The 72,089-nt window shown below is 39.2% G+C and overlaps 1 long non-coding RNA gene across 1 annotated transcript; it reads left to right on the forward strand.

Moving 5' to 3' along the window:
• The first annotated feature begins 2,780 nt into the window (after positions 1–2,780).
• On the forward strand, positions 2,781–34,976 carry LOC134547781 (uncharacterized). The gene is made up of 5 exons (XR_010079602.1): positions 2,781–2,900; positions 3,462–3,498; positions 11,172–11,271; positions 14,469–14,563; positions 34,823–34,976. It is a non-coding gene; the product is annotated as an uncharacterized LOC134547781 (long non-coding RNA).
• The last annotated feature ends 37,113 nt before the right edge of the window (positions 34,977–72,089 follow it).

Consider the following 72,089-nt stretch of genomic DNA (forward strand, 5'->3'; position numbering starts at 1 on the left):
CATCGCCTGTGCTCCAGAGACAGCTGAGGAGCAGAATCATTTCCAAACCTGGTGCTTCCCCCGTGTGAGAAGGAGCAGTTTGATTCACTGCTGCTTCCCCTGCAGGGATGCTGCTCCCCGATGCAGTCCTCCCTCTGAGTGCTGCACGGTGCCAAGTGGTTTGTGGCAGCACGCTGAGGTTAGGACACGCCGCATCTCTCTGATATACATTCTGCCACAGATGTTGTGTGGGTCAGTGTCAACAAGTAGACATCAAAAATACCTCAGCCTGGTTGCTGTGCTTTCCGGGATAGGCCTGGGAATTAGGCGCACAGAATTAAATTTTCTGTCCCACTCTACTTGGCGAGGCAAGAGCTCTTATCCCATTTGGGGAAAAATACATGGAAATTACTCATGACAGAAATTCCTCAAAGACAATATCTTTTCTGCAAAGCCGAAGAGATGTCTGTATTAGGAGGCACATGAAAAAGACCAAGTTCCTTGTCCTTCAAGCTAACAACACATTAGGCCCAATCCTGCTCATGTTAAAGAATCCGTTCCACTATTTCCTGCCTGCTTTAATCTGTTTTCCCCATATAGGTGCCTAAGTAAACAAATAGTAGTTCAGGTTAAGAATGAGATATAAATATGCTAAATATTAGAAACTTTGCTCTTTGCTTGTGCACAGATTCTCTCTTTCTGGAGAATATAAATGACATATCAGTGGTTTTAGAAAGCGAAGGCCTTCAAGTAACCTTCATACACCTTCTTTAAAATTAAGGATTTAGCTTTACTCCTGTGGCATAGATAATGAATTTTCTTTGCTGGATAGAAAGAAAATCCTGTCACATAGCTGGAATATATAGTCTATTACAACATTTCATCATTTGAACCACTTGATAAATACAAAGAGAGTTGCAGGGAACTTCTGAAGTGTTCTTAAATCTCACTTTATATTTTGGTCCTAGTGAGAGCAATCATTATAAGGTTCTTTTTGTTGAGGTAAAATGATTTTGGTTCTTTTTTTTTTTTTTTTAATTTCTATATGTTTTTCTGTAAAGATCTGGTTACTCTTAAAATAAACCATTTTCAGCTATGAAAAAAGCTGTGAAAAAAATCATTAAAAAACACCTTTAAAATATCATCCTTCATCCTTTTTAATTTTTTACAGGCTGTTGAAAAATGCATGTAAAATATAACTGATTAGTTCCTGAGATAATCTGCCTATAAATCATTAAATTAAATTAGTTTTATTTTCCTGCATGTAGACATACCTGAGGAAATATAAGAACTTACTTATAAACTTACTTAAATAAGAATTTATTTATTAAATAAATCACAACCTAATAAAAATTCATATTTTGTTGAGTTAGGTGAAAGAAAGGGAAGAAAATTGGTATTTTAGCCATGTTTATCCATCTATGTTTGCATGTACTATAATATATTTGAAAGATATGGTCTCTCAGATTGTTTTCAAGGGGAGTTTGCTCCCTGCAAGAGTTCCCATGTTGCATGTGGGAATGTTCCACTCTCTGCCATGTGCAAATGCACACGGTGTTACAGGCATTAGTGAACAACTATAACACATTAATGTGGACATCAGGGAACATAGCAGAGTGTGGGCACATTAATAGAGTCTCTGTACAGATGAATGCATATACACTGATTTGAATACTTTGGCAAATTCGTGTTACTTGATATATGTTACACTGTGGGTTATTCATTGTAACATTTCCTGCTCTACATAAAAGTATAATAAATCCAGTAATAAGTAAAAAATTACATTACTTTGAGGTAAAGGACTTTCTATAATGCTGTTTCCATTTCTTCTGCTTTGACACCTTGTTGTTATAAAAATAGTGAAAAATTTGTAAGAACCCGTGCCAAATCTTTTGTCTTAGTAAACATGCACTGATTTTTCACCTATGATAATTGGTTACTGTGTTCCACTTACTTTGTGATTGATCAGCTCTTCTTGGAGAGTAATTTTTCCCTCCAGGCTATATATCCAAGTTGAGCAGTACCTGTGCTTTGCTAAACAGAGCATTGAATGAAATACAGTTCACAGAGGAGTTTCTGCCTCTTCTCTGAAGGATAAAACTACACAGCTGCAGTTGTGTACTGGGCAGGTCTCAGGCCTATGAGACAATTTCAATGGGAATGCAGGATGTTGGGGTTTTTTCTGATTTATATGCCAGGTGGTTTTGACTAACCAATCTATATAGTGAATATTGTTAAGAAAATGATGAGATTGCATTTCCCTGTGTCCTCTAGAGTATGTCCTAAAGTTGTAATCTTACTCAGCTGCTGAGTCTGCCTCCTGTTCCCTGTGGATTAGTTATTTAGCTTGGGTATTAAGTATATCAGAAAAGCTTAATCTAAGAGTCATTTTATGTGTTTTAATATTGAAATTTGTCTTTGCAAAATCAAATTTTAATATTCTAAAATATGTTCATCCTCTTTAACAGCATGATTAGGAAATGTTTTGCAGGGAAAATATGTGAGCAGATTCAGTACATGGTATTCACATAACAGGTTATTTTGTCCTGCTGGAAGTAAAATGTTTAAAGTATTTTCTATTGTTATGAAATATTTTTTAAAGGTTTAGACCAGCATTTCTGAAGAATCGTGTATGGGCTAGAAGGGCTGTCACAAACCATCAATGCTCTTTTTGGAAAGAGAAATTATCTCTCCTCAAGCGCCGTACTATCTGCTGGTAGAAAAATTAACAAACATAGTTAGACTCCAGTGCAAGTTATTTCTTACAAAACTAATGTTACAACTTTTTTTGTTACTTACCAGAAATTCTTGGGCATAAAACCTTGTGGACATCAACTGAGAAATGCAATCCTCTTGTGCACAGGGACACTTCAGCCATCTGGAAAGTCCTCTTGTGAAATCCTTATCTAGGATAAGCACAGGTAGGCATCTGAGTGGGCTACAGGCAATTATTTTACAAAAAATGAAAGAGATTTAAGTGAGCTTGGAGGTTACATGCCAACATGATCACAAAAGTGTAGAGAAGCCCTTCTTGCACTACTTACTTGGCTTCAAAATTACTGTAATGGTTTCTTTCTACACAATGTAGGAATTGTCAAAAATGGTAGAAGTTGCTGATTCTATTTCCTACCACTGCACCCAACAGCTATTTCCTCCATCAGATCAAAACTATTTGTGTCTCCACAGTGTGTGTCTACTCTGCAGGGCTACAAACCTCCAGCAGCTCATTACAGCACAGGATTGAACTGAGGAGCACAGTGGTCTTGCCCACAGGGGACTTTGACCTCCTGGAGCAAGACCACTTCCAGAAGCTAAGCCAGCACACTGCTCCACAGCACTGCAGTCTTCAGTGCAGAGTTAACCTTAGACAAAGAGCCATCACCTAGCCAGAAACTAGAGAGTCCTGTCCTGGAGAAGCTGTGTTCTCTATTCTTTTGCCTGTTTTTCTACACTTCATGACATTTATCTTCTGTGATTCTCAGGCCCACTCTGAAGAACCTTGTGACTTCAATTCTTAAGGTAAGGCAATATAGAACTTGGATGCTGTTATTCATCAAGTGGGATCTGCCATCTCAAAATCTATATTATCAAATTGTAATTTAAATAGACTCTGAAAAATATCAATGATTTTAGTACACTGATTATTTCTAAGAATAAAATTAGGATAATTGAATTTTCTGAAGTGTCTCAGCACTTCTGATACGCTCTTGCATCATGTTGTTCCTCCTTTTTCTTGCCTTTTTATAAAGAACTGAAATGTGGAAAATAATAATGACGGTCAACAGGGGTTGAAAGGCTACTTGAATGAAGACAGAGGCCAGGGACAGTGTTTCAAAAGCAGGAGAAAAAACGTCAGATGCTACTTATGGTCCAGAGCAGAGGAAACAAGTCAAGGGAACTGTATGACATTAGACAAGAGAGTGAATTCAGAGGAAATAAGGGGAAGAAAATCTCTGGAGAAATGCTGGCAAGTATGCAGACATTTTAGAGCACTACAGACAGGGATGGTGAGTTTAAAGGGCAGAGCGGGAGGCAAAGAAAAGAATACATCCATGACGTTGGTTGGAGGAAGGCAAAAGGAAATTGACTTAGTGGTTGACTCTGAGTGTTTTTAAGAAGACAATTGAGTCTAAGTACCTAAATAGCTTCGCGGAAAGCAAGCAGATGACTTGTAATGAAAACCAGGTATGCACCCACGGACCCCAATGAACTTGAGCTTTTAAAGACAGCATTTACACAGATTTGAGTCAGGGTGGAACTGGGCAAAAAAAGGTTACTCTAAGTAAGATACATGGCCAGCTGGACAGAAAAAGGCAAACTGAATGCTAAAGGTAATGTATCTCCTTATGTTCCAGAGCTTCCTACCAGCTTCCTACCAGCTTTTTTCCTGCCACATTAATTTTATATCAGAGTGACAGCATTCAAGTTTAATCTGAAACTTTAGGTCTCCTAACTTCCAGCCCTGAGGACGTGCAATGTTGTAGCTGTAATACACAGCCCTTTCACTCTTCACTTCCACTGGTTTAAGTTTTCTTGAAGTATTCTTGAGCAGAGAGATGTCTTTGACTCTGGTAGATCTGTGGGTCAGTACAGAACTATTCAGGCACTGCTCTTGGTGGGGTTGGGATTCTGGGTCTCTTTTATTATTTCCAGGTGGAATAGCTTCCTACAGTGAGCAAACTAATTTTAAATTCTGCACATTTCTTTTCATAGAATCTGATTAATCCTCACTTCCCCCACCTTTCCAGTTTTGCCCTGCTGCCATCAGTGTGTTTGCTGTGCACCAAACATAGTTGCCGATTCCCATGCAACAGGGAGAGTACCTAAAGAGAAAAGTTTTAAGTCCTGGCACAAACACTTGTCTCCACTTCCTTGAGATGTATGTCAGTGGTGGATCCATGAAGATTCTTTATGTTAGTGAAATTAAACACTTAAATAGGTGTTGGAGGAATCAGGATATAGGGAGCAAGGACATAAAGTGTGACATGCCAAAGCATAACCTTGAGGTTGGGAAGAAAGTGATCTGTCTTTCATGTCATAATAATTCAATTATTAATGGAATCATAATACTCATGTTTTCTAGTTCCAGAAAATGTTGACTTCCTGTTGTCTCTGTAGCCCCTTGGTTCTCATGGCAACATCGCTTTGTTTTGTCTCTCTCTCTCTCTCTCTCTCTCTCTGTCTTTCTTTCCTTATACATCAGTTTGGGCCTGTGAGAGGAGTAGGAATTCAGGAAAGATAGTTTCTAGTGATGCTGATGACATGCTGATGACAGGTGAAGGTGGTGTTAAAAGGTGTTCCTTCTATTATCATGGAGCCACTTAATTCCCAAGAAATGCTCCCGGTTTGTTAGCTCAGTAGATGCTGGTAGGTGTTTGATGTGACCATAATTGTGGTTGTTGGATAACTTCTTGTTGAAACAAACCCTTTAAAACTGTCACAAAAATCAGCAAAGAAATGCTATTGCTAGCTAAAACTTAGTTTTCTGAGATTCAAGGAATACCTGAGGCACAGTAAAGTCTATGGAAAATATAGATTGACTTCAGTAAGGCTGGGACTTATTACTGTCAGTATCCAATTTCTACTGTAGTTATGATCCTCCTTACAAATCTGCTACATTTGTGGAAGAGGCTTTAAGAGAAGTTTCAGACAAGATTTCCATCACCTGGATGGCTACAGATCAAAAGCTTGCACTGCCCTGACTACACCATAGATTTCCACAGTACCATGACAGGAGAGGGCTGTGTTCAGCATCTGGAGATTCAGCTGAGAGGCTCCATCAGATGGTGCTGAGCTCTGTTGTTAAAGAAAATGCCAGCCCTTCCCCAAGTCCCAGAAAGGCAAATAAATGCAAAGGCCAGAGCTAGTCATAAATTGTTTTTTGTTTTGTTTTCCTGAAAATATCATTAATTAAAAATCAAACCAAACAAGTAAACACATATACACAAGCAAAACCATTTCAGCACTGAACGCTGCACATTCCTTAATGTCTTGATTTCCTGCATCTTAGCTCCCACCTAGCCAGGGCTCCCTTTTCACAGGGGCTTTTTTTCCCCTGGATGTTTTATACAGGGCTGATCCATTCTATTCAACAGAGAAAGGTAACTGTAGCCATAAACAACTACTTCAGATTTTGTAGCTGCTTTTTCGATCACCTTTTAGTAGGGTGGGTAGGTTCCTGTCAGGTTTTTCTTCCTTAAACAACAGAATACATTTCCTGTTGTAGATCAGGAAACATAAAAGGCAAAAATCAAATTTTTGGTGTTCCCAGGGTGGCCTCTATTATAGAAAGATTTTTCAAACATTTTAGAAATACTCAGATCTAAAAGATAGGAAAAAATCTTTCCCCCTGTAAAAGCTGATGTGATATCTGTAGCTGGATGTTGAGATTAATTTTGCATTATTGGTAAACTAGAATTTAAAATACCCACAAATAGAGTAATCAGACTCTCTGAGTCAATTGAGGCTCTGTATAGCAAGTCCAAACTTGGTAGTATGACAAAAGAATTCAAGTGAAATTGATGAGTATCTAAAAACAAAGTATCAGAATTGAGTGCAAAAGTGGTTGGACTGTGAGACATCATTAAAATACCCCATTCCTCAGACTTCCTTCTGACCATCTGTCTGCATCACTGGTAAAACCGCCTTTTCCTGACTTTCGTTACTAGAACTTCAAACCTCTTGTTTCAGTGTCAGTACTAAATCTGCTGAACCTAACCTTGGTGGCAATGCAAGGTGAAATTAATTTTAGTATTGTGTGGATCAGAACCTTTTAAAGAATATTTCCTTTGGTCTTGCCCACCAAAATCAGTAAGAAAAAGCATTCTAGGAAACTGCATGCAAAACAGTCTTTAAAAAACTGTTATTTGGATAGAAATCTGAAATCGTAATTTTTGTTCAAACTTCCAACTTAGATTTGTGTTAGACAGGCTTTATAAGGCCTGGATTTACCTGCTTTTCAGAGGATGGAAGCTTACTTTCATTGATGTAATACATCATGCTAGAGGAAAGGATGAAGACTAACACTGCAGAGGTAACCAACAATAAGTCTTAGTAAATCTTAGCTGCTAACATTTAATATCTCACCAAAACTAAGCAAATAAATAATATTTATGCATATGCACATATCTTTCTAATTGGGTGAAATCCATTGTTCTCTTCTTCGATTTTCCAGTGTGGTTTGTTGGGGGTTATTTTGCCCCTGGGCATTTTTCCCCTGCTTTCATACCTGCTCATACCACGTCGGTTGTCAGGTTTTGGAGTGTTTGACATTGCTGCTGCCATTATAAATTGAAAGATGGAACCATGGGCCGGATTGCTTTTATCTATTATCCAGTTTTGATCTTTTCATCTGCTCTTTGCCAAGTAATGTCAGCCACGATTATTTCTAACTTGCCAAAATTCTGAACAGCTTTTAAACAGGTGACATTTTCCTATAAAAAGACTCTACCACAAGCATGTTTCTTTTTCCAGCCCCAAATGTCACCTTTTCTCCCGTAATTACAGTGGTCTAAGTGACACATTTCTGGACTACTGACAGTTTTAAAGATTTGCTGTTTGTGGGTATTGCAATTACTGTGCATTACCTTCTCCCTTCTGAGAGGAGTGAAATTATTTCCATAGAAGTTGCTGCCTTCACAGTTTTGCCTTTGCTTTTGCACAGCTGGCTCTAGACTAGATCTAGACTTGGAAGTTGCTGGGAATAACTTAGTGTCAGGCAAATAAAGAATTTTGGATTAAGCTACTGTCACCATTTAGATTAAATCTTTCTTAAACCTTTCCTTCTTGCCTGGAAGCATTTGAACAATATTATACCCTGAGTAGACTCTGCAGACTAAAATTTTTGAGCCTAGGGTCACTTATGCATGTCAACACCCCCCTGTTATAATTATTCTTTTGTGTGGGTACATCTCCTGCAAGTGTCTGTGCTATGTGAGTCAACCTCGTGTGATGATACTGGATTTAGCCCATGGGCTAATGATGACACAGGCAGTCCATGTATTTCTGCTGGCACTCCACCTCTTCACATGGAGAAAGAGTAGGTTGCAAATTAAGTCAGTAAACCATCTGCTGTAATTTACTTGCTTTGTCTTGTGCCTTCCTCTTTCACAGCACAAACAAAACACAGTGACCAACAAACATTACTGACCCAGACCGTGCAATTTAAATGACATGTACTGTAAAAAAATCTGATAGCTCCTTGTCTCATCACTTCTTTTGTTTCTAAATAAGCCCCCAGGAGAGCAGAGACACAAACCAGATATTTGTTTGTGGACTCTTCATCTTTTATTCCATGTATCATAGCAAACCATTCCAGGGCAGACTTACTTAAGTCTTCTGTGAATTTGGATTCTCACAACTGTATTTGAAGACTAGCCATGAATTTTAATACTTCAGATTTGAAGAATAATAGTATATATAAATATATTGGTCTGTACTACAGATCTCTAGAACTATAAGAGGAACCATAGTAGGAATTTATTAAAAAATCAACTCCTTTATTGATGAATTCTGGACAATTGTTTTATAACATATGTACATTTACATCCAAAAATTACCTACAGATATTGGGAGCCCGAAACAGGAGTTTAAAGAATGGAAAGAACAAGAGCAACAATAGACCTCACAGTCAGTTTCCTTTAAGTCCTTAGTATAGTCATGAAGTTAAGATACAAAAGCATTTGCAACAACAACATAGTGGGCAGAGAGTATAAAACAGAGGCCATGAGGCCATTAAGGCAATTAAGAAAGATTAAGATTGCTTGTGGTGGAAAGACCCATTAATCAATAGGCCAGAAATCACAGCATGTTGCAGAATATATTCCACCTAAAAAAATGAGAACAAACAGGCTAAATATATCCCATACCAAAGGTCACAGAGTTCTCATTAATGAGAAATCATATTAATCCCTCAGATATTGCTGGCTCCATAGTTAGTTTTCCATTTGCACACACAGGAACAGCACTGATGAAATGCACCGTAAGTGATGCAGAGCCTCTGTTGAAAACACTCCTGTCCACAGCTGGCACCACAGACAGATCCAGCAACCCTTGTGGAGGGAAGGCAGAGCTTACTCAAGGGGGCCCGGGTTGCTGCTGCTCCGTGTTCTGTAGGAGAGGGAAGTGGCTGTGGTTATTCACTGCTGGCAGCCGGGGTGCACGAGCCCCCATTCACGAATGTAAAGCTGCTGTAGGAAGATGACACGATGCCTGTCAGAGGATGGGTAATTGAAAATCCTTGAATTTGCAAAACGCCTGTGGGCATCTAATGCAAGTCTTCATATGGTAATGAGGAGAGGAAACAAAGTGGGAGGGCTACTGCACATGCTAAAACTTGCACCTGAAATAATTGGAAATTGGCTTAGACGGGCATGTAACCAGGCTGAAACCAGCTCTAGGGCACTCAGTCTCGTCTTCAGCAGCAAGGCCACCACCCCATTCCAGGCCTGTGCATTCTGTCTGAAGGAGCAGCCACAGGTGGGCAGAAACAGATTGGCTAACTGGTTTTGTAGAAACAGCTACAGCTGGTTGGTATTATTTTTTTATTTTTAAGCCAGCTGGAAAACAGAGATGGAAGCAGGTGTGCTTCTTTCTGCAAGAGGCTGGTTTGAATAATTTTTGAACCTGAAACTACTTCCTAGAACTATTTCTTGGAAATTTTCTGTTTCTTGATTCAGAATAAAGTTTTCTTCACTGATTTAAACCATTAATACAAAAAAAAAAATTAATTATCAAAACTACTGAAACGAAATATTTGAATCATCCAGACTGTGCAGGTTTGATTCACTGGTTTTCAAACATTCTTGAGATGTGTTACTGTTTCAGGGAGGGATTAATTTGTTAGTTTTAGGGTTTTTAATTGCCATTCAGCTGAGGAAAATGCTTTCTTACAAAACTGGATATGATTCTGGAGTATACAGAAAAATGGATGAGGTATCTTTTGCATTATTAAGTTAAATTAATATTTTGGGATGATTTTTTAAATGTAGTCAGGATATGTTTCTTTGATTAATGTTACTAGGATGTCAGAGGCATGGTAAGAGCCAGAAAAGAAGCTGGAATCAAGTTTTCCACAAGGTAGTTTTGCTGTTGGGTGTATAGTGATTAATATGGGATAGAAACCTTTTCTACTGAAGATATTCCAGGCAAAATTTGACAGCTATTTTCACTGATTCCAGAGAAGTCAAGTAGCCACAGTGTTTCATCAGTTTCAAGCAGGGCTACAGACATCTGGACTTTCTTTTTTTCTGAAGCACCTGATTTTTAGGATCCTATATCACTGCAGAACTGCACAATCTAACATAGGGTTCCTGTGCTCTAGCTTCTGCTGGCAAATAATTTCTTTACACTGGTTATTCATAGCTAACAAAATCCCATGTGGTAGCTTCTGGCTGAACAAGCAAGCCTGAAATGTTTGTTGTCTCCTTGACTGCAGAGAGAAAAAGTCTTTTCCTACACAAGAGTTGCACTGGGCTTATGAAGATCTTAGAGCCTATCTTGACACCAAATGTGTTCCACTGTTTTGGGAGGCAGAGGGACCCCCAAAGTCCCAGAGTAGAAGTTGTCCACAATGATAGAGAAGCCTGGGATTTCCAAGTTTCTTGATCTTGGTGCTACTTCTATTCTAGTAGACATTTTATTGTGTCACAGTAATGTCTGAGAATGTTAGCTTGTTTCTAGCTGCAGTATGACTCTTCTCTGCCTTTCCTCTTCTGTATACCATCACCTCATCTTCTACTCAGTTTCTCAGTTTTACTACACATAAATACACCTTCTATCATATTGTTTATCCATGCTTGGAGCAAGAAATTAATCTGACTACACCATTCTGGACCTCTTGACATTTAGAGAGAGTTGGGGTTTAGACAGACCATAGAAGGAATTGCAGTATTCAAGATGTGAAGTGATTAAGATGTGAGCAAGGATTTCAGCAGAAGCAGGGTCAAGGTAAAGATGAACTCAAGCAGAATTTCAGAGGTGGGAATGAGAAGAGTGGGGAGGGTAGTTTGGAGTTATGAAAAAGCAGTTTATTGTTTTAAAATTTGCACTACTGTGATAGAAATATAAAGGTCTTTGATGTCCTTTAATTGTGCTGTGATATACCACAGAGATGCTAAACACTGTGACACATTGCTGTAGTTTTCTCTTTATTATAAGTGGCTTTTACCATTTTCTTTTACTTCTGTTCTCAGGAATTCACAACTCGATGTGAAAGAAGTCAGCACAACTCTCATTCCCAGTGTCTGATACCAGGAAGAAAAAAACTTCCAGGGAATAATGGGATGTTTCCAGGTCAGATTAATTTTGCTTTTCCCATTATCTGTCCTTCTGTCATGGCTCTTTCATATACAGAATAGCTTGTAATTATCAGGTCTACTGGTGGAAAACCTCTGGTCCCAGCAACAGGGAGAATCCTCAGCTCCTGCTATGTGGAGGAAATTGCAAGTAGGGAAGGGTGAAGTGCAAATCTTTGGAAGGGGACAGCAAAGTGGTTTGACAGTGCTAGCTTTAGTAGGATTCCTTCTTTGGTTAAAAACCTCAGTGCAATGCTTTTTTGGTGCTTATATGTTAATTAAAATGTGCGTGTGTAACTATTAGCCAAACTATTTGACTTTTCACACTAAAGAAACCTAACAGCTATATCAAAAAGTAGCCCACCTCTGATATTTGCCAAATGTTTTCATTCCATCTGTTTCATCATACGTTTTTTCCAGTTCCCTTCTGCTACTTTCTATGGCATGCTTTCTTCCACTGAGTATTTTTTCATAGCAATCTTACCTGAAGATGAGCTGTACTTCTGCTGATAGGTTAAAATAAGCTAGCATTTTGTTTGATAAGCATGCATTGTTTCATCCTTCTCTGCATTCTTTGTGTTGTGTTACTAAAGTAAATGCAATTAATGAAAATCAAAATACTATATGAAATCATGTCATTTCCTTATAAGAAAATTTGGACAAAAAAATTTGATTAAAATTTCCTGGCATTGTCAAAACCTCTTGTTTTGATGTCTTTGGGAATACAGACTTTTCACTTTCCTCTTTCCAAAATTTTTCTTTTGAATGTCTTTAAATATTGTCTTAGGTACAGTAAAACGATGTAAAAAATAAAAGTTAAAGCTTAATGAATCATCTTAACTACTTGAAAGTGAAATCTTTCTATTTTAAATTTTGTTGGCCCAAACCTTGTGCATTTTGGTCTTGCTTGGAGTTTTAAAACCCCCTCACAAATATGAAGGCTCTAAAACCTCTGAAAAATGTGTTTTTTGTTTTTTGGTTTTTTTTAATTTTTGGTGACTTTTACTGGCTCTGAGCATCTGCTTCAGAGAGAAAGAATTTTTGAGTCCAAGTTCCTGATCTCATATTCCCTTTCAAGTTAAGCCTCCTCACTGATTACCACTGCCCCATTTAAACAGGAGGGAGGCAACCTCTTCACAAGCAGAATGCCATTTAGGGCTCTTAGGGTGGATGCAGTCACCGTGTTGATGAGAGGCAACGTGGGCAGCACCAAGTTACTCTTTCATGTGTTATCAAGCATGTTCCATCCTGAGTCTTGTCAACAGGGGCAGAAAGGTACCTCCCACTCAACTCCCCACTGACAAATTGCCAGCATGGCTTTAAGTCAACAACCTTAAATGCCATCAGGAAACTGGTTCGTGGCCAGCACAGATCCCAGTGAGACAAACTGTTTTGCAAGTCCGTGCAGCAGTTTTGGTTTCTGACTGAGTAGGCTGCTTTGAGTTAGAGGTGATGAAGGCTACATAATATTAATGAAGTTTGCCCTTGAGAGACGAGCTTGCCCTGCAGAGCCAGGAACAGGAACTTGTATTTTAAGGCTAGGAACTTTGCAAAGATGTTCAGATTTCCTTTGATCCCTCCCAGTTTTACACTGCCTTAAAACCTAATCACACAGCCAGGCTGCCAATACAAATAACAAAAACCCCCTCTTTTTTTTAATTAACAGAAAGCCAAGTCATACTTCTCATTCACTTCCATAGCATCTAACTCTACCTCACCTACATGAGGTTCAGCCAGTGGGTTGTTACACATTTGCCAGATAAAATAGTCTACTCTTTTGACCAGAATGGAAGTGGAGCTGGACATGAGAAGTGCTTCAAGGAACTCTAAATTTCCTTGTTACTTATTAGATATCAAACATGGGGCAGGCACTTCTACAATATCTGTGAGAACTCCTGCAAAGAAAACAAGATCTTTCTCCAAGTAGAACCTGAGGGACATTCACCAGCAATGCCTGGTGAAAGGGCCAGCTCATTTTTGTCACAATTTCCTGAGAAATTTATTATTTTACTGTTGCAATCATATCCATCTTCCACGTAAATTCTACCTCCTCCTTCCAGATGTTTAACGAGCTTGTAGGCTTTATCTGCTGACCTGGTCAGTGACAGCAGCCAACATTTGGTATTACGCTATTTTCTCTCCCATGTGTAAAGCTCATTCTCATTCTGACTAATTTTGCTAGTTGATAGTGTCAGGTAGTATTGATAATTCTCTTGGGGGGTGGGGTGGTTAATGGAATAACCTTAACAAAAATAAAGTAGCTGGATATGGAGTTGTGCTAAGATAGTATTTCTTTCTAAAAATACAAAAAAAATATTTCTGTTCTGGATTATATTTCATGTGTGTTTTGTCTGTGGGTTTTCCACATATCAGATGTATTTGTTCATATAAATTTCACATTTTCTATTGAGCCTCACATGGAGGAGGAGGTGACAAAAATCATGGACTACCAAAAAGTGAATTAATCTCCAGCACTACCTCACATACTTACACCTGCAGTTCCGAAGGTGCTTTAGGTAGCTGTGAGTAGAAGAGCAGTCCTACTGATGTGGTCAAAGTTAGACGTCTCTTGAAACAGAGAACGTGAGATTCCTGCATGTTTGAAGTTTCTGTGAAACTTTATTCACAAATTTACTATTGTAGATGTCTGGCTTTATAAAGATTAAAGTATAAATAAATAACTATGCAAGTACAATTCAGTAAATAAATTGATTTTATTGATGTAAACAGGCATTATGAAGGTTAAGATACATGGGCGTGCAAAATGAAGACAAACACAAAAAGACAGTTCACTCTCAGTTATACAATGAAATATGTCTACTTATTCATTGTTCATCGACCAATATTTTTATAGCAAATGAGGCATAAAGAAATTGTGCACATGAGCAGGTCTGGAAAAAAAAATCAAAAGAATCCCTCACTTGATGTGACATTGTGAAATACTGTAGGTTTTTGAGCTCTACATGTATATTTATCTGTCTACTGTTTGTATAACAAAACATCAAAGAATACAAGGTTTCGTAGAGCAGAGGGAGCTTTTCTGAGATGTTTTACCTCTTGATGCACAGGCAATCTAAATGTTAATATTCATCATGTTCTAATTTCCTTATTCCTATGCCAAGCCCAGAAACACTTAGAATTAAGCCTCTTCTCTTTTTCTGCTGTTACATGTGGTTTTGTCTGATTTCACTTCAGCTTGTATAGTCCCACCAAAACAAGCAGCTATGCAAGATGGCTTTCCAGCTTCAAACTGTGATGTGAGGAGGAAATAAATTCCTGACGTGTTGCTGGTAAGTAATGATGTCTGCATGTCCATTTTAAGATATGACCCAGAATTCCCTATTGTGCAATCAGGTTTGTGTATTTCCTGTTGCGCTTTTTCTGTATCTTTTTAAAACCTTCTGTAAGGCATCCTGACCCTTAATACAAGTTGCTGTTGTCTTCAACATGGCCAATTATTTATTCACAGTGCTTATGTAGATCTTGACTCCCAGAAATGCCTAAATTCTTACCTTTCCAGGTAGAATCTGTGGAACAGTATTTGTTGTAGTCAGTGAGAAAATCAAACTTGATAATCAGTAAGAGATTCAAAATATTTCCAAAAGTCATTATGCATCTCCAAAAAATTTCCATGAAGGGGGCTGAAGCCTGATCTGAACAGAGTTAAAATCTTGTCATTATAAAATGACATCATTTAAAAAAATATTATAAACCAGCAGTAACACTCCATGAACTGCAACTAAATTGCCAATGTCTGGACAAGTTCAGAGTCTGGATCTCGAGGTCTAAGAAACCATACACATTCTGGTGAAGATTGCAAGGCTAGGAACAGAACTGTTCTGCCTAAAATCCCTTGAGACTTCATGCTCAGAAATTCTTGCTATGGAATCTTTTCTGGGGTGGATGGTGCAGAAACCTGTTCAAAATACCTTCACAATTCTGAACTTTGCTGGAGTCTGGAGCAGAGGCTGGCTTATATATTTTTCAGGGTGAAAAAAATCCCTATCCATGTAGATATAAAAAAATCCTGTGAGGTTCTTAATTATAAAAAAAATAATCTTCTATGTCTGCGTATACTGGTGTGCCCACTTCTTTTTTTGGTAATTAATTTTTCAAATCTGAAACAATGAAAAGGAATTTTGCTGCTGAATTCAATCACGGGTGTTATCCAGAGGCTAAATTCTTTTCCTGCTTAACATAAGAACATAATAAGAACATAAGAGGCATACTGGTTCAGAACAAAGGTCAGCATAGCCCAATATCCTGGCTCCAACAATAGCCGTGAGTGGGTATGCAAGGAAGAGTGGAGAACCAGCCTTGCATATCTGATGACTCCCCCTAGGTATTCTCCCACCTTTCAGCTACTTATGGCTGAAGAATTTCATGAAGTGGATGTAGTTCCAAAGTGTTTAAAAACCCGGTATAAATTTCTGCTCTGTGTTCTTGCCCAGTCTCTCCTTGAGGCTATGTAAACTTATAGCTGATGCCAAATGGGAACAGGGCATCTGGATATTGTGGCAAAAAGTGATTAATATCATTAGGGACAATGCTATCTCTGTATTTTCAATAATACAATAGTTCTAGAACATATCTAGTGATTTACGGTTATATGATGAGAAGAAGTGGGAATGTGTCCAAAATATTGTCATGTCTTCCCTAAAATATGTATGCAGGCATTGTGATCTGAGACCAAAAAAAAAAAAAAGGAAAAAAAAGAAAAAAAAGAGAGAGTGGGTCTGGCAGGGTAGAACACTAATAAACTCTTGATAAAAGAGTAGCCTGTGGGCTCAATGAGGAGATACTTAAACTGCTCAGGCAGGGTGCTAGAGGCAAAGAAATACGTGATTACCTTTGAATGACGATGCAGTTCTGAATAAGAGGAGAATAACTGACAGAAGCCCATGGACATTTTTCAGCCTTGCCTGCGAGTAGGCAGACATGAAATGATATATCCATTCAGTGGCAAATTCCAGTTAGATTGCTGTCAGACCAGACTACAAGAGATTCTTGTATCTGTCTTCCTCAATTTTTCGAACGTTTTCTCTTCCATTTGTTTCAAATGAAATTTATCTATTGTTTATAATTATATAGATTAACTTCCTGAGATCATGCCACTCATTTACATTTCCACATATTTACTGGATGTGCAAGATGAACCAAATGCAAAGATATATACACAACAAACCTTCCTGTCTCTGAGTGCTTGCAAACAACAAAGGCACTTGAATATTCTTATGACAGAGGTGTATAAAAACTGTGGCTAGACAGAGAGAATATTTTCTGTGCCTACTGAAACCAGCTATATCTCCTGCTGTTCTGAATCACTAAGTTCAAATCACTGGCCTCCAAGGATCCTGTAGATGGGAATGTGGAGGACAGAAATTTCTAATGGGTCATTTTGGACCGCCTCCTGCCAGGACATGATTAATCCCTCCAGAGCTATGTTAGTGCTATCTACAAGTGAGCAACGTTGTCCACAAACATAGAAGGGCAGAAAGAAGATACTGGTGCCTGTGTTCAACAGATACCTTCCTCTGTAGCCTCTGCTTTTATTTTGTGTTGTCTTTAATTTTATTCCTCATGTTGGATGGACAGGAAAAGAAAGCATTATTTGAAATAGTCCATAAGAGACCAAAGTCCTTAGTTTATCAATTCGTGTAGGTTTCATTGTGTTTGCTTCTCAGACATCTGCATGTTTTTCCTAAAATGTTGTGGGTTTTTTTTTCTCTGAGTGTATCTGTGGATTTTGTAGGGTGGGAGATGTTTGGTCACCTATTAGTAGGCTTGGTGTGTCCCTCAAAGGATGTCTCGTGTGATCAGTGGGTTGCTCCTGGTTCTTGAAAACTTATGAGTTCTTACTGGCATTATGTGATTACACTACTGGCTGGTTTTCCAATGAGAAGTTTTAGTAAGATTCTTTCAGTCAGGGTGAAGTCTATAATCTTAATTTTTGGGAACATTAGAGTGATTTCTTGGACTGATGGTAAAAGTCTTTGTTACATTTACAAAGTGTTGAACCTGTTGGAGAAATTTTTGAACCTATTGGTAAGATAGTTCTGGGCCCCCCTCTAGGTGGTAAAATCATCTGGTAGGGTGAGACCCACATGAGGGAAGGGGATTATTGACAGTACTAGTCTTCAGTGTTCACTTCTAATGAAATTTTTCAAGCTTCTAGTATCGTCTCTCTCAATCTGCAAGTCCTTTAGAGTCCTTAATGGTTTCTGTCTATGCCTATGGCAGTAGCTATGAATGTTTTCATCTGATCTACTTGGTGATGAAGCTGTATTCAATTTCATCTCAAGATTAGATCTCTGCAATGCACCTACATCCAGTTACAGCATGAGACCAGAGCCAAACTTCAGCTGTGTTTTATTTGTGATGGGGTGTTCCATTAACAGCCAAAAATGCCTACACTCCACTTGAAAAAATAATTTTAGTCAGTGTTTTGCCTTAAATAGTTGTGGTCCTTGCTATAGAAACCATCTCTCTCTCTCTTTTTTTTTTTCTTTTTTTAATTCTTTTTTTTTTCTTTTCTTTTTTTTTTCTTTTTTTTTCTTTTTTTTTTTTTGACTCTGTGTCAGTGAAGATAAACTGATGTGCCTTGAGGGATCAGGAGGGTGTCAGCCTTGGAGCTGATGGATAGCTCCTTGGCTAGTGGAGATATGCATCTTTATAGTCTCTGCAGAACTGTAGGCTCTCAGGTGACACTGTAAAATTCAAGTTTACCCACGTTTTTGGAAGTGAGGGGAGATGCCAATGGGGTATGATGAAAACAAGGCATTGATTTGTTTTCAGCTGTGAGGATTTGAGAGTATCTTTACTCTGGTAACAATTAGTGATGACTAACTGTGAATCTAGATAGATGTGTTTTTATATTCTGAAACATTAAGGGATAGGCACACTCTGCCCAAGCACAAATCCTTCTCAAAAGGAAATTTCTCCATTCTACTTGTGTTACACCTAATGTGCTCAGGGTTATACTTTCATGTATCCAATTAAATTATCCTTAAAGAGCAACAAAATGTATGTGAGAAATTATGTTATCTGTTGCTAGCTAGCAAGGTTTTGTAGTTCCCCAATTCCAGTTTCAAACATATTTATTGTAGTAGGTAATATTTAAAGCTAAACAGTCTATTGTTTACATCTTTTGTCTGTTCCTTTTGCTGCTTCCCTGAGCAAGGTATGACCATGTTGCATCTCCTCTGGAGGATCACAGCTAAGGAAAAGTTGTTTCTCTATTAAAAAAATACTTCTTCTTCTGTGGCAGTCTTAGAAGGAATCAGTTTTTCTATGTTTGGTGAAAGTGCTGCACATATCACATTTAAAATAACAGCCCTTTTTTAGGAAAATAATTCAATTTCTGATATTCTGCTTCCCCCTCCTGAACTGAACTGAGATATGAATGGAACTTAAGTACTTGGTGTCCTGAAATGAAATATTTTCCTCAGCTGGAGCCCATATGCAGTGAAGAAACGGGATGGATGGGGCAAAGGTTTGATGTGTTGGTGACTCAGGAGATGTGCAGAGAGGACAGCCTGGACAGTTTTGACAGAGCTCCAAGAGAACTTACAGAGCTTGTTCAGAGCCCACTTCTGTCAGTGGCAGAAGTCCCCACTCATTCAGCAGGAGCAGGCTCAAGCTCAATGTTTATAAAATGTATGCTCATTATCCCCAGATTTCTTATACAAAGATGATTACTGTAATATTTTATATGACTTTTCTCTGCACTGACTGTTCTTTTTTGAGCAGATTGCCTGTTTTTCTCCTTGATGCATATATACAAAGTATCTTTTATTTTTCTTTTATTTTTATGTAGGATTTTCCATCAGCATATATTATTTGCGAAATAGCAGGTGACACTTATGGATCTTCCCCTTTCCTTTCTTTTTTTTTTTTTTTTTTGAAGAAAAACACCTGCAGCATAGAACAGCCTTGGAAAAGTCAAGCAAGAGTCTGTGTGCTGTGATGTGCTGGAGTAACAAATGTATTCTAGTGCACATCGAGCAACATAAATATGTAAATGTTTTACAACGTGTGTACTTACATATCCTACCTTCTTTTATCTCCTTGCACTGCAGACATAAAGTTACATATATCTGGTAGAGTCTGCTCTGTTAATAATAATGCTGAATATGTAAATCCCCCCCGTTTTTATAACCAGTGCTTTAGGTTGCATTTACTGTAAACAAAGATGTATTTTTGGGGGCTGTTGGTTTGAGTTTATTGTTTATGTAAATCTCTCAGAATGTGACATAGCCAGATAGCTTCCTATGTTCTGCTGATCCACATTTTAGGCCAGCAGCCAAAGTATTTTATCTTTTACTTCATTATAGTGATCTTCCAATTAGCTGTGGTCTGTAATACCCTGATTTTGGTGGCAGTGGTTTGGGGAGGATTGTTTGATAGTTCTGCTCGAGAGGCAAAATGAGGGGCCTTATTATAGAAAGTGCAGAGGTTGTGCAGTAGCTGAGTTCTGTTGCAAAGTTTGCCGATAAGGGAAAACTGGCCCTTGAGCATCCATTCTATTCTGTATATTAACACTTCTAATCTGCACTGCTGATAAAACTGCAAGCCATTTGCCTTTGGAGGAATTAGTTCTGCCTCACTTGTGTAACCAGGCGATGGTGATTAACCTTTAAACTGTCCAATATTCTCAGCAGACTCCTGCTCCAGATTAGAAACTATTTAGTTATGACCAACTAAATTAACAACATTCCCTCCTCTGAAGAATAAGATTTGGAAAGTATGCATTTTAAGGTGGAATGTGGATAATGTCCTTATTTATTCACTCGCCACTTTTGCTACATAAAACGTATTCATCAGTTGAAAAGAAAAAGAAAGGAGAGAAGGAGTTCAATTTCAGATTAAAACAATCTACAATTAGTTATGTGCAGGAGCTGATTCGGGTAATTTTTTCTTGGGGTGCTGCTTCAGATGGCTGAGACCTGTTTCTGACTTTTCATTCTTAAATAAAACTTACAGGGCAGAGGATAAAATGGGCAGTTTGGTGCTCTGGTGTGGACAGCATTCTAGGAGAAAGATTTCCTTCCTTTGAAAGGAAAGGCAATTATCTCAATTCTTCAGAAGAGTAATTTTTGGAAGATTGCTAACCTTTCTGTCACAATCACGCAAAACAAAAGGTTTTGTACGTGGTGGTTACAGGCCGACATATCCAATGGACTTTAGCTGCTGTGATAACCCAGTACTGTACCATTGTATCTACATATTTTAAATGTGTAATTTATCAGTTGAAACATACCCTTCAATACATGTGCCATAAAAGAAAAGAGTGAGGGCAATTATGTAATAGTATAGTGTTTGTCTGACATGCCTTAAATCCCCATATTGTTATTCCTCACTGAATAACAAATACAAAATCCCTGTTAGCAATGTTTTCCGTTTTACCAGTTTTATATTAGCTGCCTCCTTAAAAATTGCTAATCTAGATACTACATTAGTAGGATGTCAGTCAAACTGCAATCCACAGTGAAGCCTTCTTCATATACCAATTTAAATCATTCATGGTCCTTTCTTTGGCATTATTCAAAAGATCATAATAATTTTCTTGTGCCCACAGCACAAAAAAATCAATTATTTCCCCACAAAGACTTGAAAGTACTTAGCGAGTGCTATAAGAAAAGCTGAGGGTTATATCAAATTGAAATTGCACTCATTACACACAACACAATTAGTTGCCACTAGTCTGGCCGGTGCTTTAATTCTGAATGGCATATCTTTATTATTACAGAAACAAGCATGCAAATGGCATTGTTCAGGATTTGCAGAAATCAATAGGATATAGTGCTGTGTGTTTGGTGGCCACTGTCACTCAGTCTGCTGTGGATTTGAGATAATGTGTGTATTTGAATTAATGAAGGGAACGTGAGACATCATAAGTGACACCCAAATAAAAGAAATGGGTACATGATATTTGTAATTATTCTACTTGTGTTTTTGTTGTAAATACTTGTGCTTTTTGTTTTTTAATCAAAGGATTAATTGCATTTTAATAAGGCATTATGATTTTCAGAGCTTTAGTTAATTAAAACTTGTAGTATATAATTATGAAGTGATGCTGAGATTTGTCTAAAGATCACCCATACATTTAGAATATGTATATTTTTCCTTGTTAAGCAGTTGCTACATTTTATGAATTATGTTAAATGTTTGAAAGATGATGGCAGTTCCAAATGGATTTCTGTAAATGGCAGCTCGGGATGTAGATTATATTGTTGGACAAATTAAAGCGGAGGAACTACTGGGGTTGGAAACACTTTTTGGCTGTAGTGCCGGAACACTCATTTGCACAAATGTTAGCTTTCAGCTGCAGGAGTAAGAACAGATGTATTTGTTCAATGTATCATATCATTCCGCCCATTAATTCTCAGTGAAATTGCTGCAGTTTGAAATTCTGAGGATAGACCATAAAGACTCACTGGTGGTGTGTGGTAAAGATTATTTTTCATGTGACAAAAGGGTTTTAAAAGGAGGTAGAAAGTAGGTGTGCGTGTGTGTGTCTGTGTGTTTGCACAGACATCATCTCCATGTATCACCCAGGCTCACTGGGGGAGATGAATATTCCTGGTATAAAGCTTTAATCACTCACAATCTGACCTGAGACATATACATATATTCATATATATAAAGATTGTTTCCCGTGGGAGTATATTATGTCTGGATTGATAGACTAATTTCTAGATACATAAAACAGAGTTAAACAGTATTAGAAAGTTAAAATCTTAATGTTTCAAATGAAGCTTTCATTTGGCAGTATTTTTAAAAAGATCTCCTCTTACATTTATTCCATTCCTTTTGTAAGTGTATATTGAAAATAAAATCTAATTTTGCTCTTCTTTTATATACAGTGGAAAAAATATTGCTTTGTTGCTAAATGGTGAAAGGACTTTTCTTATTTCTTGTCAGCTGTAAAATGAAAAAAATTTTTAATGCAGAACAGTCCAGCACAGTCCTGTATTTCTATAGCACACCCCCGTGAACTAAAAAGGTTTTCTAGTGATCTCTCTTGAAGTAAGGATCTTAAATTAGACCTCAGCATTTCCTACCTGGAAGCTTGGCTCCTGCAGTGCACAAATGTTTATTTATTTATTTGTTTATCACACCCAGGTTTGCAGACACCTTTTGAGGCAAACCCCCTCTAGAGCTCAAAATGTTCCAAGTGAGGTAGGGAGATGAAGCCTGCAGAAAGAGCAAAAGAAAGAACAAGAATTCTCAAAAAATTTGCATTGACTTCACCACTCAAACCAGGATTTTAATAGGTATCTATAAATGGATTTTAAGTAGGATTTTTCCATGTTTTCTCCCAAAGCTGATTTAAAATCTAATATTATTAGATTGGTCACAGCCTTCATATTTTAACTGTCAAGCCCAAAGTCTGAAAGGTGATTCATTCAACGCTTGCTAAAATATTTGCTCAGCAGCACAATAGTGTGTGATGGAAAATAAACTCCTCTGGAGCATCTCACCCTATCAGCCGTGGCCTGCAGCAGGAAAAGAATGAGGGAAGGTCAGTCAATTATGTGTGGTAATCACCGTAAGCATATTATCTGAGACACAGATGTCTTCCCTGACCCCACACGACATAGCTATTAACCCCACGGTAGTATAAAAACGGGGAGGAGGAGGAGGAGCCGCTCCCCTAGGTAAACCAGACCTTTCCAGGCCGGCCTTGTCCGGCGGCTCGGCGCAGTTGTGGTGGCGCGGGCGCTGTCGTGGGGAGCTGCTGCCGCTCCTCTCCTGGCACGGCCCCTCTCCTCCTCGGGGACCTTTCTATAGACCCAGTCATGTGAGATAAATAGTTGCATCATCGGAAAAATGGGACCGGCAAATTGACTTGGGAGATATTTTCGGGAGAGTTAACAGCCCTGGAATGCCAGGCACTGCCCATGCTTTTACAGAAAAAACTTTTGTTCCTGAGCACACCTACACAGATGATGTATTAGTGCTGATAAAGAATAATACCACGATCATGTAATCATCTAATGCTTCTGGAAAACAGAGATGATTTTCTCATTATACTGAGTAATGTGTTGATTACCACATACAGCTCCTTTTGAGTTCAAGTTCTGCGTATATTTACTTGAGAAAAATGATCAGCTGCTTATTCAAGTGAAAGAGATTTTTTCAGTGTGGTTGTTCAAACACCTGAAGTAAGCAAAGCAGTTTTTTAAACTGACTATTTACACTTTTGAACTTGAAGGGTCATTTAAATATTTGGTCACTGAATAGGAAACATGCATCCCTCACCAGTTCTGAACTTTCTAACACCAGTCCTTAACCTTGAAAGGTAAGGTAGGTCTGTTTACTTCTTGTAGCCCTTGGAAAATCTTTTCTTTAGGTGATGCTTTGTTATCTTTGGGGAGGCCATTTTGTATTTGCCTGCCGAAAAAGATAAATGACCATTTAGCAATGTAAGCTATTGCAGTTCAGCACAACATACAGTGCAAAAAAGTCCACGACAGACCAGATTTGTGATTTTTCTCCTTGTTAAATAATTGATTGTAATGGCATTCTGGTCTTGTGACACCCTTGTAACTGAGATCAGATTGAGCCAGTGAATACCAGAGTGTGAAAGGAATGCTTTGCTCATCAAATTTCCACAGAATGTAGCAGAGGAATCCCCAGGTTTCCTTTCTGACTAAAGGAATTATTAAAAGATTTTCTCTTTGATACTGTCTCCTTTCCCAGGGTTAATCACTGTGTGAGTGAACATTTGCATGCACCGCTGAGCTACAGGTTAAAGACAAGGAAAGTGGTGGGTTGAGCACATGGAGCTAGGCTTGTGCCTAACCACCGGATTATCAAGAAACAAAAATCTACTAGAGATATGGACTTTTCCGTGGTGCAGAGTGAACACAGGTTGCCTCTTTCACTGACCTCAGGGGTGACCTGAAAGTAGATTAAAAGGATGGTGGAAGTGCCTCACTAGGATAGTTGGGCCGAAGGCGGTGTTGCGGGTTCCCATCGCAGCCACTGCTGACCAAATTCAGCTGGAGTCCAAAGAAGAGATTTGGACTATCCTCTTTATTAGTAAATCCCCTGTGGGAGTCTTGGCTATGTGGAAAGATACCATTTACACTTCCTCCTGTTATTGTGGTCAGTCTTGAATTCTGGGCCTCTAGCAGTACCTTATTAAAGTTACATCCTATTGTCATTTTAGCCTCTGTCTAAATGTTGCTAAGTAACCTCCTGTGTCAAATACTTTTTCTGCTGGCAGAGAATCTTGCATCAGTCACCTATTGTGCCTGCCAGATTAGATACCGTAATGTGCTCGACATGGGACTGTGCTTTACTTCTATCTGGAAACTGCAGCCGATACAGGATTTGCCAGACTACTTGTTAGGCAGCATCTTTTCCTTGAGCATATTAAAGCAGCCCTGAACTACTTGTACCATTCATTTACTGGTCCCTGGGCTGATTTTTAAGTTTGGCGATTTAGGACTTCTTTTATGTTACCTTTCGCCTCTAAATCCTACCTGAGTGAGCAACTCCAGTGAAAAACACATTGGTCCACTTGCAGACAAATGGCAAAGGCTGCAAGTTAAGACCTTGCCTTTGAAAGAGAGCAAGCAGTGCATTCCTGGAGCTTTAGTGACTCATGGTTTCTGTGAGGCTCTTTTATCATGTTTTCTTGTGGGGCCAAATAAAAGCCAAATTCTGACGATCACTTATGTAAGTAGAAATGCGGAGTAATGCCATTTAAATAATATGTAATTAGGCTAGAGTGAATGAGAATGGAACTTGGTCCAAACTGATTATATATTTCAGGTCAGTTGACATAATGGAGCAGCCTTTTCTGTCTCAGCTTAATGCAGTGGTTCTGAAGAGTTCATCACCTGCTCTTGGCTCTCTTTCCTATTCCCAGCTGATAAATCATCTTTAATGTGTTTCCTAATATTACTTTTCCATGTGGTTATAGTTATATGTGACAGCAATGGGGGAGGGGAGGGGAGAGCAGGCAATAATTTCACTGACACAGAAATTACTCTAAAAATGCATTAATGTGTCTTAAGTATAATTGACATACTTTGAAATATATATTGCCTATAGGCAAAATTAAATTCTGCTAACCAAAAACCAAAAGTAGGCAGGACTTCTGTAGCATCATTTCTAGATACATATTTAATAGTAATGATGGCAAATAGTATTTGCCTTGATATGTTTGTAAAATATTATCAAATTTCACATATAGAAATTAGGTCTTTTCCAGTCATACTTTCTCAGTTTACCTTTTCTTATGTGATAGTTTATTTTTCTAGAGGAAATATTTCTAAAAATCCATTGTAATTTTAAATAGATTATTTATCATGTTAATACTTGTCTCTTATCACATGCTCATCAGTTTCTCCTTTTTGATTTTCTGTTAACCCTATAGGTCACTGCAAAAGCAAAGTATTTTCCATAAAGCTGTGGGAAGTCAGAATTTAAACTGGCTTTTCTTCTGTAAATTTTGTCCTAATTATAAATAATTGTGGCAAAAAAATATTTTATGAAACCTAAAACTCTTGCACCAAGGTTTTATCATTTGCCTAAATCCTCTCCTGATGTATGAGAGCACGCCAAGAATTTTTGAGTTTTATTTATCCAAGTAAACCTGTAGCTGTTTTAGATATCAAGGAATTCAAAAGCACTGATTTCTTCATGGTACAGAAGGAAAATAGATCTCTGTGTACTTGGTAAGTATGCTGGTTTCAGAAAAACCAGTCACTCACATGATGGCTTCAGTGTCAGCCACTGCAGATGTGCATCCCATCCTCTACCTGTGTTTGATCACTCCACCTGCAGCAGTGCTGAGAAGCACCAAGAGCTGAAGCTGAAAACACAATATGAAATGGGGTGTCCTGCCACTCTCACCCCTTGCACTAGTTTGAAGGGAGTGATAAAGACAAGTCAGGTCTGGTTCAGTGACAGAATAACTCCACCTGCCTCTTTTTTTTTAAATGTAATTCTGGCTTTTAAATAATTTAGTCGAAAAAGACTGATGTAGATCTATATGTCCAGAGATAATTTTTTTTTTTTCTCTAAGTGCTACAGTATGACCAGGAAAGTTAAATGCAGATTACAGGAGAGGAGGGAATATTTCACATCTCATTTTTTGATGTTACATCCTGCAGGAAATACAGAACATTTCATGAGTGAGATGTCCCAAACCAAACTCAAAGTTATGTTGGCTGTACCTACAGTGTAAGCAGGAGTTTATTTCTGCAAACTGATGTTTAAAATTTTATGAAAGGAATAGAAACCTTTGGGAAATTCAAAGATAATTACTAAACAAGGGTCTGAATATAGACAAGGTTAAATATAGGTGTAAGCTCAAAAATGTGTCTTTGCACCAGCCCAAATTTTCTCTGTATTAAACATTTCTGACTACATCTGTCATATTATTTGAGTAAAAATGTATTTTCAGTATGCCTCTAAGTTAAAGGGTAAAAAGGTTAAGTTGCTGTTATGCCAATGTGTGCTGCCCCTTCCATTTTTATGAGAACATTTCACCTGGGTTCTTGTCTGTGAGCATCTATGTTAGGGAGAAAAGTATGGCTTGGACATAAGAGTCAGGAGTAATTTTTTATCTCCTACTGGTCTGTAATCAAGAGCAGTAAATACAAACACTTGGCCCAAACCTCCTGTGACATTTGATAGGACTTTGATTGTGAGTCCATTTTTTTTTCTGTGAAAGTATTGTTGCACTGCTAGAAAATTGTATTTTTCTGTCTGACAAGAAATAGGGATTGGAGTACCTCCAGTTAATAACTGATCTCAGAGATTCCAGGTAATTTTCTTCTTTTCTGTTAAAAATTAGGCAGAAACAATGAACTGGGAAATTTCAAGTTCTCATACAATATGAAATAAGAAAGCCAAAATACTTTCAGTACTTGTTCAGTTCAGTGCCCAGTAAGAGCAGAGGCACTCTACTATTTTGAAGAGGTCTTCAATATTAGCTACATAAGTGATGATCTTACAGGGAGTACAAACTGAAAGAAGAAAAAGTCTGGAAGACAAAGCTTAGAAAGAGGAATCAGGGTTTTTTGCTCCACTGTTACCTGTGTGATACTGTCCAAGAAACAGCAAACTGAATGCCAGACCTGCAGACTTCTGGGTAAAGCTGAGAAGTGTATGAAGATGGTGGCTTTGGACTTTAATTTAGGGTCTGAATTTTCAAGGTACCGAAAATTTTGCAGAACACAAATAATTTTACTGACATCTGTTCTACTCAAGATCCTATGAAAGACTGCGCCCAGAGCTCTGAGTTGCTAAATCCTCTTCATCTCAAATGTTCTTGTTGCTGTCATCAAGGCCTATTTAAGTGCCTCAAACCATATTTTTTCTAGTAGTGTTGCACTCGTGCTGGGCTTAATATACTGTAGGGTGCAGGTACCCACACTGTTCTCTCACAAGCTGGCACGTTGGCCCTTTTGAGATCCCCTTGTGTTCTCAGCTCTTTCTGCTCAATCACTGCATCCTCTGGCTGTTACTTGACCTCCCTGCTACCTTCTCCTCTCACTCTCTTTCCTGCTGCATCAGTTCTTCCTCTCTGCAGGCCATTCAGACTCAGAAAGTCCTTCCACATTTCTCTTCCATGTCCTTTACACGTGCCGAAAACAAAATTTAGAAGAGTGTCACTGAGGCTTGCAACTTCCATGCACATCTTTTCCTGCTATTTGTCTTGCACATCCAGTCACCTACCCAGATGCAACTTGTGCATCGTTCCCCATGGATGCCTTTCTTTCCATTGCTTTGGCCTGACTCAGCTGCAAAGGTATGCAACAAAACAGCTGGTTGGCTTTTTTTTTCTCCTCTGCCATTAGCAAACCCTGGATCAGCCCTCCTAATCCTTGCAAAGGTTATATTCTTCACCCTTTTCCCACAAAGCACTAGTCCTTTCTGACCTCTCACTTTCTACATTACCCTCTATGACAAGCACCTCATCTCGTGAACAGCTTTAAGCAAAAAGACTTTTTGCCTTGAGGAAAAAAATCATCAAACCATACCTGGAGAAACAAAATGCAGACAACCATGTTTGAAATATTTTTCTGCTAGAAAATTGCCAATTTGCTTTTCCATTCCTGGCATAGTTCCTTAAATCATTGCCACACTTCTTGTCTGCCTTTCACCACTTTTGAAGATGCTTCATCTTCACTATGGCCAAAACTCTCTTCTGCTTCCCTCTGTACTCTTAACTTTACAAAGTAAAATGTATTTACTTTGTCTCCTGTGCTTCATTACGCTGACCAACACTGCTATCATTCCTGTGACCACAGACCTGCTAAGCTGACATTTTGTCCTTCCAAGAAAGCGGCTGAATCCCCTCCTTTTGGTAGTGAAAGAAGGAAAACTCTCATCTAAAGTTTTATAGTCTCTTGCACTTCTCTCTTTCTGATTTTTCTTGCTCTTAAGCACATGTTGTGTCTCTTTGATACACACAAAAAAACAGCCTCAGTCATGCCTAGTATTCCAAGCACTCAGCTGTGCTCGTTCCTCTTTTCCTAATGCCTCCTCATTGCTCTAAGCTTGGGTCCATCAAGCAGCAGCCTTGCCTCCTAGCTGTCACCAACCTGCACCCTGGTCCTGGTTAGTAGCTTGTCTGGACATCACCATTTGTTTTTAACACAGATTAACACCCCCTAGCACATTTGTAAGGCTCTCTTATTATTCACCACTTCTGCAAAAGCCACACCTGCCACAGCAGCACCACGTGGAAACACCCAGGGCTCACAGTTGAAACAGAAGGTTTTAATACCGTGAAGAGAGTGGTGAGGGGCAGGAAGGGGTGCAGATGCCCACAATGAGAGCAGGCACACATGCCTTTGATTTTATAAGTTTTGTTTTCCAGCTATTTTGTGTTGCCTGAATTATTTGACTGCAAACTCTCTGGGGCAGGGATGCATTGGCTTGAGCAGCACAAACTGTGGGCTCCTAAAGCCAGTGGAACCCTCTGTGTGCCACTGCAGCAACCTGACTGGCTCATACCCCATCCATGGTGGTGTGCATTCTGGAAATTGTCTGTGTTTGCACCCATACTCCTCACCCTCTTTCTCATGCTTAGAGGCACTTCTTTCTCAAGCAAGAATGAGGTGATTAAATCCGTCAGCTGCAAAGTGCTTGTATTTAAAATGTGTATGTCACACATGGTTTGTGGAACTTTCACAGTCAAAATGTTTATATTAATGTAGTGATATATTTTTCCTCGGGAAAACAGGAGGTTCAGGGCTCTTGCAGCTGTAAAGAATGATTGCTTTCCAGTTTGGCTAACGATATAATCCACTGTGGTTGCAAGTCTTGCTTTCCTCTTTAGATGATGTCAACATTTCCATGAGCTACATGTGTTGTATTCATAAGTGGTACTTAGAAGTACTGTTCTGTAATCTCCTCCTTATGCCTGACACTTTACATGTGTTTATCTACAAGGAGTGGTGACATTAGCTTGCTAATTTTGCCAGTGTACTGTACCAGTGAGGGTGTGAAAGACTGAGAAGGATATTTAAACTGGCAAAGAGAGAATTATTGACATTAGCTGCAAGTACTTTGTAAGACTCTGTTTTGGACTGTCATTTGTTAGAAAATCTTTGCTGCTGAAAGTCATCCATCATTCCCAGATGGACCTGCAAGACTTACAAAAAAGTCTATTCCAAAATCCCACTCATTGCCAGTGGCCAAAAGTACTCACTGTGCTGATTTGGGCTGGGATACAGTTCATTTTCTCCACAGTAGCTAGAATGGTACTGTGCTTTAGATTTGTACTGGAAACTGTGTTGATAATACAGGGGTATTTCACTGTTGTTGAGCAGAGCTTACACAGCATCAAGGCCCTCCCTGCTTCCTCACATGACAGTACCAGTGAGGGGGCTGGGGATGCACAAGGAGTTTGGAGAGGAAACAGCCAGGGCAGCTGGCCCCAGCTGACCACGGATATCCCATGCTGTGTGACATCATGGCCCGAATAAAACCTGGGGAAAGGAGAAGGAAGGGAGGGATTCTCAGAGTGATGATGTTTGTCTTCTATGGTTATGCATGAAGGAGCTCTGCTCTCTTGGAGATGGCTGAATATTGGTTGCCTGAAAATGGGAAGTGGTGAAACTATTTCTTGTTTTGCTTTGTTTGTACACATGGCTATCACCGTGGAGGCCTAACCAGGAAAAACAGGCTGGAGACACAGATCTGGGTGCAACAACAGCAGCAGGGCAGAAGACCCCGGTTTATTTACAAAAACCTACTTTTATACTTTTACTATGAGGCCTGTGGATTGGAGGACGGAATTCCCACCTCCACACCACATTGGTGAAGGGGACTGTCACACAGTCTTGTTTGTCCCGGCAAGAAATGTAAAAACAATGGCTATGTTTATAGAACATAGCTGATGTTTACATTAAAAGAGCGTGAGAAGGTACGAACTTCTCCTTTAATATGAGCGCTCAGCAAAACCGAGAAAAACTCATGGCAACACCTGGCTTTTGTTTTCACAATTAAATTGTCTTGATCTCAACCCACAGGTTTTGTCCACCCTCTCTGTTCTCTGCCCCATCCCACCAATGGCAGTGAGAGAGTGGCTCTGTGGGGCTTAGTTGCGAGTTGGGATTAAACCATGACTGTCTTTTTTGCTGCCCAAGGTGGAACACAAAGAGTTTGACAGATTTAATTGGAATGTGCTAGATTGAATTTATAACTGTTACTGCTGTTTCCTTGGTAAGTGACAGGCTCCTGTTCTTGCCATAGGGTTTCCTTGATATAAATGATATGGAATAAGGGCAGGATAACATGCTAGTTTACCTGAGATGTAGTTAATTCTCTTTGTAGTAGCTAAAACTGGGCTGTGTTTTGGTTTTGTCCTGGAAACAGTGTTGATAATACACAGATATTAGTATTTAGTACTGCTGAACAGAGCTCACACAGAATCCAGGTCTTTTCTGCCTCTCACCCCACCAGTGAGGGGACTGGGGGTGCACGAGGAACTGGGAGGGGACACAGTTGGGATAGCTAATCCCAAATGACCAAAGCGATATTCCATACCATACGGCACCATGCTGATCATATAAAGCTGGTGGAAGAAGCAGGAATGGGGGATGTATTTGGAGTTCTGGTATTTTTTCTTCCCAAGTAGCTGTTCTGTGTGATGGAGCATTGCTTTCCTGAAGATGGCTGAACACCTGCCAGCCCATGGGAGGTAGTGAAATAATTCCTTATTTTGCTCTGCTTGTGCACACAGTGTTTGCTTACCTATTAAGCTGTTCTCATCCAAACCCACAAGTTTCACTTTTACCCCTCTGATTCTCCCACCAATCCCTCCAGGGGAGAGAGAATGAGGGCCTGCATGGTGCTTGATTGATGGATGGGGCTAAACCAGAACACTTGCCTATTGACACTGGCAAACCAGATATACAGATATTATTCCCTGAAAAGAAGTGGAGTGTACAAATGGTATGATAAGACATGGTTTCCTTGGCTGCTGAATGGACTTCAGTGCTGAAAAAAAATACTCATGTGCCAGAGCCCTACCTACACACTCCCGTGTATCCATGGAACTCAGCTTTTCTTTATTAACTAGACTGTATGCATGATATTCACATGGTGAAGATCCTCAGCAAGAGCTCATACTGCCCATGTAAGTGTTTTTTTAAAGAATCCAGCTCTTACCTCTCAAACTTATATTCATATGGTATTGTTCAATATGTATGGCTGATTACTATGGAAAGCAGCAACTTCAGGGTGCAATGCACTAAATTTATCCTGCTTTGACTTTGAAAATATAATCGGTACTTACAAAAATTGTAAGTACTAGACTCATGTTAGTAGGATTACTCAAAAATGGGAGTGCTAATACATAAGAAAAATAGGTTTGCTATTCCTGAGTGGCTCCTATGATCACCGTTATCAGAGAAGATACACCTTTGGCCATAAAGGTGTGCTGGGGCATAAATGCATATATATACATGTAAGAGAGACAAGATTTAAGGTGATAACTCTTTTTATCTTACAATGAACTTTGTTTTTTTGAGGGGCACTATCAGAGTAAATAAGTGCAAGATTTTATGTCCAGTGGCCAAGTCTCATCTAGCTAATGAATTGCAGCCTGATAAAATACACATAACTACCTATTTCACATGATTCCTCTGTGCATTAGGCAAAAAATACCATCACCCTTGATGATGTATGCATTATGTATGTATAATCTTACCTCTAAGGGCCCATTGTTAGATTACAAATTGTTAGATTAACAAGCACAATAGATAAAGTATCATTATAGCAGAATCGTTCAATCATTCAATCATTCAATCAATCAGAATCATCACAGATTTGGGAATTTTCCATATGAAAGATAATGCCTGAAGTAAGAGGGTTTTATCTCAGGTTATGCTATGGAATCCATTTTTGCATATCACTGTTCTGAATGTGAAATTGCCTACCACGAGAAACTGCAAAGAGAAATACATAGTGATTTGGACATTTTTGGGGGAAAAGAAGGGCTACACAGCTGTGTTTGATTTCAGCTGGGTTGAACATGGCATAAACACCATTTCCATATCACCACTGACAGCCTTGATAATTTCTATTCTGTCCCTCTCCATGAAGTTCTCATTGAGTGCATTTCAGATTACTGCAGCCTGCTCCTGCCAGCCTGAAAGTTTGTGCAGCCTCCCTGTGCTGAAGGTGTTGTGTCAGCACTGTGTCAGAGCATCTGAAGCCAGAACCTCCCCTCAGGAGTCCTATCAAATGTAATTTCTCACAGTCAAGGCTTCCTGGACTCTGCAGGGATTCATCTCATCCTCATCAAGATGACACCGTGTCGACTTTGGGATTGTCACAGCATGTAGATGCGTGGCAGCCCCCCAAGGAAAACAAAGGGAAAAGATAAGTCCTATACCTACCTTGAGGAGGGCACCTTTGCAAATGAAAACAAGTGAACACTGACCTCACCTCTCTTCCATAGCCCCTAATACATCTGGTCAGCAAGATGGTTGTAGCCAGACTCTCACTGCCTGATTAAATAATGCTCTGCTTGAGCCTGACACCTTAGCACAGCAGCAATGGATCTTAATGTCTCATTATTCCCAATGAGCAAAGGGCTAAATCTAGTCATTGCCTTTTCTATAATTCTTGCTGGAGTGCAGTTTAGTTGATCTGTAACTTGTCTGGGTTGACAGACTCCATTATCTAAATAAGCTAATGTTTCAGAAGTGTGCTCCAGTCCTGGCAAGAACTTCATACTCACTGAAATGATGGTAGCAGTGGAAGTGGTGATAGAAAAATGGGAGAACTGATTCCTTAGCAAGATGGGTAAGAAGAAACAGGTGAAATGATTGTATAGAGAAATTCAGACAGCTTCAGATCTGTGCAAGTTAAGAGTATCAAGTAAGAATGAAAGTTTTCAGTTCTTGTAGTTGAGTTCAAGGTCTTTGGTTACTGATGGAAAGTGATCTAGCATTTGTTATGGTTCAGAACTGCATAGCTGAGAAACATTTAGGTGAGATGGAAGGATTCATTTTGGTGTAATTAATACAACATTAAGAGTGCAGCAGGCATGAAAGGCTTCTGCTAGCATGGATGGGTGGATTAAATCTTTGGCTTTCATCTCATTTAAAATGGAGCTGGTGAGCGGCTCAAAAAAACAGTCTGCTAGAAGGTGCTGATTAAGTGTGTAAGTCCTGGAACAGTGCTAGGCTGAGACATATCTGCCAGACAGCATCTGTTTTGATGGTTCATGCTCAGTGTTTAATAGAACACTGAGTCGTCCAAAACGCCTTGAGGTAAAATAAATTGTTGCCAGCAGCTTGATCTCTCGCTGGTTTAGTACATCTTAACAGCGATCTTTTGTCCTCAACTGCAAGGTGATTCCTAAACACGTCTTCCAAGGTTTTGTTTGCAAATGACAATCAGTAATTTATACAATAAGTGTTTACATTATTTGCAACAATGGAGACCACTGGCAATAGAATTGCCATGTGGAAACTAACTGATTATATCGTAAAGGCACAATTTGTTCAATAGGCAAATTAAAGCATCTATGCCCTCTGCAAAATCCCCATGAGTGGATTTATTTGGGTTGGTGGACATCTGGTTAATCCTAGCTGTCTTCACTTGGACGCTGATGTGAATTCCTCACATTGTGAGGAAATTTCTTGTTAGCTGTTAGCTAAAACCAATGAGATTTGACTGAGCTTTCCATACCCATGGAAGGCAGCCAGGATGTTGTTCGGAGAATGCATACAAAGTGTTCCCTGAGCACTTCTCAGCTGTTGTCTGTTCCTGGTGCTCTGGGTACAGGCAAAAACTCTACAGCACAATTCATAGGGAAGTTTGATGCCATTGTGGATGGAGAAGGCAAATGAGTATTTTCAGCTAGACACAGGCTCTTCAAAGCAGCTCCCCGTTGCTTGCTTAAAGAGAGGTATTTGTGTCTATTCCAGCAGTAAGTCACTAGTACTGGAAACATCTGTCTGTCTTCTTTGGGGACAGAATGTGAAAGGAGAAGTGTTGAAAGTGAGCAGAACATCTCGTGCACTTTGATTCCTCAGTATTCCCTTAACTTTTTCTTTCAGAACAGTGACCCTGATGTAGCCTAGGCGGGGCATTTTTCCCCGTGCATCCATCTCTTTGCTACTGATGAAGATCCCATGGAACACAGCTGTCTTCATTTCTGAGGCTCATGAGATACTGCTGAGTGGAGGTGTGGGGATTTGGATTTCTTTTCAACATCTAGCAAAAGGTAATCTTGCACAAGGAACTTTTCCTTTCTTGAGATACTTTACAAGTGTGGGATAATAAAGGTTCTGTGTTCAAAATCTATGCAAGTGCACCAGAAAAAGAAAAATTAAGTGAAAAGCTTTCAAAGCTGATCTGTCTTTAGCATATGACTTTATTCAGGTATCCAAAGAATGTGGCTCAAGTTCTCTTCATGTCTGGAGATGAGTCTGATAAGTATGATGTAATAACCATAAATCAGGGGAGGCATTTGGAAGTGGTGACTGCTGTTTTATTATTCCACTTGACTGAGTGCAATTTTTATTACTCACATTTGCAAGATGTAAGGACCCCACAAGGTTGAAAATGTGAACTATTTTTCTGTCATTCAGTAAAAAATCCATAGCAATATTTGCATTAAAATGTTACTCATGGTTGGGTTTGGAGTCCCAAAATTTACTGATGCAACAGCTCTCTAAGAAATATTGCTAGAGATCTCTGCAAAATATGGAGTTGAGATTGATGGTCAGATGGAATCAATCCAGTTTAATATCTAAACTATCACAAACACTTGGAAAATCTCTGCTGGCTACTTATTGATTAATGTTAGTGAAACATTACTAACTATGGCATGCTCCAGGCAGGCAGAATGTTGTAAATATACTCTGCATATATTTGATAGCCAGCAGTCCAGGACACACCATTTGCACAGAAATCCTAAAATTCAAATGAAAATACGTGAATTTTTTTGTTCCAATTCTCTCTCTTATGACCTTTAAATGAGTACTCTCCAGGCCAAATGAAATAGACATTAGGCCATAAATGATTGAATGTTTAGGATTTGAAAACTCTTAGACTTTTTACAGTGGACTCAGCCCTTAGCTGAATTGGATTACTGAGGAAGCAAAAGGTATATCTAATTTGTTTTTTGGTTCTTTGGGAATACCACTTTCCCCAGAAACCTCATTGCAGTTTACCAAAACTGGGGATAGAGGCAGGTAATTCAGTAACTTAAATTAAGAGTTATTTGCTCTATTCTGTCCTTTTAAGACATGCAAACTAGGTAAACGTTGAATTTTTAAGGTACTCCTGAGCACCCCCTGCCAAGAACTGGTTATCAGAGGTTCGTGGTACACACCAAGACCACACCTCATATTCAGAGAAAAAAAAAGATGGTACTTGAGAAGTGTCACCCATGACTATGGAATGTAATAAGCTGATTTGCAGTGGAGTTCATTTGCACAAAAATACAAAAACAATGACAAAAAACCCCTTGACAAATATTTATCTTTTTTGTAGTGTAAAATAAATAATTTTATGCACAGCAGAATCTGTTTGTATGAGCAATTCCATTTCCCTTTACTGAGCTTATAAATACATACATAATACATACATACACAATACAAACATACATACATACATACATACATATATATATATATATATATGAAGAAAAGTCTTTGTAAATATCCATTGTGTTATCTCAGAACTATTGGCCAGGTAGAATGTTACAGCAGAACACAAAATCATCTTCTTGTCTGAATTACGGTCACCATGGAAAAAATTGGAAAAAATATTATTTTGTGTCAACCAGTTGCACCCCACTGCACACACGGATGTCTCTTAAAGCCATCAAGATAATATCTGAGCATGTAATCATAGCTGGAACAGTAAGGAATCCTCTTTTTCTGCAACAACCAAGCTGCACATTGAGCCCACAAAGACATGACCAACACTGTCGCTCTCAGCCAAAGGTAGAAACTAGATTTCTGCCTTATGGCCTTTGAGATATCGTTTTTTCCCCCTCAAATGTGCAGGCAGGAAATTTTGAAGACAACTCTAGCATACTAAGTAACTTGCATAGGTAAGGCTAAAACTGCAAGCTATGCAAGTCACTAGAAATTTTGGACAAGAAACAAAGTAGGCTTAACTTATGTTTAAGAAGTATTTCTAGGTCTATTCAACTGTCCATCACCAGTTCTTTTTTTCCAAATCTTCTTCCTATGATATGGATGATGAATGTAATAATTCCTGCTGTATTTACCATACTAAAAAGTTTTAATTGCTTCAACCAATCTGACTATATGTATTTGATTCAGCATTTGTTGTATAACTCTTAAACATACCAACTATATATATATATGTATATATAAAATTGTGTTTCTAACTAAAACTATGCTTCAAGGAAAGCAAAGTAGCTTTCTTTTAATATCTTTGTTTGCAAGATGCTGAATGCTCCAAGCACCCTAAAATATGCAATGGGTGCTCAGCACCACATGGGAAGTACAGAGATCTTGACAGCATCCTTTTATTCACTGTTCCATAGGCAACTTTCTGTCCCCCTAATCAATAAAACCACTACATGTTTTGGTTTGGCATTTTTTTCTAATTTATTAAATTTGCTATTTTGGTTTTGTTGGGGGGGGGAGGTGAAGCAAACACAGCTGGTAAATATAAGTTGCCTTTGCTTTCACCATGTTTTTTTGCTTATGGTTCTAACTTTACATTAAAGTTCTGTTGTTTAGTCCTGCTTTTAAAAGCAAACCAAACGTACTCTACACTGCAAGAAGTCTGTGGGTACCTACACCGAACAAATGTATTTGTTCTCTAAGTGGTCATTTTCCATAAAAGCACATTAAAGTACAATTTATCCAGTTTACAAAAACACTATAATATTTCTATGTTTAGCATTATGTTCATGGATGGGTGACTACTCTACAACAGAATGTAGTATTTACTGCACTTGCAATTTTCTACACTTCCTGGCCACCAATAACTAAAAAAGATGAACTGTGAACAAGTCTAATAGATCCTGGTCTGTAGTTTTATTGTAGAAGTTTTATTGGCTGGAAGCACAGAGAAAGAGCATCACTTTGTTGATGTAAGTGAACTTTTTTAGCCCAGAATCTGGACCTTGTTTGTTCTGGGCATTTATGAAGCTGGATGAATTATTTGTTATTTCTGTTTAAATATGGTTCTTGTTAAATTGATTCAGGACAAGATTTTCAAAACCTCATCACCAGGAACATTGGTGTCTCGACATAAGGAGAGGGGAAAGGAGCTGCACTGGCTCAGAAACAAGACAAAGATCAGAGAATGGTTTGACTGTCTTGGTGCACAATTTCTGTTTTTAGGAACAAAATTACCCACTAACAAAAGCAGTTGCTTTCAGTGGTCCACTACAGCCTAACAATAGTGTTGAAATTATTTTGCCATTAACATAGACAGAAAAAAAAAGTGACTTAAAATTTACGTCAAGACACAGACCAGATTCACAGCACCCTTAAAATACTGAATGTAGCATCCTACAGACTAAAACTAGTCTTTGGTGAAATTTCTGGCACATCAAAAATTTTCCCTACTCCATTTGTGCTGGTACATTGCTCGGATTTGATCAGTGTATCTCAGTTGTTAGTAACTGTTGTCTTGCCTTTAATGGCTGTGTGTGTTTTTAGTTCCAAACAAAGGGGGAGAAATCATGTGTTTTGATATATTCTGGGATCTCTTCCCACAGATATCGAGAAAAGGAACATTGCAGATCAAAGGAAGGAAGCCACGGGATTACGCAGGATCCATAGTGGTGCCCACCCCCAGCTCTCCCAGCAGCTTCTTTCTGAGATGCAGATATTCTGAGCACTAGAAGGGACTCTCCACATGTAGAGAGGGCAGTGCCTTAGAAAGCTAGTGAATTATGCATAGTGTTTAAGAGGACTTTATCTGAATTTTTTCTTTGTGGAAAAAATACTGCTGTTTTACATAATTTTTTTCTTTTGTGGTACAATTATACATTTTTTAGTATCTCATCATGTTTTTCACCACTGTTATAGGGAAATGGACCAGGCTGGTTGGACAAGATTTTATAACCTTGTACAAACAGCAAAACTGAAGGTCATATGAAGTAGTGCTACCAAAAGCAACTCACTGAGCAATAGAGTCAGTAGTAATTTAATTAGCTGCTTATAGCAGTCATAGCATGAAAAGCCAGCTGTGTAACTGCAGCCTTCACAATTTCCAGCAGAAAAGTAACACCAAAACCAACCCAAATATATTCTTCAGGATTCTCAAGTCTAAGGGCATTTATTTGCCTTTAGTAACATGAATAGTAAACTCTCCAGAGGAGTTTGCTAATGACTATATACACTTGTTATATTACATATGCTTATGATGTTGGATTTTAAATTAAATAAATAGAGATGTAGATGTAATGAAGGCTTTTGGCTGGTGTGGAAATGGAAATCATGAAATAACTTGGAGTTTTCACCACATGGAAGTGGTTTTGAAAGGTTTTTGAACATAGATATGTTCCCCATAGTGGGAAAGTTGGAAAGCAACTGCTCATCATTGTAAGAGCTAGATATGGCAGTGATATTCCTCAGAGCAGGAGCAGAAATGGAAGCCCAGAGGGGACATGCACTGTGGCAAGTGCCTCATGGCAATTGCCAGGCAGCCTGAGGTTCCCTCTTGTCTTCACTTCTTAATAGTGTGACCTCCAGAGCCAGAGGATCGTTGTGAGGTGTGCTGGTCTCGTGGGATATATGACAATGACAACATTTTCTAGAAGAAAGGGAGTTCAAGGGTTTTTTTTATTCACCCCAAAACTACCAGCTTAGTTTCTGCTTATTGACAACATCAGTCTTGTGTGAGCTCCAACCCAGGTCCAAACAGGCTTTGTGCTAAACTTGGTTTGCTCTTCTCCTTTGGATACTTCTCAGTGGTAAAAATAATATTGCCCCTCAGAACCCTGCAGACACCACTGGGAGTACTGGGAGCTGGAACTGTCACTGCCAGCCATGAGAGATTCACGAGCGCACAGCTCATTTTTGGAACTAATTAATTATGTCATGAAAGGGAGATTTATTCTTCCCCCCTCCTTCCAGCCCCCACCTTCCCCAATCCTTGCTAATCTTGCTTTCTGGATAAAAGAGGGAAAATGAGGAAGGTGTTTAGCAGTCTCAGTTGTCTCTGTGATTCAAATCAGAATGAAGCCAGATAGCAAAACAAGTGCAGATCAGGCAAAGACTGCCTGCTCTGGTTGTGTTTTCTCTGCAAGAATCAGTTTCAAATATTAGGTGGATTTTTCTTTTCCTATTGCAATTAACTAAGAAAAATGTTTCAAAGCTGTATAATTAAAGGCCAGCATTTTATTCGATTTTAAAATAGCCTTTATGAAATCTACTCCTGCCACCGGTAATTACAATGTACATCTTAATACACCTCTGCTAGGCCTGAGCTGGAGATAACAGTCCTGTGTGTATTGCATTTGGCTTGTGCATAGAAGGTAAAATCCTTTATCTTATCTCAATCTCCAAACAACCAGCCTCTCTTCCAATTCAGCCTTAATCTTCTTAGTAAATAATACTGATATTTTTCACCATAACAAAAATGGAGCTGCCAGATTCAGACTGATAACACCTCTCATTTACACACCATTCTCTGTTAAAATCTGCCTGATTTTTCTTAATCTCTTTAACTCATCAAAAAATACTTTTTTACATTCAGCCACGGTAAGTTGCTTGCTACCAAATAATATTATTATAAATAAATCTGTTGAATACAGCTGCCTCTTTGGGTAAATACTGGAACTCCTGTCTTTTCTGGCTTGTTTCCTTGAAAGATAACAAATTATTTTTGTCGACTTTGATTTTCTGTAAAATTTGGTATTCTAACAAAATTACCTAAAAGGATTATTTAACTGAGATCATGCCTAAAAGTCTTTTGATTTTCCACAGGATATCATCTCAGTTCACTTCTCTTGAGGATGCTGTCTTTGCACTGCCATCCTTTCCTTTGCAATGGCTTATCTTTAAAATAAGCGAAGTGATAGCCTAAATATTTGGATTTTTATAGCCTATTAATTATCTATGTATGATTTCTTGTAAAAAATTGTAAAATTGTAAAAAAACACTGCTGAGTGTTTTCACTGCAGGGAAATACGGGTGGATATCTGGACTTCTGCTTACAATGATTAAATGGGGAGAATATACTTAAATGTGACTAGCTTGTTTCAGCAGCACCTTAAATTCTAAGTGACACAGACATTGGGGACCTGCCCTAATGTGACAAAAAACCCCATGTAAGTAAACATTAACTCAGTCATTTTACCCCAAACCTGCTTCCACCCTTTGCTGTGCAGCAGACTACAGGGTATACCACACCAGCAATTTTGGATTTCCTGTATCAGAGAAAACAGTCTGAAAATCTGGAGCAGAATACGGCTCAGAATTTGCAGATGTTACAGCTGGCAGGAGTAGGTGTTTGTCTTCTGTAGAGCCTGTGAACCTGAAATGCTAGTTTCTTCTTCCACTAGAATTTGGTAGATATATTTAAAAGCACGGCAAAAGGGGTTTTGTTCTACTTATTTTAAGGAGGGTTTTCCAGGGTCATTTTTACCCCACTCTTTCTTACTTATTAAAGGTTGCAGAAGTGTTTTTCAGAAGCAAGGCTGCAAATGTTCATTATGAAGTAATAAGATCCTATTTCAAGGCTTGAAATGTTGCTGACATGCTTCCAAAGTGCTAATTGGGCTGTTTTAATAGAAAAACACCTACAAGCTCACTATCCAGGCTGGGATTATGGAAAAGATGAATCAGATTCTTTAGATAATCTGTCATTTTTGTATCACTCTGAGAGAGGTAAGAGCTTATAATACCACTGAGTACCTGATACCTTGTAAGACTGGTGTGGAATTAGGTGTATGGTTACCAAGGGATGGGGGACATTGGTCTTGGCCAATAGGTGACCACTGGCAGGGCCCCAAAACAGTCCCTGACTGCTGTGAATCACTGCTGTTGCTTCTGTTGCTCTCATTTGGTCACAAAGGTATGCTGGAGTGCCAGAGTTCTTTAAAATGAAGCACTTAATATGAAGCCAAGACAAACAAAAGGTCCCTGCCTGACAGGCTGACATCTAGATCTAAATGTTACATATATGTTCCCTGAAAAATGCAAATAGCTCCCTCAGTCTGACCGGTTTTTAGCACTGACTCCTGATAATATCCATCACACAGGAGACACAAAGGGTCAGAGACTTACTGCAGACTTGAAGAAGAAAGCTTACATCCTGAATGTGACTCAAGGTACGCGTGTTTATTTTCTAAGGACAGCCTCAGTCTTTTTAGGTACCCCTGACTGCGTTCTTGTTGGTACAGTCTTTATTTTTTCTCTCGTTTTGGTTAGCCCTCTCTGCACCTGGTCCTGGTTTGATTTATCTTGCCTGAGACTGTCTAGCAGGACTGTATTAAAACTTACAGTGAGATCTCAGCAGAGATTTTCATCATGGAGCTAGTTGTCCTCTATCCACTAAAATACACCTCCTGACACATTCCTTGTGTGCCCTTTTTTACTGCAGTATCTCATGCTTGCTCTCAGCTGTAGTGTGACAGACAGCCAACCTGGGGTCCCCCTCTAGCTCAGTCTTTTCTAACTGATTCCTAATTTTTATTATTAGTTTCCAAATGCATTATCTTCATTTGGGGATAAGTGACTAGCCTCATTATCTTCAAAACAGTGCTTCTCATCCCTTTCCCATTACACCTGTCCTTACTGTCATCCAGCCATTTTCTGCATGATATCCTTCTCTCCTATGTATTGATACTGCCAACCTATGCAGTGTCACCACATCCCAAATATTTGTGTCATGATCTTAATTGAAATAAGGAGATCAGACCCACGACTGATCCATAAAAAATTCCACTGCTAACTGGTAACCCTCACCTTACTTTTCCTTTCAACACTATCTTTTGCTGTCGTTCCTTGAGACAGTCTTTACCTATCTTTCAATTCCTCTACTAATCCCTATCTTCTGCAGCTTAACAAATAATTTCCCATGTGGCACTATACCACGTATTACTGAAGTCTAGATAGATGACATTGACTCCTTCTCCTTTGTCTAGAAAATCAGCTATCTTATCAAAGGAAGCTATTAAGCTGGTCTGCCTAGATCTCCCTTCTTTTATTATATATCCTACTGTGCTGTATCCAATAGTGCACGATATCCAATAGTTCCTTTACCTCCAAGCCTTTATTTATCTGTTCCTTCAAAACCTATTCTAAAATGTGGCAAACTTTAAAGGTTAGGTTAATGAACCAATACTGGACAAAACATTCTCTTTTTTCCCTTTTATTTACTATACTTTCTGTTCCCTGATCATATGGCAGTATCTCTTCCTGCATCTAGGGTTTGTTCCCACTTTTGGCTTGAAAGACAAACTTCTCAAGTTTTTGACTTCAAGAAACTCAAGGTCTAATTCTTATTCAAGTCTCTCAGTTGTTCATCATTCCGCATGATCTAAAAACTCAACGGCATTAGTTCTGTCAGTACTATAGAACATTTGTTCTGTAGTAATAAGTAAAATATTTGTTGCAACATCTTCCAAAGGCCTGTCACTTAATTCAAACTGCTTAGCTCATTACCCGTTTTTGTCTTTCCTAGCCAGATTTTCATTTGGCCCATAACAGTTTTGATGATGGGTGTTAGTGTTTTGCTTTGAGATGAAGAGCTGTTTCTTTGCTTCATCCTTCATAATTGATATCAAATGGATCCAGATAACTTCAGAAGAGATATATAGAAGTAGTGGTGGGGTCTGATTGTGAAGGAAAGGGAGCCTAGAATTCACGTGAGATGTTTTCCTAAGGAAACTGAATAAAAATTGAAGCTGAGGAGAATATTTTCAAGTTGATGTTCACTTCATGCAATTGTTTAAGACTATCCAAACAGGGGAGGAATATAATTTATTGAGCATCCGTTCATGTGTACATTCATTTTTACAGCAGGCAAAAAGAAAGACACTATGAAACAGATGACAAAAAAATCAGGACTAACCCTGAAGTCTCAAATCACCTTGCCTCTTATTCTGACTTGAAAATCTGACATAAACTATCCCAATTCAAATATAAGTTTGACTATGTGCTCTTGTCTCATTCAGTGTTAAGAGAGTTTCCATATGAATGTCTGCAGAAGGCTGGCCAAAGGGCAGAACAGACTCCCTGGGTAAGCTTACACTTGAAAATGTTGCTTTTATTTTAATTTTTTTTCAGCTACTCCATTTGCTTAATTTTATTGTTCTCCTACTCCCCAGTAAGCTGTTAGTTAAAAACAGTGAATCCAGTTTCCCCTTAAATATGAGTACATCTTCCCCGTATCCAGTCAGGGAGATACACTCCAAAAGCAAAATGATTTCAGCACTCTATGCTTTTTTAAGCTTCTCAGGACTTCTAGAATTAACTGGTCTGTAACTGTTGTATGCCTGTTTCAATTGTGTGTGTGGAATTATTCTACCATGTATGGCTTATCAGCTGATTTGTAGAATACTTTTAGCAATTTTTGTTTAGTCCTTAATGTGAAAAGAACTAAAGCACATTCTCAGTACTGACAGAAATGTGGGTGTTCAAAAGTTCATTTCCTGACCAGCATTTAAGAACCAAATGCTGTTCCTGATTACACTGGCCCCTTATTTTCAGACAGACCTCCAGATGTCAAAGACAACAAGTGAGCATGCATCTTTTGCGCATATTTTCCAAAGTTTGACATTTCTGCTGCATTGCCACTGAGCAGAAAACATCCAGGTTCAGGTGGGATGTAGGATTGTTATTTAAATCTTACAGTCAAATTAGACCCTAGAGACATGATTGCATAGCTTTGTTTTCTCAGTCCCCATGAAGTTGTGTTCTCATATCAAATATGTGTTTTAGCTTACCACCTACTGTACAAGTATTCATCTCATTGTTAAAAGATACCAGGCAAAGTGGTGCTTTGTTTATTTTTGCATGTCAGTTATTTTTAGTGGTAGTGTTGAGCGTGACACTACTGCCTTTTCCTGCAAGCCATGGGAACATGAAGCTCTACATAAGGTTCTTAAACATCATAACAATGAAACAGCCTCCAGGCTTTTTGTTAAGATTAGGATGGCATTTTTCATTGTGTCTTGCTTCTGAAGAAGGCTATTTTTGCTGTGAAGTGCTGCTCTCTTCTCTTTTACTGTGAAGTGCTGCTCTCTTCTTTCGGGAGAAGTGGGTGTTCTGAGTGTCAGTTTTGGTGATGGCCCAAAGGTGCAAATGTTGGTGAGAAAGCAGAGCCACATCACTGTGGCCTTGGCAGGCAGGGAGCACCACCCTCACCTGGGAGGCTGCTGCCATCCAGAGCGCTCTGGGACAGAGGGGCATCAGTGAGCCAACAGGGATGCCAAAAATTGGTGAGAAGAATTTGTAAGGAACCACCTTCTCGAGAAGTCATGGTTCTGCTGAAGCCAAATTGCACGGCAAACATTCAACTTGATTTCACCTGAATTCTCGTTTGAGAGAAATAAAGGAAAAATGTCAAAATAATCCATTTTAACATTGTTGGGGGTTCATTTTTTGATTGAATTCTTTTTTTGCTTTTGTATTATATTTTCTCTAATAAAATTGATTATTTATTACAGCACAAATGCAAACATTAACTTCAAAACGGGATATTATGAATGACCTTGAATGTTTTTCAAATAGTTATTTGCAAGAAATTTTAAAATATGTGTTTTTTAGTCCTGGCACAGAATGAAAGTTTGTCACAAAACTCCTTCTGCAAAGCCTCAGGGTAAGTTTGCAGCTGATTTGGGAAGTAAGGATTGAATTTGGACTTGTCCCTCTGGCTAGCCCAGAAACACTTGTGATTTCTAAGTCTTGATCTACAGTCCTTTAAAGTCACCAGAAACCTTTTTCCTGGCTGGAGCTTGGACCACAGACACCAAACTTTTGAACACTTCAGTAGCATCACTATCAGTATTTGTCCATTTCTTTAGTAGCGTGATGGGTGATACACAAGGAACTCTAGAAGACATTTGTGGGTAGGCATTACTGGAAGATGAGTTGAGATCACAACCCTTCTGGTCTTAACATTAAGTACAAATAAAATTCAGGCTTCCTACTGTCCCTGAGCCATTAAAACAGTCTGCTGTTGTGCCTGAAGTACTCTTTCTCCTTTTTTTTTTTTTTTTTTTTCTTTTTTGCAGTGATTTAGCAAAGATACATTTTGCATTAGGGCTTTCTTTCACACCTGTATAATTTATGCTGTTGGGTTGCCAATGTTTTTAAAACAGTATAGCTGTCAATTGCTTGTGTAATGGCACATTTTGTAATACTATCAAATGACATATAACTTGTTAAATTACATTGAAGAAATATTGGAGATAATTGCACTATAATTAAATGACAATAATAATGAGACCAATATTAGCTGCTACCATCAATTATGTAAGAATTATATATTTAAAAAAATCCAACTTGCCTAGTTGTTGAAAACACATTTCATTCAAAACTCTACTGATGCTTTTAATATTTATAAAGATGTTAACCTTTGAATTCACATTCAGATGTTTTTACCATGCCCAGAGAACATCTACATTTCAGAAGTTTGCTAAAGCTCTTTGAGATTCTTTTAAAGACATTTTATTAATTACTTAGATATTGTGCATTTTTGGCCACTCTTCTTGTTTGTTTCATATCTGGGCGATTAACAAGTTGTTAAAAAATTCAGGCCTGGTAATCTAATATTAAAATTGCATTTCCATGTAAATTTTCTGTTGACTTTCAGTGCTATTGTCTCTCGTTGAGGGTACATCTCTTCAACATGGTCCAATTAATGCCATTTTCAAACAGCAACACTAGCACTAACACTTACAGATTTTCACCTCTGAAATATCAATCCCTACGATCTTTAACACTGCAGCAAATATCTTCTGTTGTGTTTTCAACAGTCTGGTTCTGCTTTTGCCTGCAGCAGATCATCCTCCCCTGGCACAGGGTCACGACTGGATCTGATCAGAAAACCATCCTTTGCAAATCTGTTGGAGTCCTTGGGAAAAGCCACAGAGAATGTGCACAGACAAGGTCAGCTGATGAAATTTTGGTTTTCGTTTTCAACAGCATCGTTCCACAGAGGAAGGGGAAGGGGAAGGGGAAGGGGAAGGGAAAGGGAAAGGGAAAGGGAAAGGGAAAGGGAAAGGGAAAGGGAAAGGGAAAGGGAAAGGGAAAGGGAAAGGGAAAGGGAAAGGGAAAGGGAAAGGGAAAGGGAAAGGGAAAGGGAAAGGGAAAGGGAAAGGGAAAGGGAAAGGGAAAGGGAAAGGGAAAGGGAAAGGGAAAGGGAAAGGGAAAGGGAAAGGGAAAGGGAAAGGGAGATTTAACACTTGTGCTGGAGGAACCAGGAATTTTTCAGCCTAGGAGGAGATAACTAAGTGGAATGTGATGGAAATGTTTAAAAATCACATTGTGGAGCATTTTCAAGGGTTTTAACAGTGCAACAACTAAGGGGAACACATGAAATAGACACACGGGAGTACAAGCTGGAGAAAGGATACTCCCTCTCCTCTGAGTTCATAAACTTCTCTTACTCATTTGTACAGCATATTGTGGATGTTCACATTGATTCAAAGCAGTCCATGAAAGCTGTCGAAACACAGAGGTGTCACCTGTGGCTCAGAAGTCCCTGAGCTGCCAGCTGTTCTAAGGTGAGAAAGCACATTTGGAAGGCAAAGCCCTCTGCTTGCTCCGTGTGAATTGCTGTACATCAGCCTCAACTGATGCCAAAAGAACTTCAGGAAAAGTGCTGAGGGAACATCGACCTATTGAAATTCCATTAAACCTTTGGATGAGTTTTGTACACATTCTTGATAGTGTCCTGTTCCTGTAGCAGGTGGTAGAGAAGAGTTAATTTCTGAAGCAGGCCTCCAAAAATAGCACAAATAGTCTCAGATCTTAAAAGTTCTCTGGTTTGAAGAAGGTGAAATTATAACTACAACCAAGAATGGATGTACAAGCTGCAGAGCTTCTCTTTTTTCGTTGTTTTACACTGTCCCCATTGCATAACTTACCAAGGCTGGATCCTATGTCAGAAAAGGCAGCAGGACAGGAGGGTTCAAGTTCTGTGAAATGTAATCCTTACAATTTCAAAGTGAGAATAAAAAGATGGAAACCTAATTCTGAAGCTTAATTTAAAAAAATGTTCAATAGGCTAATTGGAAAAATGGGATAAAATATTGTAAGCAAGTGTCTTCCATGGTGGTGCTATGCTTGAGCTTATAGTATGATGACAGTGTGAGAGGAAAGGGTTAACTGGTAGACAGTTATACATTTTCAGAGGAATTTTCAGAATACATTTTCAGAGGAATAAATGATAAGGTAAAGGTTAGGTGCTCATTTTTTAGGGCTGTGGAAGTGGCAATAAAATCGCAGATGAAACTCGGTGCTGATCAGTGATACACATGAGAAGAAACAGCCCTAACTTTATATATGCAGTAAGGTAACTAGCACTGGACAGGCAGCTATTAAAAGAGGGAAACTGCTCTTTCGAATGGTAATGCTTTTCTCAGATAAGAAATGTCCTTAGGTAACAATGTAAATGGAAATATATTAAAACCTGGCTACTCAAATGTTTTGCACTAGTAAGGAGAGAAAAAACAAATAATTGCATGTCAGGCTGTTCACTCACCAGGTTACACAAGGAGCACGAGCCTATTTTGGAACCAGCCTGGTCTCTGCTTATTATCTCCGTCAGACATTACAAATATGCAAAATACTCCGGTCGTTGTTGTTTTTGAAGGATGGTTAAAGCAGATGGGTGAATTGGTTTAGGTGAAAATAGAAGCTGGCTTCTCATCTGGCCCTTTATTTTATAAAGTGCTCTCTCTCTGAACCTATTTTTCTGAAGTTAAGTAAATTCTGAGATTCACATGCTTCTGCATTTCCTGTTTTTGACCAATAGAGGAAACAGAAACACTAAAATACTGTAAGATGTTATTTTTGAAATATTTACACTCAGCCAACCAGGAAGTTCTGGAAATCTTGCAAGAAGTCTAATCCTGTAGGCTGTGTAATCCAAAAATGGTCGCTCAAGTTTGTCCAGTATTTCAGGTATTTATAGTCCTATCTGCTGAGGATCAAACGTATAGAGAGAGCTCTCTGTTAGTGCGGAAAAAATTTGGCATGTGTTGCCTCTGAAGAGCTTAATTCCCTGATGGGAAATATGCAGTAACCCGAGCTGCAGCCGGGTGCCAAACGCCACGGGGCCGTGGGGGAGGTGAGGGCTGGGTGGCCACACAGGATGGGAGGGTTGGTGGAGGAAACTGCAGCCACGGCTAAGGACACCCACTGCTCTCTGCAGGGGCGTGGGGAGAGCGGGATAATGGCACGGGAGGGATGGAGGGATCGTGGGTGATACCCGGTAAGAGGACTGAGGAACCAACACCAGCAGTCCAAAGGCTGGGATGGTGTGAGAGCAGAGTGCAAGGCAGGATCTGTGTGTGGAGCAGCAAGTCCATTCGTGCTGTGCAGCAGAAGGCACAGGGGGCTGAGGAAAGGGAGGTGTGGAAAAAAGGGGATTAGACCAAGGGTTTTGAGCACCAATGACAGTGTTGCAATATACCCAAGGAGTGTTGCTCTACAAAGGTGTGCCATGAGGTGGGCGGCAGTCAGGCAAGGAGCTACAGAGAAAGAATGTCAAAAGCAAATGTGATTTACTTTGAAGTATGATAGAGATAAACGATTCAGAATGAAGATATCTGTCTTACAGAAAGAAAGCAATGGACAAAAACCCCCCAAGACTTAAGTTTATGTTACAATATTCAACTTTCTTATGTATTTCTGGTTTCTCAAAAATCTTCTGCTCCTCATCCTGCTGGGACTGGCTATTAAGAGCTGTCCAAGCAGGAGCAAACAGTGCATCGGTGAGTGGTAGGATACCAGACTAGCTGGAATGGGAAAGCTGATATTAATTTAGGGATGATACTTAAATGCCTGTGTATTTTGTGATTTACTCTTTAGTTTCAACTTTTTCATGCCTTGATTACTGATGGTATCAATGTTAGGCTAAAGCAAGTCAAGGAGCTGTTCAGATATGTTTAACATATTGGAGGTGGGTTTGGTTCATGTGACTGATGTTTTCCAAGCGTTTTCCATGTTGTGAAATATATATTTTAAACAACTTTTTATGGGACTCTATGTGGAAATCTCTTCTGGAACTGCATGAAAGCTGTTTTTTTCTATGACATTAGTAAAACAACCGAAAACACAATAAACCCCAGAATATTTAGTATCATTCACCAGCAGAAATTTTTAAGCTGTTTCATCGTGTTCTAGACAAAAAAAAAATTTACCTCCAACTTTTGTGTATTTTACAAAATAACTCTTGTAGGATGAATGTGTATGAGCACATTGTACTGTCGTTCAGTCAGATATGTAGTGAATGGGAAGGGGAAAAAGGAGGAATTGTTTCTGTTAGTTGTGTCTAAGTAACAATAACAGAGCTTGAAAGCCCTATTGGCTCCCTAAAACTTGGGTAGTAAGACAGATAACAGCAGAAAGCCACCAAATCCCTTACAAAAATCCCCTGCCCCCAGCACTGCTCTGCGAAGCACATCCTTGACATCCTATACAGCCATGCCTGTGAGGAAGAGACCTTCCCCTCTTGAATCACAAGCTATCTGGGGTCTCTTTAGAGCCACTGCATCCACACTGCACTTCATTCCCAGGAAGGCGTCACAGATATCTTGAGTCTGCCAGATTATCACAGAGCTCATCATTACTAGTGATATCTTCCCCTATTCATAGACATCAGTCCTTAATTGTCTGTGTGTGTATTTCACCATGGGCACAGCAATACACTCTTATGGATGGAGTTGTAAAAGCAAGTCACTTCTTAGCTGGGATGTGACAGACTCTTTGAATCCTGAAAAATTATCTAGCAGTGGTAAACGGTTAGATCTAGAGATTGTCCTTCCCACTACATATTTCATTGCTCATACTGACTCCTTCCAAATGACTTCAATTGGTGGGGCCACCACCAAACATGTTCCAAACTGCAGGTTCAACACATTGAGCAAGGGTTGCCTTCAGAGATGATGTTAAACAGTAAGGCCATGCCCAATTAATATCTCTAAACAGCCTTAAATGAGAATTAAACACCATGCTTTGAACAGTAAAGTGAACTAGAGTTTCTCTGCAGTGTTTGTTAAATTTTATGTCAGTGAAAAGATTTTCTATAAGCTTTTTAATGAGTTGTGCTCTCTGCATGGAAAAACTTTGACCAAATCTGTATTTATGCTATTAATAAGTACTATCAGAATAATAATTCCTGTAATAATTAGGCTATAGTATATACTATATAGTTTAATAGATATAACTGCAAACATTTTTAGTCTGTTCACAGTGGGTTTTCTAAATAAATATTTTGAACAGGAATGATGTTATTAAAGGTAAAATACTATGGAAGAATTTTGGGAAAGGGTGAAAAATGCAGGAAGTACATGAAAAAATATGACTCATGCTTGTGGTTTTATTACCTAATAATATGGTATCACAACGTTACTTCAAATTTACAAAATGCTCTCTGAAGTTAGAGGTCTCCAGAGTCCCTGTCACAAATCAGAGATACTTTGATCAGGTGAAATGGAGAAAGAGGTATGAAAAGGCAAAACTATTACCAGTAAGGATAAAACCAATTAGCCATCTATCAGTATGTAAATAGGCTATTCCTATGCATCAAATAACCTTGCCACAAATCATTATTTGCTTTTGTGCTCAAAGTAGAAGTTGATAATGACTCTCAACAGCATTTCAGGCACCCACTGCCTGCTCAGAGGCAATATTAAAAATAGAAGAAACAATGGCAGTGGGCAGTCAGTAGGGTACAGTGTGGGCAATGCAAAAAGTTAGGATGGAGAATTAAGAAGGCATTGGTTGGGCTCTGGAACAACTGGAACTTGATATGGAGGACGAGGACTTTGGTGAGGAGATTTAAGACAAAGACTCCAGGGTGTGAGAATTGGCTTTGTATGCAGCAGCAGTGATTTGAATGTCAGGGGAACCAAAGAGGAGGAGAGTGGGTTCAGTGGATGTCAAAGCAGGTGATGGTTCAGAGCTTTTGATCACAGAACCACCAAATGATTAAGGCTGACAAGAACCACCAGTGGGATCATCCAGTCCAGCCTCCCTGCTCAAGCAAGGTCATCCTAGAGCACATTGCACAGGATTGCATCCAGAGGGTTTTTGAATACCTCCAGTGAGACAGACTCCATAGCCCCTCTGGGCAATCTGTTCAGTGTCCAGTAACCCCCACAGTAAGGAAATTTCTCCTCATATTCAGATGGAACTTCCTCTGCATCAGTTTCTGCCCATTGCCTCTTGTCCTGTTGCTTGGCACCCCTGAGAAGAGCCTGGCTCCTCTTGACACCCCTGCTCCAGATACTGACGGTCTTTGATGAGGTCCCCTGAGCCATCTCTACTTGAGACTGAAGAGGCCCAGCTCCCTCAGATGTGAGATTTTGTCAGAAATAGAGGGATTTTACCTATGGTCTGGAGACAGATATGGCAGAAGTATACTGCAGGCTGTATGTGTGGTTGGAGAGGAAGTCAAAGGCTGTCCTCAGTTACAAGTCTCAGTTACAAGTCACAGAAAATAGTGGCCCAGATAGTGTGGAAGAGATCAAAAATGTTTAAAGAAATATGAGGAGCTTGTTTTTTTGTTGGAGATAGGCTAAGGTACAGAGTTATGTGGATGAAGATAAGGTAAGATGGTACCTAGCAGAGATAAATTTCTGAGCCACTGGCTCTTAAGTGAGGTATGTTACACATTTGGCTGAAGGCAAAAGATTGTGCTAAAAAGAGATGTAAGGAAATAACTATAAAAACAAATATGACTTTGTGGTGAGGAGGATGTCTGGAGCTCTCCAAGGATACATGAAGGTCATGATGAGAAAAGCTCAGCAAAGAGTTTATTGAGAAATGTTCTGTGACATCAAGGAAGGCATAAACATCTCAGTATTGGATCAGTGGGGATGAGTTAAAGCAGAAGTTGATAGAGTAGTTTAATACTCAGACGGAATTTTGTCATGCAGTTAGGACACAGAGTTGGAAACTTTAAGAGATGGGTCTATGAATAGGAAGCGTGCAAAGGAAAGTCAGTAGAAACCTGGGAAAATGAAGGAGACAGCAAATATGGCTGAGAAGTTGTGGGAGACAACATGAGCAGAAAAATATCCAGAGGAAGAAAGGAAGAAAGAATAAAGAGTGCAAAACCAGAACTGCACACTTCATTGCAAATTAACCGTGGTCATAGCCCTCAGTTTCACTCTGTAACAGAGTAAATACTTCCATCTGTGGGAGTTCCTGCGGTGGGGAAAGTCTAACATCCTTTCCAAATCAACAAAACTTTCCTGACTGAAAAGATAGCATGTGCTTTTCATAAGTGGGTATTTTTCACTGTTGCCTTCACTGCCATCTTGAGTAAGGATTCCTGACAGTTTGTCCAGAAGTCAATTTGTTTCCACAAGAAGTTTCATGGAAAAGGTTTGGTTTTTTTTCCTAAAGGAAAGAAAAAAACAAAGCCAGTGTTAGAAGGAACCTTCTCATTGAAAATGGACACACATATTAAAACCTAAAGCTGAGATGTTTCTAAAACCTCACAACTTCTAAAAATACCTTGAAGACAATGTACACAAGGCACAAAATTAGGAACCCAGAGATTTTTAATCGTTGTTTCACATATTCAGAAATGAGACAGTGTTTCACTGGCAGTCAGATGCAGCTGAGAAGCGCCACCTTTGTAGTGCTGTGGCCCACTGCCCAAGGTGTTGAGAGAGAAGAATAGCATATCCAGCTGAAATTACAGGAAGGACTAGAGGCAAAATGTAATGAGATGATCAGCGAATGCAAATGAACCCTCTCACTTAAGACTGTGATAGAATGGCTTCTCTGAATAATACAAAAATTTCACATAGGTTTTTATGCCAATAGATAAGGGCACACTGCTAATTTTAAAAGACAAATTACTTGAGTAATTACCCTCCTCTTTAAATATTTTCTTAATTACTCTCAGCCATATCTTCAGTTTTAAAGCAGAAAGTTTAGTGTAAGACTGACAAGCTAGAACATGTTAAAACTTTGCAGGTGTCCAAATCAGAGCTGCTGATAACTGAGCTTAATCTGTAGGAGTGGTATGGAGGAAAAGTCCCATTTACTTCCTAGATAGAAAAAATAAAGACAGAAGAATCAGGCCTTACATATTAATTATTCAAGTGTTACATTTTTGTACTGAAGAATCAACTAGCTGAGGGTGTGCATGTATGTGTAAAAATACAGGTAGCGAGGCAGGCAGAATTAAAATGCTTTCTTCTTTACTGGCCTGAGTAGAGACCTTTCTGCCACTGATCACCAGCAGGTTTGCTTCTGCCCATAGAGCAGCACTAGCAGTTGTTAGCTGTCTCTGACAGAGGGCTGAGACGCACCAGCGTGGCAGGGACGGGTGGCACTGAGCAGAACGGCTCTGCCCCGCGATGATACACTTGAGCTTTGACAGGAGACTAACCCGGTGTCAATCATCCTGTCTTTGCCAATCAAATGCACATCCTTCCAGAGGCGCCTGCAGTTGACACTGGCACCCCAAACATAGCAAAAGGTTAATGCAATGACATCTCAGAGATGACACATTGTCAAAGGCCCAGCAAAAATAGCAGAACCAGACTGTGTTTAGGAAAAACTGGTGTGTTTTACAGGACATACACACCATAACGACATTCCCAGAGGGGATAGGTTGGGTGTAAACACCCTTGAAGGACCTTGTTCAAGGAAATCAGGAGTCAGGAATGGATAACAGCATAATAAGGTCTGGCCAGGACCCTGAGGTTCTTTCTTTTCCCATCTGTGGAAAAACAAATGTCCTTTTGCTAGAGCTCTGGCTAACCTTTGCCAGAGAAAAATGCAGGAGCTAGAATGCCAAAGCTTTTGAAATCTACAAAGCAGGCCCTCCATTTAATTACAGGGCTGCTTATGACTACAAAATATATAACTTATTTTTCTTCTTAGGTAAAGATGTGTAGCACTCCCACCCATTTTCAAAAGACATAATTGACATTTAAAATAATTCTGGAAAGGCAAAAGCTGCATATTTAGAAAGTCATGTTCCAATATGTATTCCTACCCGAATAGATTCTAGGTACATATTTTAGCATTCCATTTCAATTGCTCCCTCCCTATCCCCATAAATTTTCCATTTGTTTCCATTTTTCCTCTGGCTTGCTTGTTTTTTCATCAGTCCCATGTACAAGGGCCCCTCTCCTGGCATCTGCTCTAATCTCACCTCAGTGAAATGCAATGTGAAACTTTTGACTCATTACTGTGAAGAGCAGGTGTGTTGGAAAGAAAGTGAAATTATTTTTCTTTATCCCTGACCATCAGCAAAAGAGCAGTTGAAGCAGGGACTCTTTTCTATCATGACACTTCCCATTGGCTACAACTAAGATCTGTTGACCTATTGTAGTTACAGATAAAGTCAGTATGTCTTTTTCATTTATTTGTTATTTCTGTGGTTGGTTGGTTGGTTGGTTTGTTTGTTTATTGGAACTTCAATGCTGTCTGAAGACAGTGCATAAAGTCACTGGGACACTTATGCTTAAGTGCACAAGCAATCACTGGGACTATTGGTAGAAGAGGAAGCTATTTCAGAAAAATTTGGGGGGTGAATCAAAATGTCCAGTGATAAAGGCAAATAAATTTTATAAAAACAGCAAGTTAGAAGGCACCTGTCTCTTCTTCCCTGGAGACACTGGCAAGGACTTGATGGCTGTTGTTATCTGAGCCTGAGCTTCTTTTAATTGGCATCTGTAGTAAACTTCCAGTGTCCTCAATAACAGTAAGACTGGAGTCAATATATGTTCTTACTCTGGTCTGCAAAGCTAAGTGCCATAGACTGGCCTTGCACTATGCACTGATCATCAGCTAGTTTATCCCACCAATGTACTTCTAAAAATGCAAATATTAAGAAGTATCATTTCCATTCTAATGAGTGTTCCTGCTTTAATAATAAGAGATAAGCCCAAGCCAGATGTTTATGTACAAAAATTGCCCTTGAAATATAGGGTAATAGCTTGTTCTGACACCTTAGAACATGCTCGTGGTCAAAGGAGACGAATAGTCAATCCCTGGGAGGAAATCCCTTCCTCTGGTCTAGGAAAATTCCCATTCTAGGATATGTTTTCCCTTTGGGGTTGCCCATCTCTCTTGCTTGGCTATGGAGGCAGTCTGAGCAAGGCACAGTAGAAACACCTAATGTGTAGGCACTAACATTTAGGTGGATTAAATCTTAACATGAAGTTCGACTACAATGAACTTTCATCTCCCACATTCATCACCTTCCATATCTTAATAACTGTCCTGTAATATGATTTTTGCTTGCTTCCACCACAGAAATATCCACAGGAGAAATGTCTGTCTCTTCCAACAGTCTTTCTTTCTTTCTCTTTGGGACAATTTCAGAAAAAGAAATCGTATCATCATCATTTGCCAGCCAAGCATCTGTTGATTTAATTACTTAATTAAACATGAAGGCCAGGGAGTTACGTCCACACACCACATGAATAGCTGGGTGATGTGTGTTCATACCAGGGGGTTATTTTAGGCTGGTGGCTGATTTTGAGACATGTGTAGATCAGTGTACCTTGATTACTGCAGGTGATATAAGCAGATTTGGAGTCCTACTGGTAAGAGAAGTGTGGAACTCATTTCTCAGTCTTGCTCTGGGGCTGGGCTGGAAGGCATTGACAGCGGCCTTGTGCTTACCCATTTCTCGGGTGAAAGCATTCCTGTTGTAGGTGACAAGGAACTGTAGAGGCAGGTTGCAGTTGAGTATAACTTTTAAGGATTAACACAAAAATATCCAGCATCTAAAAAGGTGATGTCTGTCCCTAGAAAAATCAAAATATTTCAAATAAATCAGCCCAGCTGTCAGATCCAAGCAGGAGAGATCCAGTGGTATTGTTGGACATATTTAGATTGAAGAATTTGGAAATTATATTCCAGTCTAAAGAATACATTGATTTCTCTCTTCCCGTGCTTGCTGATGGACTGAGAGGTCTACACAATTAAATTATTGTTCCACAGGAGAAAGTTTTCAGAAGATGATTCACAATCTCTGTAGTCAATGGAGTTTTACACAGTTTCAGGTTGAAGGCTGTACACTAGCAGTAAATGTTTTCTGCCTGAATTACCAAATGTTTCTATTACTCAGCTTAAGATAATTGAGGTGTTAAACCTCTCCTCCTTTTGTCTTTGTCTACCCTAAAATAGTCACAAAAGTTTGGTAAAGGGCAGGTTGCCTATCCTTGTGCACAAAAATATTTGTGACTTACCATTTTTTTCTTGAAGAGAAACTGTTCAGGCTGCTGGACAGTTCTTCAAGGCAAGCAAGGACATTTCTGAGCTTCATGGGTTTAGCTTGCTGAACCTTCAGGTCACAGATGCTCTTGCTTCAGCATTTCATTGTCATGAGGAAAGTGACAGAGTTAAAGGTCTAAGTCATTTGCTCTGTTCAAAGTGCTTCCACTGGTTCTTCCTGTCTGTTTTATTAAGCAGTACATTTAAATTTGGAAGCAAGGTTTCAGGGTACACATTCTCAAATGTTGCAAACTGGTTTTGGAAAAGCAAAAAAGCCCTTGTAAGACTGATTTTTTTTTAGTGAAAGGTGAAATCAACCAAATAAATAAGGCAAGGTGCAAAAAAGAAGTTTATTGCTGCTCTCCTCATTAACAGAAAAGCCCCAAAAGTTATAATGCAATTATAGATTCATGTTCCTTCTAACAGGACCCTTGCAGCCAGTTACAGTCTTCTGTGCTGTTCTCAGATGTGCTTACACAGTCCACATGCGTTGTGGGCCTGCATTGCAAGCACCAGGATCATCTCCAAATGAAGGAGACATGACTGTGTGTGTCAGAGCCAGTTTTCCCTGGGTTGCTTACTCACTACAGGTATATTTATAATGATTAACCAGAAAAGCTGTTACTGCATGAATGTGTAACTTATGTGTCAGGATTTGGGACTGTGAGCTTCTCTTTAAGGGTTGTGAAGCAGTTGTATGCTGCCTAAGAACACTCTTCAGACCTTACCAGGCCCTGGAATTCTTGGAAGAGTTCCTTGGCAATGGCTGAAAAACTGGGTACTTGTGCATGTTCAATCTTCCAGATGGTGGTCTATAGACAGACCCTTTACTGTGCCTTGTTTATGCATTTTTTTGGTCTGCAGAATATCAGGAATCTTTTTGACTTAGCAATGAAATTCAGCTTTGAGCCCCACTGCAAGGAAGTGAATGCAACTGCCTTTATTAATACAATTTGTGCAGTTGGACAAGCGTAATGGCATGAAAATAGCATGCTGCTAACTTGCTTTTGAAAAGAAACTTGAAAGAGTCTGTATACAGTGTGACTATTACATTGTACAAAATTTTCCTTTGAAGAGATGAAAAATATATTGTTATGCTTAGTATTTTCATCTGCCTATTAACCATTCCAAATATAGTCCTTGTTAAACATATGGGATGGCAAGATTTTTCCAAAGGAGCTTCTTTTAAAATTGCTCAGGCACATAAAAGTTGCCTTATTCTACAGAGTAGAAGTCAGCTAACACAGAACATGCATTTGCATTAGTAGTAATTAATATTATTTTTCCACGGCCTGTATAGCAGTTCTTTTCTCTGTATACGAAGAAAATGTATGCATAATAAAGACAGTAACTTGGGGGGATGTAGCATGCAAAATGCACTACAAGGTCAAATCCAGCCCAAACTTCCTTTTTCCCTTTCATTAATATTTTTAGAAGGAGTCTTCAAACTTGTAGGTGGTGACTCAATGGGATTTGATATGAAGATGTGACACCTCATCTTAAATTCCTTAACCACATTTCTTAAGTTGACAGGAATGTCAGGAAGTGTGCCTGATAAGGCTTGCTGTCCTCTCCGAGCTGACTAATCATACATGAAGTCTTGGCAAGAGATAACCAGGTTACAGTAGAGCCAAAATGACATCACATCAACTCAATTTCATATCCTGTAGACACCAGTGCCTATCACCACTCCAGGTTGCTAACATCCTTGACACACAAATGGTATTTTCAGTCTCTGATGTCCCCCTTTTACCCTGTGTCTGTCACTCTGGGGTAAATCAGGAACAAATTTGTCACTAAATGTAAAGAACCATTAACTCATGGGCACTTTGTCATCTGAAGCATAATTTTCTGTGCACGGCTTGCCAATCCCTGAACTCTAGCTATTTGCATAACAGTTTGCAGTACGAATTTATGACGGAGGATAGTGCTGAACTTGTTAAAATTCCATGTGAATCTCAGCACAGAAAATGGACTGGTGCTTTAAATCTTGGAGAGTTGTTCACATCAATAATGAATTTCAAATAATTTATTCACTTCAAGTGTAAGTGGTTGGCATACAGTCCTTACAGCTGGTTTGTTGAGATAATTGATTTCCATATAGTTTAAAGATGGGGAAAAGAAACATATGACAACTACAGCGGGTTTCGAGGCAGTTGTGAATGCCATATCAGTTTAATTATAGCTCCATCTTTAGCTAACATGGGTTCTGTCCTATTGGAATGAAAATATTCCAGCAACTTGAAATGTAACAGTGATGAATTTTTTATGTTCTTCTACCTACCTTGTATGCTCGCTTAGGGCACTGTTACAAGTACACTTCTGGCTTTTTTCAGTGGATAGTTAACATGACATGCAAGACTGGTCTGCATGACACAGATAACTCAAGGGAATAGCAACAAAGTAAATGAGATGCATTAGTATCTGGATGTGAACTGGGGGATATAAGTTCTCAGAACTTCTTGTTTAATTTATAGAATTGGTTTTTTTCCCCTGTGCATAAGATTTCACAATGGTAATCGTACTCAGGAAATGAGCTGTTCCCACTTCAGGTACTAATATCAATATGTAAAAGATAATCATGAAACAGATGTACTACTCAGCAGTGCCTATTATATGTAAGCAAGCTAGCTGAGGTGATAAAAGAAGCTTTTACTTAAAATGTTATATTGACCATGAAGACACTGGGAAAACCGTGAGGATTTTTGTTTTGGTAGGATTTTTTTATTGACCATTCTTTGCATGAAACAAGGGTTTAGAAAACAAAGAATGTAATAAAAATTTGCGCTGCAGCTAACAGCTCATGTATGAAACACCCCCTTTGCTGAGGTCCAATCTGGCTGCCCCTACATGGGGCCATTTTAAAGGAGCTGGGCTGCACCTCCATATGCTCACATTTAGGACATGCAGAGGAGCAGAGAACCAGGACTGCTAGAAACCCCAAACTTCACTCCATTTTTTCCTTTCCACTAAAAATTGATTCACAGAAATTGTAAATAGAAGAGCTTTATTCCATTCTTACTCCATTCATTCCTAAGTTTCACAGTGTAGTAAAAAAAAAAAGTAACAGACAAGATGTCCAGTAAACTTTCCAGCAGTCAGGAATTCCCTACTGTGTTGTTTCTGCTTCACCTGATGTAACTTCCCTGATTACCACCAGGGTCCTATACTTAAGTTCCAATGTAAAGTTGAACCAATTCCTGTGGGCTGAGACCATAGCTTTGTTTTAGTTTAATAGAAAAATTGTGAGTATATCTCAAATATTTTTCTGGCATCTGAGTATGCTGGAGCAAATGAGAAAGGACCCTTCTCTGAAATAACTTATAAACTGTGGTGGTGAAAGAGGGCTTCAATGGTCTAGATTGACATAGATGCCACAACATTCCCTGCCATTAACTTATTTTTTTACAGACATAGACAAACTTTTCTTTTGACACTGCTAAAAAGCAGAAAGTTCCTCTCCAGATTCCAAGATTTCTTTAAGAGTAACTGTTGAGGATCTGAAATTTAAGGCAAAACACTTGATTAAAAAAAAAAAAAGGCATATGTCTTCTGGTATTTACTTCCAGCTCCAGTTACAGAATACTAGATTTCTTTTAAAATGAAGCACAATAGCAAGACGCTGGAAAAGATCCTGCAGGTCCCTGACAGTCACCACATAAGTATTTTGGGATGCATAATCACATTACAACTTTACTCCCTGTTTGTAGCTCCAATAGGTAGCTTTGATTCTGTAAGTCTGCACTGTGAACACGTATTCATAATTTGGGGTTGGAGCTCAGACTGAGTCTTGTATCAAGAAGTCCCTGTGGGGAGTCACATCAAAACTGTCTTAGGTGTCTTAATTTAAAAACAGTAAAGACAGTCCTGGAATAACGACCAAGAGCTCTGGTTGTTGGCACACAGATGCATTAACACTAGAAAGAGCTGAGACGAGTACAGAAACTAAAACGGAGGAACTAAAATGGGGAAACTAAAAACTAAAGCATCTGTTTTTACAGTACAATGAAAATTTTGATTGCATAAGAAATGTTTATGGTTGATTTTGTTTGCAAGCTGTTCCTGAAATGTATCAAGAAGTGGAAGTGAACTGGAAATTGTAACAGAGAAATCACCAGTCAAAGTACCACCAAGACTTCCTACGGGAGAACAAAGTTACAAAAATACCCTTTTACTGTTAAATATAGGCTCAGGTCTTGTTGATATGCCTGAAGTGGCTTGTTATGGGCAAGCAGGAATTCTGCCAATGGAGATAAGGTAGCCAAGTGTGAAATCTGCTATAAATAAAAGAGGTGTTCTGCAAAAGCACTGTGCCATGGGATTTAACCTTCTGCAACTCTGAATCTAGTCAGGTGAGGGGCACACACTAATAAATAGATGCCAACAATTTTTTTGTGTGTGCTTCACACTTTCATTATGTATTTCAGGTTGCATCTTGGCCTCCCAAACTGGTGAGCTAACTTGAACACTGAATAGGGAGTGGGGACTGACACTTTTCTTTTTAGTAATTGACAGTAATTTGTAACACCCTGCTTCCTCCCCTCAGCCTCCACAGAGAGAGAAGGGAAGAGCTGGAGAATAGAATCTCTCAATCTCCAGTGATGGCTGTAAGACTGTCTTTGACTTCAGAGGGGATATGGGCTGTCCAAACATCTAGTAACTTTACTAGCTTTTAGGGGAAATGTTTGTTAGGTCTCAAAGTACCTGATTTTCTTGCCATGCCCAGCCACTGAACAGCCACATTCAGTTTCAAAGGAAAAGGCTTAAAATCCCAGAGCTATATAATGTTTTCAAATACCATAAACCAACATTTCTTGTGTGCTGCTTTTGTGTAAAAGTTGTTCCTATATCTAAGAAGAAACAGACTATTAATTCTGTATTTAGGTCTGCATAGACTACAAGGAATTGCACATTAATTTTCCACGATTTCTACGATATGACATAAAGTGACAAAGTCACATAAAGTCATTGACAGGACTTTGTCTCTCTTGGAGTTAGCAAAAAAAGCCCTTGAATGGTTTGAATCAGACTCCAGACTTCCAACTCGTATTTGTGGTGAAGAAAAGTATTTCTTGATATCCCAGACCTGCAACTCCATGGTAGAATATGTCTTTTCAGCTTTTAGAATGTGCTGTGTACTGTGGCAAGCTGGTAGTCATGCAACAGGATTAATCTTTTGGGAAGTCATTGGATAACTGTATCCACAATTACAAAAACTGCATTCAGTAAAGGAAATAACTTGTGCACTTTTGTTGCTCTCCTTGCTGAAGGCTGCCCTAGTGGTGTATGCCTTGAGAAGTTCTGCAATAGCAGCAGAGCTGCTGGCTGGCAACAAGAGTGGCAAAGTGTGTAGGGCTATGTTGAAAAGTATGGATGTTGATGGGAGAATGACCTCTTGGACACTGGAACCACACCTGCATTGCCCCTAGCTTTGGCCAAGACATTTTTACTTCCATATCCAACCTGAGCACTTGATTCAGACCTGTTGTCCCAGCCAGGTGACATCTTGCTGCCTACTGTCAAGTGTTTCTATATACAAAGGGATGTCATCTGCTGGCTCAAAATCTTAATATTTCCTTTTAGTTTCTGGCCAAGATGTGGTGTTTGATTTTTCTAAGTTGCTGAGAGAGCAGGCATGATTGAATCACTGTGTTGCAGAAAGGACGTCAAGACAAATTCATACAAATGAGAATTTATTAGCAGGCTCCACTGTTGATGGCAGGTATCAAAAATGACAAAGAAAAAATAAGTGGGGGGAAGGAGGGGTGCACAGAGAAAGCTCTCCCTTAGTGGCAAACTGGAAGGAGAAGCTGTAGCTGGCATCCTGAGACAAATAACTTCCTCAGGCATCCTACCCAGGGCAACAGGCAGTTCCAATACAGTGCTTTCCCTACAGCAACTACATTGTTTTGTTCAGGACAAACTCAAACTCTCTGCTGATTGTTCCCATTTCCAGTGCAAGCTTTGAGCAGGGGGATGTGCTGTGTGACTGGCTAGTTGGTGAGCTCTGTGTTTTTGAATCTCTTGGTTTAAACCAAAGCTACAACCAAAGGAAACACAGGGAAAAAAGAGTGGGTGATTCTTCCCCTGGTGACAGTCACTTCCACTGGAACATGCCATGCCAACACTATTGGAGTACACAGGCAATATCTCACCTGCCTCCAGGAGGGCCCTGTGCCCTCAGGGAATCCTGGTGCCACTGCACAATTTCCATGGTGCCATAAGCATCATTTGTTCCCTTCCAGTGCCATGCAGCAGAAGACAAGGAATGCTGTGTGTCCCTTCACTATAAAAACCATCCAACTTTCCAACCTGAGCAGGACACACCAGTCACTGCCCAGGGGGTGGACAGGCTGCTCTAGGGAGTTTTGTTCACCTAAAAGGCACTTGGAGGTAGGCAGAAAACTGATGCTGGTGACCATTGGCACCCCTGTAAGTACTGTTAAAAAAAAAAAAAAATTGAAGTAAATTTATCAGCAAAATGAATTGGCACTCCTGAAATGCTTGATTAGCTGGTGTGAAAAATACATTAATAAATCCTGCACATTATTCAATGGGCTCTTGCCTAATGTTTTAAGTTACAGAAAAAAAATGGAAAGCCACGTCTCACACTGAATATTTACCTCCATTTGCCAAGATTGTGTGCAAGGATTCTCTAAAACTTCTCCACATCTGAGTGTAAAATGCTGTTTGTAGAGTAGAGGACCCAATGCCACTGCTTCTATGCTAAACTATTTGTGTTCGTAGTGTACACTTACTGATATTTGTGGTGATGTAAAGAGCCTCAAGATATAAAAGAATAGCATCATATTTAAATAGAAACTAGATAGCCAATTTTAGTGGTTTATAGTACAGAAATTCCTGGGTATAAAATAAAGAATTACTATATAAGTGCATTTTACTTATCCAAATACTGAAATAACAATTTCACAATCAGTCTGTCAGGATAGAACCATGCTATGCTGGATATGATAATGCAATGTCAAATTACATTTGACATGTAATCCCTATACTTCTTTTTATATGGAATTCTGCTTATGTAGACCATCACACATACAGAAAATGCACACTATACTTGTCCTCTCCTTCCTAATGCATCACATATAGCAATAGCAAAAAATTGCTTTTATCCATACATTTCATTTGATAAAAATTAGCACCTGAATGGACATGAGCAAAAAAATTAAGCTAACATAGACCTTTTCACTTTTGCTCTTGATTCTCCTTTACTTCCAGCTTTTTATGTTAGTAGTCACACGTGATCTTTGTCTGGACTCCGCTGTTGCTTTGTGCCAGCTGCAGAGCTGCATTGATGCATTCTGCATAGCAGTGCACCCATGCAAGGTGCAACCTGCTGGCCCCAAGGGACTGTGAGCACCAAGACTCTGATTGAGGGTTAGAGACACTTTGTGGCCTTTCTCCAAATCATTTCTAACTTTAAAAATTTTTGTTGATAAAATCTGTGTCTGCTGACACCTGTTTAAGTGAAACCAGCCAAACAAAAACCACCCAAAAGAACCCAAACAACGAAAATACACGCAGAAATTGGTGTTGGTATTTATGCATGAGCAGGAGGCCTTTATTTATTTGATGTTTGTTTGCATAACCCTAACTAATGTTATTTATCTAGATTATTTCCTATTCATAGACCTATGTAAACACTGGCCACACACACCATCAATTTGCACTTCTGCATCTGCAGTGATGGATTCTACAAGCCTTTCAGAAACATTTCGTAGTCACTTCATTCTAGAAACAGCACCATGCTGTTTAAAGAATAAATTTGAGATTTTGATCCCATATTCAGTCATTCCTTTGAATTGACTGGTTTCAGATTAAGCATTAGAAATTGTCATCTCCACATAAGTTTACAGATTGTAACAATGAATATTTTGTAGAATTAACTTTTCACAACTAGTCCTGTGACACTCATATTAGGTATACAAAACTTTAATACATATAAGGTAACAAAATAAATGTTTAGTCATCTTCTTTTTACTTGTTCTGATGATAAAATATCAATATCTTGCAGTAGTTATCAATTAGTATGAAAAACATTTCACTTGTCAATGAATATTCTGTTTTTCTTCTTTGTTTATAGTGAAAAAAAGCAGAAGCTAAGTATAGAAAGATTTATTTTCATTTTTATCATTCACCTGCAAGAAGTTATTCTCCAATTACTTATTAGCTGTGGAATAATACTGAAATTAAAATGAGAACCCCAGCCAATATTGCATGCATCAAAAATGATGAAAATCTTCACTTACTGAGAACTGTGAAATGTTTATTCATTTTTAGACACAGAGTCCTCCAGGGAGTGCTACAAATCCACACAAACTCACTGCACCTTCAATGTTGCATTTGGAGTGTTGATTTAGATGGAATGTGTGTAAAAACTCCTGTCAGTAGACAGCTTTCTAGTGACAATACATCTGCAAGGGCTCAAGAACATAAACTATTGCAACATGAGTCTGGACTAAATTATGCTTACCTCACAAATTCTAGATCTGCTTGGTCCACAGTAGCAAAGGAAAAATTGTTGTGGTTTAGAATTATGGAACCAGAGTTTATTTCATCATCCTGTATATGTGTGTGTAATTTTAGATAGATTTTTTTTCTAAGTAGCAGAATGTTAATGAAATCAGTGAAGGAAAGAGGATTGGTGAAAATAGGACATGAAGTGATGTGAGACTGCTACAGCAAGTTCCCTGAGTTATCTCAGAGCTGAAGGTAAAGAAGCTGCCTTCTCTTCAGGAAAAAAAATGGATCAAGCTTTTTACCCTGCAGCATCCTACTTAGTTCAGATCCCTCTAAGCTACTCAGTGTTCCCTGCAAAGATAAAAGCACTTCTGGATTATCAAAAAGATCATTCATATTGGACCAAAACAACAGAACAAAACAACAAAACAACTTTTCCCAATATTCTGTCTCCAGAAAACCAAAGTAATTACACGGTGGTTCATCACTTGCTATTATAGACACAGATTTTGCATTCAATAGGTGTTTCAGGATTTGCCTTCCATGAATTTGCTGTCTTTACTGAGTTTACTTATCTTTAACGATTTGCAACAATTTGTGGACATGAAGGAGTCTCACACTTCAGCCACCTAATCTGTGAGAAAAAGGCCTCTCTCATTTGGTTTGTTCCCCTGTGATGTCTTGTGTACCACTTGTTCTTGCATTGTGATAAATTGTTGATACTATTTAATATTTACCTTCTCTGTGTGTCCTGAAGAAATTCTATGTTAACCCTCAGTCACTTCTTGTCCACATAGACACCCTAAACTCTTTAAGGCATCCTCATTCAGAATCTAATCAATGCAGCTGATCATTCTCTCTGTCTTTCAGTGTATTTTTCTAGGTTCACCCATATTGTTTTTGAGATGATGTGACTGTACACCACAGGCTGTATATTACCAGAAGACTTTCTGATCTGTTCTCCAGTATTTTCCTAATGTTCTTAATTGGGTTTGCTCCTGTTAAACACAGGGCTGACATATCAGGCTCTCCAAGATGTCTTTCCTGAGATTGTTAATTTCCTGAGATTGTTAATTTAGTGATCACAGCCATGTAGATGTGTTTGTTGTTCCTACATGCATTGTCATTATTGAAATTGAATGCACTGACTATTATTTTATTACCCAGACACTTGTTGAATAATAGAATCACAGAATCATTTGTGTTGGAAAAGACCTTCGAGATCATCAAGTCAAACCATTGACCCAGCACTGCCAAGTCCACCATTAAACCATGTCCCCAAATGCCACATCTAAAGTCAACAAAATACCTCCAGGAATGGTGACCCACTTCCTTGAGATAGCCTGTTCCATGGCTTGACAACTCTTTCCATGAAGAATTTTTTCCTAATATCCAATCTAAATCTCCCCCGGTGCAACATTTCCTCTTGACCTACCACTTATTACTTGGGAAAAGGGACTGACCCCCACCTAGCTCCAGCCCCCTTTCAGGCAGTTGTAGTGGGTGATAAAATCACCCCCTGTGGCTCCTTTTCTCCAGGCTAAACATCCCCAGTTCCCTCAGCCACTTTTCATCAGACTTGTGCTCCAGACCCTTCCTCAGCTCCCTTGCTCTTGTCTGGACACCCTCCAGCACCTCAATGTCTATCAAAAGGTGCATATCAAGAGGGTTTTTTTCTTTAATTCTTCACATAAGTTTTAGTTTTTCTATCTTGAGTAATTCTGTGTTAGTACAGATCTCAGCCCAGGTTCTAGTGGGTCTTCAGCAGTATCCTATTTTCACTGAGAAAACGGATCATTTATTCTTTCTTCCCTGTTTGGTTCCCTCACACCTTTTCCCCATGGTGAACATGCTGTGTTTACCTATGTGTAAGTCTGATTTGTACTGTCTTAATGCAGCTACAAACACTGTTTCAGGCAATGAAATATACAACTAGTCTTCCCTGTCATTCACCTTTTTAGTTTCTTAACACATTATTTCTTGGCATAGTTCTTACATCCTTTCTGCTTCAGTTTTCATCTCTACCCCTTTCCCCCTCTTGTGTCTTTATGTTCACTTTCCCACCCAAGTTCCTGTACAACATCTTTTCCTGTTACTCTTTCCTGGATGACCCCAACCCTTTCCTCACTACTCACATCTCTTTATGCAGGGTTACTAAAGATACAATATCTGCATCATTTCTCTCATTCCACCATCCATCTCTCACTAAAAATAGCAACCAGATGTAACCTGTGCATGAGCTGAAGTCACTGAGTCTAGAGGAAGTCTCTTCACTGAAGCATAGTTCAGAGTCAAGCTTTCTGTGAAATCAGGCTGACTTATATATGAGGCTGGTTTACAGACACTGCACTGCTATTCCCAGCAGATTTAGGGAATAGGAAATATGCCACTTCCCCTCTGGGACTGCTTGACCAGATGACTTGGATGCCACGATACAAGGGGGCGATCTGCCCTGATGGGTCGAGGGACGCCAGGCTGAAACACTCCTCTTGGACTCGTCTGCCTCCCCAGTGAATTACATGCAAGGGGTGAGTAGCTCTAGGAGGAACATTGTGAAAGCTCAGGACTCTGTGCCTTCCCCAGTATTTGGCAACTAGGGGATAATGGAGCTGCCAGCAGACATGGAGGAGAATGAACAAAGCCGTGCACCAGGCAGGAAGTGATTAACTCTCCTGGGCTTGCTGCAGTGGAGCGTAGAGGCAGCAACAAAACACAGGACACCCAGAATTGCAGCCACCAGCCTGGAGAACTGTGCTGAATTTTGCTCTTTAGTCCCATGGCTCCTTCAAAGAGCTAGAAACCACAGTTCTTAGGTATCTCAGATGAGCATAGCAGAGACAGGGCAGCCATCCTGTCACCTGTCTGTCACCCATGATGTGGAGTATCAGAACTGGGACAAAATAGTGGAATTTCTTTACAACAGGATGGAACCTTCCCACATGATGGGACTTCTTTCCTCATACCTCATGTTTTGATTCTCATAACTGCTCTTTTTGATGCCAGTATTTCATTTTCTTTCTCATATATCCAACATCCTTGTTTTATCCAGTCATCACCAGGGAGCTCTGTAGGATTCAAGATTCTGAGTATACAGAAAAAATTGTGAGATGGGTAAGAAAGTGGAAAAGACAATTTCTGTGATGTAGCTTGTTCCTTTACCATTCTCAAAGCCATTTGTCAAGCACTAAGTCCAATAACAGTCCATCTCTACTGGACTCTGCTCTTACACTCACAAATACGTTACTCCTCCAGTAGCACTGAAACTAGCAGAGACACCTCATAGAGTGTGATATCCTTCCCACCAAATAAATATCTTTCGTGAGAAAGAGTGATGGACTGAACCTCTTTGGTGCAGAGAGGCAATCTGAGGACAGCATGGGGGAGTGACGGTGCCACAATCAACCATTTCAGGGAAATAACTCAGTGAGTTGGCTCTTACGAACTAAACATGCCAATGGCTGTAACAACCACACCTTGTGGCCACTGCTCTGCTTTTGCCAAGGGTTCTTGTCTATTGGGTGACTTCCTCTTCAGGGTAGGCAGAACGCTTTTGCTGTTGCACTGCTTTTGCACACAGGTCCTTTGTGCCAAATAACATCACATTTTGGGTGGAGGTTCATGGTTACTGTTTCTTCAATACATCTCTAACTATTTTGCCAAAGCCACCCATCCTCCTCCATCTATCAAGTGGCAAGAAGAAAGAATGTGGCTTCCACTACGCTGAAGGACAGCGGAACATGTGGTGAGATGAGACAAATTCACAGCATCACCCCACAACAGCTTCTTCTATGTGATAGGTTAGGAATCATAAGGGACTATTTTATCTATAGTGTAGAAACTAGAAAGGTAAAACCCCACAGAATAAGAAATTGCAGCAGTGTTATGAAGCAAAAGATGCTAAAGCCCTTTCTGGTCAAATATACCAGTGACCACAGTAATACAGTTTTTGTAGGGATTCTTTTCAGCAAATAAACAAAGTCCTTATGGACAATGCCCACAGTTTATACTTCTCATAAAAGCAAACGTGTTTTATTTTTTATCTAGACTGTTTCCACATTTCCGTATACTTCCAGTTATTTATCTTAAGTGTGGAAACAAAAACAAATACACTACATGTAAAGAAATGACTTGACCTTCCTTCCATAGGCCACATCCTATATTCTTTGTGTGCTCCAAAGCTACCTTGCACTCTGATTAACTTGACTAGGAGCTGTGTTTGTGTATATTCTCACACAAAATGTATATATAACCTGCCCTCACACGGCTCCACAGGGCTCAGCTGAAATCCCAGAAATTCAGCTGTGATATTAATCATGTATTCATGATGGAATGTGGGTTACAAGAAAATATTTAAAAGTCCATAGAAACTTTTCTTTAAGATATGCAATCCCTAAATATTTGGGTTCACATTATAGTCCTTTAGCTAGGATTTATTAGACTATTTCATATTTGCCTTTCTGTTTATTTTGTAAAAGTATACTTGTCTAGCACACATTTTTATGCCAGCCTTGCTTTGCATTTTTACAGTCTGCTAATTAGACCATTTTAACTAATTTGTTTGCATTTTGTATGAGCAAGTTGGGCTTTTGGATTGACTAATGTAATTGCAGCCAGTTTCTGCCAAATACAAATTACTCTTTCTAGTGTGAGCTAGAGAGAAAAGTAAATATTTAATAGCCATCAATACCCTTGCAGCATTCTAGAGTGTGCTTTTTTCCTATGGAAAGTTTAAATAATTTCTTCAGTGCTTGATTGCACTTTAATGTTGAGAAATTATTTTTTAATCTTTTTTGAAATAATTATGAATTAGACATTTTAGCGTGTCCACAAGGGTTTTATTTCTGTGCACTTTGCAGTTTTAAATTCCAAGCTTCAAGATCTGGTACTTTCATGTTTGAAGTTTATTTGCTTAGCTTTTCATGTACTGAGTACCATCTCCTGAAAACGTTTTACTGGGATGTACTTGGATTTCAGTGTTTCTAAGGGGAACAAGACAAGTCTTACAACAAAGTTAAATTGTAGGAGTTTTGCTTGCTTTCTCTCTTTGTTTTTTATTTTTTCCCCAAAGGAACATAGCAGAAGACAGGAACTGGTTACCAAACATCAGCATTAATTGTATCTGTATTTCTAGCTGCAAGCCTTACGTGCTTCTTCTCTGCACAAGTGTACATAAAGGCATAAGAGGCCCAGAGCCTTAAGCAGGTTAATGTTCCTCAATTTCCAGCTTTAACATTCCTGGGGTACTTGCTTTGATACAGGTTGAGAAGAGCACCTGCTCACCAGGGCAGGGCAACCTTCTTCCCTTTCCTCTTCTTCATGTCTCACTCTCTGAGATGTATGCAAAGGGCAGGGGTGTGTCTGCCCCACCCTAGGGACTGCCTCTGAAGTGTTATACACAGAACACATTTCTCAGGTCAGGGACATCACAACAGTCCAAGAAGCGTTGCTTTCTGACAAAATTTGGCAATGGTGCTGCACATCCTGCTGTGCCCTGCGGTGTGGTAGCTGTGCACTTTCCCTAGGCTGTGAGTGCTTCTGCTTTCTTTTCCCACCTGAAGCTTTCAAATGCATGAGTCCCAAATACATGGTCTTAGCCAATACCCTAAGGAGTGGGGCAGCTGCTGTTTTCTGCCACCCACTGAATGTGGAAATAATCCAGGGAAAGCAGGAGGGTTTGAGCAGGAGTGGTGGGTATGGGTTAGTTGGTACCTGGGTCGCCTTAGTGCATTTCTGGCCTTGCCTTCCCTCTTGTGCACCTGGTACCACTCCCAGGATGCTGTGGGAAGGAGAACCTGCCTTTGCCCATCTTTCTATTTCATCTGATGAAGCTAAAATGATTAACAGCTCAACAGTGAGATCCAGCACTACTCAGAGAGAAATCAAAACACCTTTTAGCCAAGTCCTTGACATGTCAGTACTCATTTTATTTTCAGATAGGGTGTTAACACCATGTCATGCAACATCCATAATTATTAATTAAGACAGTGAATATATGATCACTTCCAAGTGAGAACAGAAGTCCATGTCATCAGAGGGTTATAGAACCAGCTTCTGGATTTCATAATCACAGCAACTAAATTCCTTCTCTGTTTCATTCCTGGTATAGCAAAGGTGTCACACAGCATGCAGCAACACGTTTTTGATTGATGCTCCGTCACTGTCTTCACAATCCTCTCATCACGTGTTATGAAGAGGTGCACTGCAAAAAGTAATGATCTTTTTTTGGTTTTGGTGTTTGCCTGGCCTAGATGGATGGGCACGTGATTTGATCAGTGACCTAATCATGCTGTTCTGAGAATGTTACTATAAACAGGCAGTCTTACCTGCCCTCCTGGGTAAGTTTTTTTATGACTTTTTTTAGTAAAACCAAAACTGCCATTGTTAGATTTCTGCAAGTTCCACAAATATAAGTGGCAAATTAGAGTATAACTCTGTAGTAGGAATTGTCTACTTGGATTAATTTTTTTAACATAAT

Source organism: Prinia subflava, chromosome 2 (assembly GCF_021018805.1).
Source record: "Prinia subflava isolate CZ2003 ecotype Zambia chromosome 2, Cam_Psub_1.2, whole genome shotgun sequence".
NCBI lineage: Eukaryota > Metazoa > Chordata > Aves > Passeriformes > Cisticolidae > Prinia > Prinia subflava.